Consider the following 60,996-nt stretch of genomic DNA (forward strand, 5'->3'; position numbering starts at 1 on the left):
CAGCCTCAGAGATCAGGGCAGGGCAGCCGGAGACCTCTTCAGGCGGCTCTGCCCACTCCGGCTGCGGGCTCTCTTCACGGGGAGATCCAAGATGGCGGCCTAGAGGGAGACTGCACCCCCGGTTGCTCCAGAACCCAGGAGCTAAGAGGGGGAGGCATAGAGAGACTCGGACTGAAATAGAGCCACGGGTGAGACTGCCCACTGGGTAAAGCTCAGCCCGGGTGGCAGGCCCAGATAGAGGTGGCTTAGCGGAGCCGGGCAGGGCAGCTAGAGTCTTCCCAAGGTAGTCTTCCACACTCCGGCAGTGGGCTCTTCCCACACGGCCAGCTGCACGGTGCAGGCCCACAGTGAGAGCATTTCCGCACAGAGCCAGTTCCAAAACGTGGAACCAGCAGGGGGCTAGGGGCAGTATTCTTCGAATGAGCTGCTTTATCAGATTCCTCCAAGACATCAGGCTACTGAAGGCTGGGAGGTAATATACTGGAAATCTACTGGGACACTATAAGCCAATAGTGGAAAACTGCAATATCTCAGGGTCCCACTGACAACTGACCATTATGAGAAAACAAGGGAAGAAAATGTCCCAAACAAACCTAGATACTACATCAATAAAACCCAATGACAGCACAGCAGAAGAAATGTCAGAAAGGGAGTTCAGAATGTACGTAATTAAAACAATCAGGGAAGCTAATGAGGAGATGAAAGAGCAAATGCAGGCATTGAAGGAGGAGATGAAAGAGCAAATGCAGGCATTAAATGATTGCACCAATCAACAGTTAAAAGACCAAATACGGGAAGCAAGAGATCATTTCAATAAAGAGTTAGAGATACTGAAAAAAAACCAAACTGAAATCCTTGAAATGAAGGAAACAATAAACCAAGTTAAAAACTCCATAGAAAGCATAACCAATAGGATAGAACACCTGGAAGACAGAACCTCAGACATTGAAGACAAAATATTTAACCTTGAAAACAAAGTTGAACAAACAGAGAAGATGGTAAGAAATCATGAACAGAATCTCCAAGAACTATGGGATATCATGAAAAGGCCAAATTTGAGAATTATTGGGATTGAGGAAGGCTTAGAGAAACAAACCAAAGGAATGAACAATCTATTCAATGAAATAATAACAGAAAATTTCCCAAATCTGAAGAATGAAATGGAAAACCAAGTACAAGAGGCTTATAGAACTCCAAACATACAAAATTACAACAGACCCACACCAAGGCACATTATTATGAAAATACCTAACATACAAAATAAAGACAGAATTTTAAAGGCCGCGAGAGAAAAGAATCAAATTACATTCAGAGGGAAACCAATAAGAATATCAGCAGATTTTTCAATCCAGACCCTAAAAGCTAGAAGGGCCTGGAACAACATATACCAAGCCCTGAAAGAAAATGGATGCCAACCAAGAATCTTATACCCAGCAAAACTTACCTTCAAATTTGACGATGAAATAAGATCCTTCCATGATAAACAAAAGCTAAAGGAATTTACAAAAAGAAAGCCAGCATTACAGAACATTCTCAGCAAAATATTCCATGAGGAAGAGATGAAAAACAACGATGCAAATCAGCAACAGGAGGCGCTAGCCTAAAGGAATAGCCAAATAAAGGAGAAACCAAATCATGTCAAAAACAAATATGAGTCAATTGACTGGGAATACAAATCATATCACAATAATAACCCTGAATGTTAATGGCCTGAATTCATCAATCAAAACACAGACTGGCAGATTGGATTAAAAAGAAAAATCCAACAATATGCTGCCTGCAAGAGACTCATCTCATAGAAAGAGACACCCATAGACTAAAGGTGAAAGGATGGGGAAAAAACATACCATGCACACGGACACAGCAAAAAAGCTGGAGTATCCATCCTCATTTCAGATAATGTGGACTTCAAACCAAAACTAGTCAGAAGGGATAAAGAAGGACATTACATGCTGCTTAAGGGAAGCATAAATCAGCAAGACATAACAATCATAAATATCTATGCCCCGAACATTGGCTCATCCACGTACGTCAAACAAATCCTTCTCAATTCCAGAAATCAAATAGACCACAACACAATAATACTAGGCGATTTTAACACACCTCTCTCACCACTGGATAGATCGTCCAAACAAAAATTGAATAAAGAAACTATAGATCTCAACAACACAATCAGCAATTTAGACTTAACGGACATATATAGAATATACCATCCAACAAAGAATGAATACACTTTCTTCTCAGCAGCACATGGATCCTTCTCTAAAATAGACCATATTTTATGCCACAAAGCTACTGTTAGTAAATACAAGAAGATAGAGATACTACCTTGTACTCTATCAGATCATAATGGATTGAAATTAGAAATAAATGACAGAATAAAAAACAGAAACTTCTCCAATACCTGGAGACTAAATAATACACTATTATATGATGAATGGATAACAGAAGACATCAGGAGGGAAATAAAAAAATTCTTAGAAGTAAACGAGAATAAAGACACATCATATCAAAATCTCTGGGACACTATGAAAGCAGTACTTAGAGGAAGATTTATTTCATGGGGTGCATTCAAAAAAAGAAGTAGAAATCAACAAATAAACGACTTAACACTACAGCTCAAAGCACTAGAAAAAGAAGAGCAGACCAATACCAAAAGTAGTAGAAGACAGGAAATAGTTAAAATCAGAGCCGAAATCAACGAAATCGAAACAAAAGAAACAATCGGAAAAATTAACAAAATAAATAGTTGGTTCTTTGAAAAAATAAATAAAATTGATAAACCCTTAGCCACACTAACAAAGAGAAAGAGGGAGAAAACTCAAATTACTAAAATTCGGAATGAACAAGGAAACATCACAACAGACACGAGTGAAATACAAAACATAATTAGAAGCTATTTCGAAAATCTATACTCCAACAAAACAGAAAACCTTGAAGACATCAACAAATTTCTAGAGACATATGAACTACCTAAACTGAACGAGGAGGACATACACAACTTAAATAAACCAATTTCAAGCAATGAAATAGAAGAGGTCATCAAAAGCCTACCAACGAAGAAAAGTCCAGGACCAGATGGGTTCTCAGCCGAGTTCTACAAAACCTTTAAAGAAGAGCTCATTCCAATACTCCTCAAACTATTCCATGAAATAGAAGAGGAGGGAACCCTACCAAACTTGTTCTATGAAGCCAATATCACCCTGATACCTAAACCAGACAGAGACACATCGAGGAAAGAAAATTTCAGACCAATATCCTTAATGAACATCGATGCAAAAATTCTCAACAAAATTTTAGCAAATCGCATACAAATATATATTAAAAAGATAGTGCACCATGATCAAGTGGGTTTTATCCCAGGGATGCAAGGTTGGTTCAACATTCGGAAGTCAATAAATGTCATTCACCATATCAACAGACTTAAAGTTAAGAATCACATGATTATTCAATAGATGCAGAAAAAGCATTTGATAAAATACAGCATCCCTTCATGCTCAAAACACTAGAAAAAATTGGGGTAGTGGGAACATTCCTAAACATTATAAAGGCCATCTACGCTAAGCCCATGGCTAATATCATTCTAAATGGTGAAAAACTGAAAGCGTTCCCCCTAAAAACTGGAACAAGGCAGGGATGCCCTCTTTCACCGCTTCTATTCAACATCGTCCTTGAGACTCTAGCCAGAGCAATCAGACAAACCAAAGAAATTAAAGGGATACGAATAGGAAAAGAAGAACTCAAACTATCCCTGTTCGCTGATGACATGATTATATATTTAGAGGAACCTGGAAATTCCACCAGAAAACTTTTAGAACTCATAAGTGAATTCAGTAAAGTAGCAGGTTACAAGATCAATGCTCATAAATCCAATGCATTTTTATACATAAGTGATGAATCTTCAGAAAGAGAAATTAGGAAAACTACCCCATTCACAATAGCATCGAAAAAAATAAAATACTTGGGAATCAATCTCACAAAAGAGGTGAAAGACCTCTACAATGAGAACTACAGAACACTAAAGAAAGAAATTCAAGAAAACCTTAGAAGATGGAAAGATCTCCCATGTTCCTGGATAGTCAGAATTAATATCGTCAAAATGGCTATACTACCTAAAGTGCTATACAGATTCAATGCAATTCCAATTAAAATCCCAATGATGTACCTTGCAGAAATAGAGCAAGCAATTATGAAATTCATCTGGAAGAATAAAAAACCTAGAATAGCTAAAGCAATCCTCAGTAGCAAGAGCGAAGCAGGGGGTATTGCAATACCAGATCTTCAACTCTACTACAAAGCAATAGTAACAAAAACGGCATGGTATTGGTACCAAAATAGACAGGTAGATCAATGGTACAGAATAGAGGACATGGACACAAACCCAAATAAATACAATTTTCTCATACTAGACAAAGGTTCCAACAATATGCAATGGAGAAAAGATAGCCTCTTCAACAAATGGTGCTGGGAAAACTGGAAAACTATATGCAATAGAATGAAATTAAACCCCTATCTCTCACCCTACACAAAACTCAACTCAAAATGGATCAAGGACCTCGGAATCAGACCAGAGACCCTGCATCTTATAGAAGAAAAAGTAGGTCCAAATCTTCAACTTGTTGGCTTAGGATCAGATTTCCTTAACAGGACTCCCATAGCACAAGAAATAAAAGCAAGAATCAACAACTGGGATAGATTCAAACTAAAAAGCTTTCTCTCAGCAAAGGAAACTATCAGAAATGTGAAGAGAGAGCCTACAGAGTGGGAGAATATCTTTGCCAACCATACCTCAGATAGAGCGCTAATTTCCAGAATCTATAAAGAACTCAAAAAACTCTACACGAAGAATACAAATAATCCAATCAACAAATGGGCTAAGGAAATGAACAGACACTTCACAGAAGAAGATGTACAAGTAATCACCAGATATATGAAAAAATGTTCAACATCCCTAGTAATAAGGGAAATGCAAATCAAAACTACCCTAAGATTTCATCTCACCCCAATTAGAATGGCAATTATCAAGAATACAAGCAACAATAGGTGTTGGCGAGGATGTGGTGAAAAAGGAACACTCATACATTGCTGGTGGGGTTGCAAATTAGTGCAGCCACTCTGGAAAGCAGTGTGGAGATTCCTCAGAAAGCTTGGAATGGAAACACCATTTGACCCAGCTATCCCACTCTTTGGCCTATACCCAAAGGACTTAAAATCAGCATACTACAGAGATACAGCCACATCAATGTTCATAGCTGCTCAATTCACCATAGCCAGATTGTGGAACCAACCTAGATGCCCTTCAGTTGATGAATGGATAAAGAAACTGTGGCATATTTATACAATGGAATATTACTCCGCAATGAAGAATGATAAAATTATGGCATTTGTAGGCAAATGGTCGAAATTGGAGAATATCATGCTAAGTGAGATAAGCCAATCTCAAAAAACTAAAGGACGGATGATCTCGCTGATAAGCGGATGAGGACATATAATGGGGGGTGGGATGGGCTAGCATTAGGTTTAGGGTTAGGTTTAGAGTTAGGCTAAGGAGAGCGGTAAGAATGAAGGAAAGAAGGACTGTGTAGAGGGAAAAGAGGGGTGGGAGGGGTGGGAGGGGTGGGAGGGGAAAAATAAAATAAACATCATTACCCTATGTAAACGTAAAAAATAAAAAAAAAAAATAAAGACTTCTTTATCAGGAAAACAAGAATATAATTAAAAAAAAAAAAAAAAAAAAAAAAAAAAAAAAAAGAAAATCCAGTGTGCCCAGATGTTCTTCTGTAGGCCTTTGTGGCCAGAACAAGAATTATACACCAAGAATGCCCAATGAGTGGGTTGTGTTGGCAGATAATCAGGACAAAGTGCACTGCGTCTTGGGAGCAGGAACAGGCAGTAATACCAAAGGAAGAACAAGAAGAGACATTTAATGTACATTAGTCAGGGCAAGTGAGGTAATGCCGCAGTGACAAAGTACCCAGAAATTGCAGAGGCTCAGCACACACACAAAAAAGTCTGCTGTGAGTCCAGGAAAGTTGTTCCATGACAGACAATAATCCAGGCCTCTCACCTTATAGTTCCCTGGCCGTGGTAAGGGGAGGCAATTGGTGAATCACAGGTTTCCTGGGTTCCTGGCAGAAGGTGAAATCAACCCTTGGCCATAACTGGTTTAGATGTTGAGACTAATGATACTGTACCAAGAAGATATAGAAAGGTTTATCATCTCATGATGGAACTTTCCAGGAAGAACAGGTCAGATGCACGGAGATGTGGATGGAAAGGTGAAGGGGAACATGGCCAGGATGAGGGTTCCCGTGAGCAGCTGGAGTTTTTGTGGTTTAAACTTCCTGGCCTTCCCAAGGGAGGGCCAGGTGGTTTTCCTACTGTATTCCTAGACCTGGGACAAAAGGGTGGGGCTGGAAAGTGATCATTGGTCAAACTTCAAAAATGGTCTTCCTCTTTTACATTGCACTTGCAGTTCTTGGCTTTGGTCCAGAATTTCCACAGGGCACTTCCTCTTGATGGGCAGAAATATTCACCCAAGATACCAGAAGAAAGGTAACCTTCCCAGTGCTGAGGAAGAAGAAGATGAGGAGAAACTTGATAAACTGATAGAATGCTTCTGCCTTGGGTTGCGGGGTGGGCAAAACTTAGAAAAAGGGCTTCTGAAAGGCAGGGACTGAAAACCTGTGTTTGGGCAGAAATAAGGTTTTTCAGAATGAGAGGAGAAAGATGTGGCTGAACTGAGGTGGCCTAGAGTTTTTCTTTTTTGGGGGACTGACTCTTGGCTATATATTTGAGGCCCAAGATGGCCTCAAATTCCTGGACTAGAGATCCTCCTGCCTAATTTCCCAAGTAGCTGGGACTACAGGCTACCATGTCAGGCTTAAAGGTTTTTGTTTGTTTGTTTGTTTGTTTCTGTACCAGGGAGACCCCAGGGGTACTTAACCACTGAACCATATCCCTAACCCTGTTCTATTTTTTATTTTGAGACAGGATCTGGCTAGGTTGCTGAAGCTGGCTTTAAACTTGGGACCCTTCTGTCTCAGCCTCCCAAGCCACTGGGATTACAGGCGTGTGCCACCATGCCTGGTGAGATTTTGGTTCTTTGACATTAAGATCATTCCACACCTCAACACCTCCTCCAAGTGAGGAACATTTTGACATTGAATGCCATCTACAGAAAAGTCATGCTTCTGAATATGCAAATGAACTCGCATAAAGTAACACAGAAAAGTCTTCATTTCTACTGCAAAAAGTGGAATTCTGAAGAGTTTTTCATCAAGAGACAGAGGATCAGTCAGAATTTTCTTGGTTGCAGGTCATAGAACCCCAACCCAAACTGGCAGAGGAAAAATGTGAATTTATTGGCTTATGTAACTTAAAAGTCCAAGGGTAGAGCTACCTGGTTTAAGGCAGAACTTGTTCCAGATACTAAAAGGAAGATATTATAACCTGGTTCTACTCTGCTCTTTGTTAGCTTCCTCCTGAATCCAAATAGTGAAAAAATGACTGCTAATAACCATAGACCCATATTCTCCCATGTTCAAGTCCAGCAAAAGAGAGAGTACCTCATCTTGGTAACTCGTATAAAAGTCCTAGGCTTTGCTCTGATTGGACAAAGTGGGTCATGTGCCCCTCTGAACACATGGCTAAGGTCAGGGCAACATGGCTACCCACAGAACCAATTTCTGCCTAGAGGATTCTGTGTTCAGATGTGGGGGAAGCTCTGCTCAGTCAAGAGAGTGGTTTCAGTCACCTGCACCACTTTGTTGTCCAAAAACTCTGGGCCGAGCAGCCTGACCCCACCTTGGAGGAGTCCACCTTGGAGAACCACATCAACTGAACTGTTGCTGTTATTACTTCTGATGGGAGAACGATTGTGGGAACACTGAGAGGTTTTGACCAGACCATTAACTTGATTTTGGATGAAAGCCATGAACACATGTTCAGCTCTTCACAGGGAGTAGAACGAGCCATGCTAGGGCTATACGCTGTATGAGGTGACAATGTCCCAGTCATTGGAGAAATTGATGAAAGACAGATTCTGTGCTTGACTTGGGGAATAATCAAGCACCTGGAGGAAAAACTACATGGATTGCACATCTCAATCTTGTCCAGAGACCAATTATTCTGAGGTAGATGTTTGGAATTTTTAGGATCATGTTATTGTGAATTTTGACTTCACATTAATTCACTGGAATATGTAAATTCAAATATGTATATATTTTGAAAAAATATTTTGTTTAAATTAGAGAGAGAAAGAGAGAGAGATTTCCTTAAGGAAATTCAGGATCAGGAAGAGAGAGCGAGCAATGGATCTTGGGAATGCGAAATCATTAAATGATATGGTAAATGGGAATGTATAGGGAACTAAGCCTTGTATCTAATTTAAAGCAATGCAAAATGTTTATAGTATAACTTTTCTTCGTATTTTCAGTCTTTATTTATTTATTGGTCCTGGGGATTGAATCCAGGGGCACTCAACCACTGAGCCACATCCCCAGCCCGTTTTTGTATTTTATTTAGAGACAGGATCTCACTGAGTTGCTTAGTGCCTCACTGTTGCGGAGGCTGGCTTTGAACTCGTGATCCTCCTGCCTCAGCCTCCCCAGGCTGGGATGTGCACTCCTGCGCTCTTTCCAATGCAATTATGTTTTGAATGAATTCTACCCACTTAAAGAGGGCTCAGTGTTCTAGAATCAGTTTGGCCTAACTTGGAAGGTTTCCTTCTCTACCCGTCAACATCCAGTCAGGAAAACAGAAAGTACTCCAGGTGTTTGAAGCAGAGAGGATTTAACATAGGGAAATGGCTGCACAGGTGATGGAGTCGCTAAGAAACCGGGCAGGATGGTGAAGCAACTTGAAGGTCAACAACAGCAGGAAGACGCCAGAGATCCTCTGGGTGGGGAAACCCTGTGGTAGGCAACGTGACTGGAGTCCAGGGCAGAGGAGGGACTGTGCTAACAGAGGAGCCCAGGACAAGGCTGGTGACATCGCCTGAAACCTGGGGGCGGGCGGAGTGGGGGAGAACTACCCCACAGTCACCCTTTGTGCCTTCTGATCCTCAGTCAATCCTAGAAGCTGGGGCACAAGGAAGACTGGGAAATGTAGTTCCTGAGGGAAAAGAGCAGAGAGCTGGGCTTGGTGGCACAAGCCCATAATACCAGCTACTTTGAAGGCTGAGGCAGGAGGATAGCAAGTTCAAGACTAGCCTTGGCGACTTAGCCAGATCCTATCTCAAAAGCAAAAATAAATTAGCATACTACAGTGACACAGCCACATCAAAGTTTATAGCAGCTCAATTCACAATAGCTAGATTGTGGAACCAACCTAGATGCCCTTCAACAGATGAATGGATAAAGAAACTGTGGTATATATACACAATGGAATATTACTCAGTCATAAAGAAGAATAAAATTATGGCATTTGCAGGTAAATGGATGGAGTTGGAGAATATCATGCTAAGTGAAATAAGCCAATCCCAAAAAACCAAAGGCTGAATGTTTTCTCTGATAAGTGGATGCTGATACCTAAAGGGGTAGGGGTAAGGGAAGAATGGAGGAACATTGGATTGTGTAGAGGGAAATAAGGGAGAGGAGGGGCGGGGGAAGGAAAGATGGCGGAATGAGTTGGACGTCATTACCCTAGGGACATGTATGAGTACACCAATGGTGCGACTACGTGGTGTACAACCAGAGAAATGAGAAGTTGTCCTCCATTTGTGTACAATGAATCAAAATGTGTTCTGCTGTCACGCATAACTAAACAGAACAAACAGTAAAAAATACGAAGGGCTAGGGGTGTAGCTCAGTGGTAGAGCACTCACCTAGCATGTACAAGCCCTGGGTTTGATCCCCACTATCACAATAAAAAGAACAAGAACAAAGCAGAGCAGGCAGAGGCCGAAGAGGCCCGGCTGGGCACACCTGCCTTGGGCACTCTAGGCCAGGAGGAGGCAGCGTTCTGTCTCTTCCCACTTCTGTCCTTCTCCCACTCAGTAAGTCTGCCTTTTGGGGTGGTGTGTTTTTGTTTGTTTGTCTTGTAGGGGGTTTGGGATGCCAACCTAAAATGAATGACAGATAGATCAACTCTCCAGAGAGTTTATTCAGGAATCACAAGGAATTGCAACCCAGGATATGTGAGCTGCGACACTGGTAAGTCTCTAAGGGCAGAAATGAGAATTATGCACAAGGTGAAACGAAAACCATCAGTTGTGGGAGCTTATTATAGAAGGTGGCTTTTGTTCATTAGTGGTACTAGCTTTTGCTAGGAGAGGGTCTTCATAAAAGTGGTTTAACTAGACACTTCTGATCTGGGAAAGTGTTTCATGGCAGTTCCTTTTACAGGCCTATGTGTGTGAGGCCTTCATGACCTCCCAGACTCACTTTGTTGGAGTTTAACATAAGTGACTCCATTTTGGTACTGATAACTTGCACAGGGGTAAGGGAATGGGGTGCAGTTACACCTGCCGCAAAGTAAACCTAGGGGTGCAGAATATAAATGTTTGGTGTGAGCAAGACACTTCACTCCAGGAGGAAAAAAACTCACAATTTGGTTTTGTTTATTTTCAATATTCATGAAAATTTCACCATTTTTACCTCTTGCTGCAAAGCAAGCCCTGATTTGGCGATAGGTCTAGATACGAACAGCTGTTCACCTGAGTAGCATCAGCAACTCAACCACGTTTCCAACAGCAATTCAACTGGGCTCTCCACAAGCCTCGCTGGGAAGTTGGGGACACGGGCTCCCCTTTCACAACTGCTCCCTGTCTTGTGTAGGTCAAGAGGAAGCTACACACCAGTACCACCATTGGCTCCGCCTGGGCTCCAAACTTTTCTGGTTTGTCAGAATAATAATAAAAGTGTTGAGGCAGCAAGTTGTTCCCAATATACATTCTCCTCCTTTATTCTTTAAAAATAGAAACTCTAAGTTCAAGTTGGGCACAGGGAGGCTCAAATGGAAGACCATGGCTTTCTTTTTTCAAGTCTTGAGGTGTTGGGGCTTGAACCCAGGGCCCAGTGCATGCTACACCCTTAGCCCAGAGGTTCAAATGAAAACTACATTTCCCAGCATCCTTTGCAGCTAGCTAGTCATGTGACTAAGGCTTGTTCAACAGAATGCAAGTGAAAATAATTCATGCCTCTTCTTTATCATGCCCTTACACAGAAGGGTGAGCTTGCTTTCCCACATCTTTTCTTCTGAGTGTGAACACAGTCAGTATGTCCATGAGCCATCTCTGATCAGGTGGAGGAAGAAAACATCCTATGGTAAAGTTTCCCACCTAATGTGTCTGGGGACGTCATTCTCTCAGTCCTCAGGACAGCCTCTTCAGGGGTCCCCGAACCCTTCTCGTTCTTCCCTAAGGCACTATGCAGATAAGGTGACCAGACTTACAATGGTTTGACTCATAAATTTTTCAACTGCACAATGGTGCCAGAGCACACTCTACAACCATTTTGTTTCAGTCTCAGGACAGTATTCGACAAGTTACACGAGATCTTCAACACTATTACAAAATAAGCCTTATGGGCCAGGCACTGCATGCCTGCAATACCAGTGACTCAGGAGGCTGAGGCAGGAGGATCACAAGTTTGAGGCCAGCCTGGGCAAATTAGTGAGACTTGTCTCATAATAAATAGGGCTGGGAATGTAGCTCAGTGGTAGAGTGTTTTCCTGGCATGTACAAAACCCTGGGTTCAGTCCTCAGTACCACAAAAAAGAAAGGAGACAACCTGTGTCCAACTGTAAGTCAGTGTCAGTGTTCTAAGCACATTTAAAGTAGGTTAAGCTAGAATGTTCTCTAGGCTATGTATTAAGTGAACTTTCAACTTATGACACTTCCAACATATAATGGGTTTATTGGGATGTAACGCCAGCATAAATCAAGGAGTATCTGTATCATCATGGTCTATGTGTGCTCTGTTGTGAGGGATGGAGCGGGAGCAGCAGGTGGCTGAGCATGAAGGTGGAAGGAGGTGGGAGCAGGGCCACCCACCCCCTGCAGAGCCTCCTCCAGACTGTCCTTGAACTCATTTCAGCCCTCACTTGGGTGTTGTTTCTGCAGTTATAAATTTGTATCCTGAAACCCACAGGTTTGTGTTTGGAAGTGCTTTTAATGTCTATCCATAGGGAGACAGTGAAGTGAAATATTGTCCAGCTGTGTAAAAATAATTAAGGCAGTAATTCACATTTTTGAAAAGAGTTTGGTACCATGGGAGATGATCAAGATACAATGACAGGAGAAAAAGCAAGGCCTCACTTCTGTGCGAGGTGAAAGATCTTTGAGCTGCACTATGGTGATGTCAAATGAGGGTGGTGCTCTGCTTTGAAAGGGACCCCCCCAAAGTGTGTTGGAAACTTACTCCCCAATGCAACAGTGTTGCAAGGTGAGGCCTAAGAACAGGTGACTGGGTCCTCAGCTCATGAATGCTGTCATCTCGAGAGGGGATAGTAGGGATAGTAATTGAGAGTGGGCTTGTTGTAAAAGTGAGTTCAGCCCTCTCTCGCTCTCATCCTCACACAGGAACTCTCTTGTCCTGCCTTCCACCATGGGATGACACAGGAAAGAGGAAAGAGGCCCTCACCAGATGCCAAGCAGATGTCAGAACCACATCCTAGGGCTTCCCAGGCTCCAAAACCATGTAAATCTCTTTTCTTTCTTTCTTTTTTTGATACTGGGGATTGAACCCAGGGGTGCTTAACCACTGAGCCACATTCCCAGCTCTTTTTAATTTTTGTTTTGAGACAGGGTCTCACTAAGTTGCTGAGGCTGTCTTTGAATTTGGGATCCTCCTGCTTCAGCCTCCTGAGTCACTAGGATTACAGTCATGCACCATCGTGCCCAGTAAACCAGGCAAATCTCTTTCTTTTGTAAATTACCCAGTGTGTGGTATTCTGTTATAGCAGCACAATACTAACCAAGGTGGCAAGTGGGTCCACAGCAATGCTGCCGTAGCAGACAGGGCCCAGGAGAATGACTGCAGACGTGCACTGAGGCCGGGGCTCTGCATCGGGATCTGGCCATGAAAGCAGGTGGAGGGCTGAGTCCTGACCAGGTTGGTGCCCTGCTGGCCTTGGGAACACCAGGTAAAATCCGCATCCACCCCTGCTATACAAACCCAGGCTAAGCCAACCAGCAGAGGCCACAACAATGAGTGGCCCAGGGGACTAACTCAGCCTGATTAGGATCAACCTTAGGATGTTTGCTGAGAATTGGGAAACAGATGCTTGCTTTCTCTGAATGGCAGGGTATGGATGTATGAGGTGGAACTGAGTTTAGAGCCTGGAGACTCAGTACCCTAACTGCAAAATAGAGATCATTACAGTATCTATGACGTAAAACCCTGTTGTGACAATAAGATGAATTGATTCAGTTAAAGTATAGTAGTCTAGCAGGGCACAGTAAATAAAATATTTAAAAGGGCTGTGCTCAGTGGTTAAGTGCCCTGGGTTCAATCCCCTATACAAAAAAAAAAAAAAAAAAAGGAGGAGGAGGAACAGTAGTTGGGAACAGAATAAATACTCAGTAAATCTCAAGTGTTAATTAGGTAAAACCTGGAACTTCCGCCATTGCTAGGCTACTGGGGTTGGAGTTGCTGGATTCAGCCTGACCTGAGGGCTCCCTTGATGCTGGACTTCCATTTCTGACTACCAATAAATCCCCTCATCATCCAAACCAATTTGGGTTGGTTTTTCAAATGATATACTTGCAGCAGAAAAAATCCACCTTGATACCCTAATGTTGTGACCTCAAGCAATTCATGAGCCTCCATGAGCCTCAAGTTTTCATCTACACCATGGAACTGATAATACCTGACAATGTGGAGACATCAATGCACCAGGTTCCTGAGCCTGCCAGGCATGCACATTTTTGCATTGGTATTTCTCTGCATGTTCTCACAAGCATTTTCCCAATGACCTCCACCCTTCTGCTCCCCCCTACAGAATATGCAGGTACCCCCTCTCCGTCCCTCCCCACCACACCTCCAGCCAGGGGCACCCCCATATATGCTCTCTAGGCACACTCTTCAACGTGCCCCTCCCATGAAGCTCTCCATCCCAAGAGTTGGTCCCCTCTCCCACCCATCTCCCTGTCCCCAAGCCCCAGGAGATGTTCTTTCATAGCCACAGAGTTTCCTTTTGCCTCCCTTGGACTGGGACTGTTCCCATAGGGCCCCTCCCCCAGAAAGTGCAGACAGAGGCCCAAGCCAGAAAGTGACTTTAATGTCTCAGGAGCTGAATTTGGAGCAAGATGGGGGTGCCCAGGGCCTCTGGCCCCAAGGACCTGACCAGCCTGCATCCTCCTCTAAATCAAGTGGCACCGGCGGGGACACATCATGTCCTTGGATGAGCAGGTCAAGCCCATTTTGCAGGGGCAGATGATGTTGGTGGCTCCCTTGGTCTGTGGGGAGCAGGAGGAGAGCTGCAGTCGCTGGGATGCAGGAAGGAAGGGCGCCTAGACTCTGGGGAGCGGGAGCAAGGGCGCGAGGCCCGGAGTGGGAGGCAGCTCACGACTGTGCCACCCAAGGCAAGATCGGGGCCTCTGCGCTCAGCGTCTTCAACTGTCAAGTGGGGAACCTAGAGCGTCCCACCTCATAGGGTCAGTGTGAGGGTTAAAAGACATCAAATTTATCAAGTGACCCTGATAAAAAGACTCTCTGGACACTTCAGCTCTAAGGTTGGGCCACAGTAGAGGCCTGGCCAGGTCCTTCCGGCACTGGCAGTTCCCCAGACAGGGACACGGAGGCCAGGCCCATCCTCCCTAGAGAGGTTTGGGCCGGGGCCAGATGACCAGGAACAGGGCACTCTGCTGCCTACATTTCTACCAGATAAAGGCAACCATGCTTGACCACGCACTGCCCTGCCAGGACCACAGACTCTTCCCAACAACCACATGGGGAAGGGACCTTACTCCCAGGCTTGGGACAGTCCCTTAGTCACCAGTTTGGCTGTGGTGAGGATTGGGAAGAGGTCCCAGAATTATCAAAGGACTCAGGGGTTCAGGAAAAGAAGACATTGAGCCTCAGAAAGCAGAAGTAACCTGTTTGAGGCACAAAGACAGGAGATGGGAAAACTAAGATCTAAGCTTGGGTTCAACTCCAGAGCTGTGGTCCAGCCCCTGCAGCACCCTGCACATCTTAAGAAGCTAGGTCACTGTGGCAGGGAGATGGGGATAGATCAGGGGAGGACTTTTCCTGCCCAACTTGCCTCAGGAATGTGAGGGTAGAGATATTCATTCACTCAACAAATGTTTGTTGAGCACCTACTATGGAAAGGACTAAGTTTGGAGTTAGGGTTTCTCAGAAGAATGTGACCCAATCTTTGCCCTTGATGAGCTCTCACCATGGAAGGCATGGCAAATCAGGAAGATGCCTGCTGTGTGCAGGTTATGAGCCCAGGTGTGGGTGCTGGAAGAGGAAGGCTTCTTTGCAGGATGAGTAGCAGTTTGCCAAGTGGAGAAGGGGGAGAAAGGCGCTCCAAGAAGATAGTGCAACAGCCGTGTGTTTTGTTTTAAACCCTCCCCACCCCTTCCCTACTTGCCCAGAGTAGCTGCCCCAGCCCAGAGCCTCACCTGGGGCAGGCACGCCATGTTTTTTCTGGCCTTGGCAGCACAGAAGGCTCCCCCGAGGTTTAAGTCCATGAGGCAGCAGTCACTGAAGCATTCAGAGTGATGAGAACACCTGTCCCCGTTGGTCTGTGAGGATAGGCAGGATGTCTGCCAGGCTGGGGGACAGTCCCTTAGCCACTAGCTCTTTGGCTGTGCGGGAGGATCAGGGAGAGTCCCCACATTGTCAAAGAACCCAGGGATCCATGAGGAGAAGCCATGAGATGGTCACCCCCCAGGTCCCACTCCCCAAGGCACCACAGCTCTCCCTGCAGAACTCGGGGCATGGAGAGTGGGGGATGGCAGTTTCCCCTCTGCCTCTCCTTTCCCGGGCTCCCCGCCACACACACACTCGTGTGTGGCTCCCAAAGGTGCCCTGTGCTGGGGAGGGGGCAGATACTCAAGATCACACTTTAGAAGGGGGCGAGCAGGAAAAAAGGGGAGAGGAGGAGGAGGCAGGGAAGAAAGCCATCTGCCTGGAAGGGCCACTAAGCCTTGGAGGGAGGTGAGAAACCAGGTTGGGAGGGTTTGGGGAGGGGAAGCGAGACCAGCGCTGAGACAGCCTGAAGGGGGTTCGGGGACGCGGGTCACCGGGCCAACGTCCCCGCCTCCAGGGCTGCCAGGTGAAACCGGGCGTGGAAGCGCGTTCGGGAACCCGAAGCTCACCGCCTGGGCCTAAGTGCCCCAGGGCGGGAGGCCCGGGCCCGCTCCGCCGCCAAAGCTGCCCGGGTCTTCCGGTGCGCGGCCGGGGCCTCGCGCCCACCGGTCCATCAGGCGGCACGTTGGGGACGCTCGGTGGGCTCACCTTTTTACGCCCCAGCAGCCTGCCCCAGCAAGAAAGCAGCAGGGCCACCAGGAGCGCGACGGCGGCGGCCATGCCTGGGTGGCGGCGGAGTGGGCGGGACCCGAGGCCAGCGATCCAGCCCGTCCCGCCACGTGACCCGGCGCCCGGCCGCGCGGTGGTGGTCATAGCCTGACCCACCCGAGGCGACCGACGCTGGCCTCCCGGCTCAGCTGCCAGAAGCCTATGGAAGGGACGGAGGGAGCGCGGCTTGGGCAAGCAGGGTTTTGGAGTGGGACTTCCATATGTGCTGCTGCTTCCAAACGAAAACTTTAAGTTGTAAAACAAAACTTTATTATTTTTAATTACACAGTGGCTTAGCGCGACAACGATTTCTTTACCATTGGTATAAAGTCTGTTTTGGAGCAGTAGACCCTTCTCCCATCCTGCAGCCAGGCCACCTGGAGGACTGGACTCTAGGGTCACTAAAGATGGAATCTTGGCCCATTGGCGCACACGCCGGTCGTCGCAGCAACTCGGGAGGCTGAGGCAGAAGGATCTCAAGTTCGAAGCCGCATCAGCAACTTAGGCCCTAAGCAACTTTGTGAGACCCTGTCTCAAAATAAAAACAAAACCCAAAAAGGGCTGGGGATGTAGCTGAGTGGTTAAGCACCCTGGGTAAATCTCTAGTAAGAGAGAGGGAGAGGGAGAGAGCGGGTAAGGGGAGGAAATACCTAGACTCATAACCAGTCTCAACCAGTGTGACATCTGCCTGGTCCACTCGTGGACCATCGGCCAGAAATGACCCCAGACTTCTGCCAAGGAGGCTAGGAAATTCAAGGGACTCTTGGGATATTTATTGTATGTCATTGTTCCTGCTGTGTAACTCTTATCTCGTTTCACAGAGGAGAAACCTGAAGGCCCAGGGTAATTTGCCCAAGTAACATGATTGAACAGCAGAGTCAGACATAAATCCAGAGCATTCTAGCTGCTGAATCAAAGCTCCTCCCCTGTTCTCTACTGCCTTGGGCGGTCAGAAGGCTTTGTCCCAGTAAAGGGATTACTGTCATTTTTGTAGTCCCTGCCTCCAGAGGTCATGGTCTAAACTCTCCAGCTAAGTGCCCTGCCCGATTCTTTGGCTAGTTTCCTGTCTAAGCAGCCCAGCCTGTCTCCCTTCTCCGCTGTGAACTGGAGAGGAACCGTGGGCTAATGGTTCTCTGAGTTGTTTTGCCACCTTCCCTGGCCCAAGCCCTGTAGTGTGAGGTGGGAAATCGTTGGCTGCTTAGACAGGGACAGATGTGAGTGTGGGAGCCAGTAACTGTGTGTCAGGGTTGGCAGCTGGGCTTCTTGCTGTGGGAACCAGGGACCCCGGGAAGTCCATCGAACGCCTGGGGTAGCGGGTGAAGCTCCTGAAGTCTGAATGCTGTGTGCATGTCTCGTCTCTTTTCTTTTCTCTCTGCCTCAGCCAGAGAGCTGAAGTTTTCCTCAGAGATTACTGGTTTGGAAGCTTCATTTTATGGGGAGGAACTGAGGTCCAGAGAGGAAAGGGACTGCCGTGGTGACTCAACCAGCAAGTAGCAGGGCCAGGCCTAGACCCCAGACTCCCGACTCCAAGACTCCACGCCCTGTGTTCATTCTCCTGAACCAACCGCCTGTCTCACAGGCACCCGTGAGGTCTTTACAGGGTGTGTGGTGGAGGGGTGGGAGCTAGATCATCAGGGTCTCCAGGGCCAGGGAATCCACATAACCTGTGAGTGTGGCTGCAGCTCTGCCCTTTGTCCAGGACCCAAAGTTGACCTCCCTGGACTTCCAAGAGGAGGACGGGACTCAGTTCCAAGCAGGGGAACACTGTACTGATGACCTTGGTTTTAGGTAGATAGCTGGGTGTGGGCAGGAATGGGAGAAAGGGGACAAGAGGGGTGGCAGCCGTAAAAGGGCCCTTGTGACCGGCAACTGACCCAGAGGACTCACAGCCACTTCGAGAACCTACCATAAGAGCCCCCCTTCCTGGGCATGGGTGGGGCTGTGCCCATCTTAGGAAGGTGGACGCACTACTCAGCCCTCCGATGATACTGCCGGTCTTCCCCGCAGTCCAGAAGGCCCAGCGCTCTCTCCCGTAGGTTTATGAGCACATACATATTATGCTCACACATGCCCCCACAAGCTTCTTCAAGGGTCAGTTAGCTGTTATATGACCTTCTGCCAGTGGCACTAGGCCAGAGAGGACAAAGTGACCCAAGCGTGCAGGCACATGCTCTCAGTTTTCAGGCAGCAGCTGTGCAAGTGCCAGGTCTGAAGAGATGGCCCCTGCCGCTGGAAGCCCCTTCCCCCAACCTAACAAAAGTCCAAAACCTAAGCATTTTGGTCCCTGGCTGATTTTTCTGTGCCTCTCTCTGGGCTGTACCTCACTTTCTCTTGCTATAATTGCCATCCCTGTCTCGCTGTACTTCTGTTTCTGCGTAGGGGAAATTGCCCCGATGTTAGTCACAACACCCAAGGGCTGAGGATCATTCCACAGTTGACTTGGCCTCCAGCAGGCCTCCTCCTTCCCTGCCCCTCACCTTCCCTCCTCTGACATCCTCCAGCATCTCACTTATGCTTCCCTACATTTAAAAAAATTTTTTTTTAGTTTTCAATGGATCTTTTATTTTATTTATTTATATGTGGTGCTGAGTATTGATCCCAGGGCCTCACACATGCCAGGCAAGGGCTCAACCACTGAGCCACAACCCAGCCCCACTTCCCTACATTTTTAATAGTGCCTTCCATGACAATATTATCAGTGGTGTTTAGTCAGCTTTTTCGCTGCTGTGACAAAAAGACCTGACAAGAACAATTTCAGGGGAGGAAGAGTTTATTTGGGGGCTCTTGGTTTCAGAGGTCTCAATCCATAGACAGCAGATTCTATTCCTCTGGGCTCAAGGTGAGGCAGACCATCATGGCAGAAGAGGGTGGTGGAGGGAAGCAGCTCACATGATGATCAGGGAGCAAAGAGAGAGTCTTGGCTCTTCAGATACAGAATATTTACCCCAAAGCCACGCCCCCAGACACCCTCCTCCTCCAGCCACACCCTACCTGCCTTCAGTTACCACTCACTCAATCCCATCAGGGGTTAAGGCTCTCATAACTAAATCATTTCTTCTCTGAATCTTCTTGCATTGTCTCACACATGAGTTTTTGGTGGCCGCCTCACATGGACGCCATAACAAGTGGTCTACAGCAAGATGAAAAAAGTAGGGTTAATATACTTCATTTTCCTAAATATAAATGTATTTAACTGAAATCATATCTGTCCTGCTTTTTCAGTGTTATAATGTGTTCATTTTTAATTTTTTTTTTAGTTTTAGATGAACACGATATTTTATTTATTCATTTTTTTACGTGGTGCTGAAGATAGAGCCCAGTGCCTCACACATGCTAGGCAAGCGCTCAGTCCCAGCCCCTATAATGTGTTCTTATAGGATAATGGCAATAATGCAGCAGTTTTGTTTCATTTTCCATGTTTATAATTGGCCAATATATTAAATATTTTTACACAAATACTGTTGGTCAAACAATTCTAGAAGTTTCCTCAGTCTACAAAACCCAGAATCAAGTTCTGCCGGGAAACTGGTCTGGTGGAAGGACCCAGGGTGGGAAGTGCTTGGAGGTGAAGGGCGGAGGCACCAAGCCCCTGTGCAGCGTGCTTCCCACAGTCCCAGGTCCCAGCAAGAGTGGTGGCACCCTCTAGCCAAGCCTTGAGGGTACCTGGAATCTGGGTAAGTAGAGACTGAGGCGTCTGGCCAGGGCACAGGGTGAGCAAAGGTTTGGAGGTAGAAATGGGCAGAGCAGGTGGAGAGAACAGCGAGGTGGGGTGTCTGCTCACAGGGATGGTGAGTGGAGACCCAGGGCAGTTATTGCTCTGGGGAAATTGGGGACCATGAGAGGATCCCCAGTTGAGATGGCTCTTCAGGGGAAGACTGGTGGTGGCAGCACCGAGTCAGGGGTCCAGGGTGAGGATGGGGTTGTGTTGTTCTGTCTTTGAGGACAAGAGGGTGTCCTGAAAAATGGAGAGGTGACGCATGCCCACTTCCGGTCAGCCTCATCCACACCCCCCCCCCACAGACACGCAGACCTGGGGACAAGGCTCAGAACACACAGCCATCGCCTCACCTCCTCCCGGGATGGGCAGAGGCTCCCAGCTCAGTTTGGGAGGCCTGCCTGAGGGAAAGAGGGTGCTGGTCACAGCCTCTTCCCAGTCCACGCTGGTCGTGAGACCCTGGGGCATCAACCTGGAGCGTGGAGGCACAGATTTGCTTGCACTGGTGACCTGAGCCTCAGCTTCTCCCACCCAGTGAGTCTGAGCCACACTGGCACCCAGGGGCTTTGGCAATGAAAGCCTCCAGCTCACCTCAGGGAGCTGTGAGAATCTCTACTTCTATAGCTGCAAGTCAGAGAAGGCCAATCCAAACTGATTTATTTTTAAAAATTAAAACCCAAGGGACTACAGGTGTCACCCAGTGGTAGAGTGCTTGCCAAGCATGTGTGAAGCCCTGGGTTCAATCCCCAGCACCAGAAGAATAAATAAATAAATCCCTGAAATGAACATCATTGTGTCAGTAGCTACGTGAAACCAGGGGCCCAAAGACAGACACACTGATATCGGGGGACTTTCTCCCCGACTTTGGCCTTCCTGGAGGCCTCCTTTCGTCTCTGGCAGGGAGACTGACTTTCTGTGAATGGGGCAGGAGTGGGGCCAAAGCTGCATAAAGCTCCAAGCATCCCTGCCCTTCAGCACTATAGAAAACCCTACAAGACCATGGGGTCCTGGGACTTTTATTGGCAGAACTTCATGGAGCCTGCCCAGGGCAGGTTCCCAAAGGTAGGGGAGATAGGGATCATTGACTCCTGAGGACTGGGAAGTGGCAGAATTACAGATATCCATAACATCCCAAGTCACCATAACTGAGGATTGTTCTATCTAAATAGTAACTGGATTTAGGAACAGTTCCTGTTATGATTTAGGAATGAGGATCCCCCAAAAGCTCATGTGTAAGACAATGCAAGAAAGGTTCAAGGTAAAATGATCAGGTTATGCGAGTCATAACCCATTCATCCTTTTGAATGGGTTAACTGGGTGGAACTATAGGCAGTTAGGATGTGACTGGTGGAGGTGAGTCCCTGGGGGCATGCCTTTGGGATTTACATTTTGTCCCTGGTGAGTGGAGTCTCTGTTTCCTGATTGCCATGTCCTGAGCTGCTTTCCTGCATCATACCATTCTGCTCTGATGTTCTGCCTCACCTTGGGCTCAGAGCAATGGAACCAGCCACCTACGGACTGAGACCTCTGAAACTATGAGTCCCAAATAAACTTTTCCTTCTCTAAACTCGTTCTTGTTAGGTCTTTCGGTCACAGCAGCAAAAAACGGACTAAAACAGTTTCCCAGGGCAAAAGTACACCATGGCTGTGATCCCTTAACCAGGGGTGCTGAGGTGACACTAAAGGAAGGGTCCTTGGAAACGTGCACCCTCTGCTTCCCACCCTGTGGAACCTTAAGCTATATTCCACAGGCCAATGGATTTTAGTCACTTTTAAAAATATATTTATTTTTTTTTTTTATTTCAAAGGTAATGCATGCTTTAGAAAAAGGTAATTTTAGTGCATATGCTTTTTATAGGAAGCATTTGGAAAATACAGAAATATATACTAGAAAATATAAAACTCATGAAAGAGAGAGAGATGCTATAAAACTCTATTTTGGATACCAGAAGTAAATTATTAAATCCTTTCATTATAGCAAAGAGTCTGTCTGCCCCACTTTCCCACCCTCTCCATCCACTCCCCCTCCTTCCCCTTCACCTGCACAGATGGATTTCATAGGCAGATTAAGTCCAATGCACAGAACCATTAACAAAAGGGCATATCAATATGCTTACAAATGTTACTCTTGTTACAACATTTTAAGTGTGCAATTTAGGGGGAGGCAACTAATAAGATTAAACGATTCTAAAGATCTGTCTTATGTTTATAAAAATATATAACAGTGGAACTTAAGTTTCACCAAGCAGTATTTAGATTTACCATGTGTGATCTGCTCTGAGATTTCCTATTCTATCCTCTTTCATCTTTTGTAAAAGCTGGTTAGGATCCCCCAAATTGGTGTCACTGCCCCCTTACAGTCCATCAATGGCTCTACTATCGAGTCCAGCTCTTCATTCATCATTCTTTCACTTACTCAACAAATTTAATGACCCCAACCCTTTGTTAGGCATGTTATCAGAGTTCACTTTCAGGTGACAGATACCTATTTTAAGCAGAAAGGGATGCGATGCAGATAATTGGGGCTTAGGGCATCACTGGAAAGGCGGAAGGGGTGGAATCCAGATGGGGCCTCCAGGAATGACTTCCAGAACACTACAGAACCAAGCTGCCAGGGGAGCCACTATCTCTGCCACCATCAGGAAGGCGTGGAGTCAGCAGCTGTCACTGCAACCGTTGGATCCAGGAACATAAACCTGGCTGCGATCTTGGGATCAGGAAGCTGTCACCAAAATGATTGCCTGTGTCTGCTATCTCTGATATCCCTGGTCAATAAAAAAGTAAATCTCCCACAAATATCTCTGCCCTCCCGTGAGTCCATACAGATTAGGTTTTAGGCTGTGCAGATGATCAGCAAAACTAAGCCACGCCTGGAGGCCAGGTGCGAGTCTGTCATGGGAGAACAAGGCATGTACTGCATTGTCAGTACCTACGAACTGTCCTCCTGGTCCAGCCTGAGGCCTCTCTCCGTCTCACTCACTGTTTCTCTTTATCTTCTGACCACCAACCATGGATTCGGAAGACACCTTTCTCATTCTCTTTACATGTGTGTTTGGTGGCCTCCTCAAAATGTAGAGAAATGTGGCACACGCCTATGGTCCCAGGGACTTAGAAGGCTGAGGTGGGAAGATCGCAAGTTCAAAGTCAGCCTGGGCAACTTTGCCAGACCCTGTTCAAAAGGGTTGGGGAAATAGCTCAGTGATAGAGTACCCCAGGGTTCAATCCCCAGTTCCAGGGAAAAAAAATTGTAGAGAAATAAACAAAATGACAGCACCATCATGTGAACTGCACACCATAAACCAGAAGTTACTGTAGATGGTCCGAAGTCTACATTGCCACTTATCTTAATTTCTAATGTTTCTTTTCAAAGGTGCTAAAGACTGAAATCTGCAAGTGAGAAAGTTTCCATACTTTATACTTAGAATAATTAATCATTCAAAAAAAATTTTTTTAAAAGAAAAGGCATTTCAGCTTTTGCCCTGCTCTCTCTTGGGTGACTGACCCTGGAGAGGTAGCTGCTATGGCCTGAGGACTCTCCAACATCCTGGTGGAGATGCCCATGTGTGCAGAAACCGAGGCCTCCTGCCAACAGCCAGCACCAACTTGCCAGTCACACAAGTGAGTCAGATGACGCGGATCCTCCAGCCCCAGTGAAGCCTTCAGATAACAGTAGCCCTGGGCAAAATGTGGACTATCCACAGCTGGATGAAGCCAGACCATGCAGCCATGGTGCTCCCAAATTCCTGTGAGAAATAGCAAATGCTTATTGAGATTTTACAGTCATTCATCACTTAATCATGGGGATCTGTTCTGAGAAATGTGTCATGAGGCCATTTCATCATTTTGGGAATAACATAGAGTGGACTTACACAAACCTAGATGGTATAGTCCATTGCACACCTGGGCTGCATGGTATAATTTATTGCTCCTAGGCATGTTACCACACTGAACAGTGTAGGCCATACTTACACAGTGGTAAGTATGTGTGTGTCTAGACAGAAAAGGTACAGCAAAAATACATGATTTTTTTTAAATTGCATACCTGTATAGAGCACCATTATGGTTTGGGTGTGAGGTGTCCCCAGAAGTTCACATATGAGACGATGCAAGAAGGTTTGGAGGAGAAATGATTGGGCTATATCCTTAACCTATCAGTGAATTAAACCCTGATGGGATTAACTGAGTGCTAATTGGAGGCAGGCAGGGTGGGGTGAGGCTGGAGGAGGTGGTTCATTGGGAGCGGGGTTATGGGGTATACATTTGTATCTGGGAAGTGGAGTCCTGGCTCTCTCTATGCTTCCTGGTCACCATGTGAGCCGCTTCCCTCTGCCACACTTCTACACCATAGTGTTCTGCCTCACCTTGAGCTCCAAGGAATGGAGCCAGCCTTCTATGGACTAAGACCTATGAAACTGTGAGCCCTCAAATAAACTTTTCCTCCACTATAGACGTTCTGACCTGGTTCTTTAGTCACACAGCGAAAAAACTGAAAAAAACAAGCACTTGCCATGAACGGAGTGTGCAGGTTTGGAAACTTCTTGGGGTGAGTCAGTGAGTGAATGCGCAGGCCTAGGGCATGACTGCCCACTACCGTAGACTTCATAAAGTATCTTTCTCTTTCTTCAATAATCAATTCACCTTAACTGACTGAAATGTTTTTGCTTTGTATATGTTTACATTTTTACATTTTTAAATGTTTATATTGTTTACATTTTTAAATATTTTACATGTACAATATCACTTAGCTTAAAACAGACATTGACAGCTATAAAATATTTTCCTTTTATGTCCCTATTCCTTCAACTTTTCTGTATTTTAGTTAACTTTTTAACATTTGTTGTTGTTGTTGTTGTTAAAAACAGAGACAAAGACACAGACCTTAGCTTAGACCCACACAGGGTCAGGATTATCAGTATCACTATTCCACCTCTGCATCTTGCCCACTGGAAGGTCTTCAGGGAATGATATGCATGGAGCTGTTGTTTCCTGTGATAACAAGGTTTTCTGGAATCCCTCCTGAAGGACCTTGCAAGGCTGTTTTATAGTTAACTTTTTTTTTTTAATTAGTGGAAGGTTTTTATAATAATAAAAACCATGGTATAAACTGGGTGTGACAGTGCATGCCTGTAATCCCAGTGGCTCAGGAGGCTGAGGCAGGAGGGTCAATAGTTCAAAGCCAGCCTCAGCAAATTAGCGAGGCTCTAAGCAACTTAGCAAGACCCTGTTTCTAAATAAAATATGAACAAGGGCTGGGGTTGTGGCTCAGTGGTAAAACACCCCTGGGTTCAATCCCTGGTACAAAACAACAAAAAAAAAGTATAGTAAGTACATAACCAGTAAGGAGTTGCTTATTATCATTACCAATGTTATGTACTGTACATGATTGTATGTGCTTCATCTCTACCACCCAGACCTGCAGCACCACCACATCACCATGTGTAACATGTTTCGCTACCTCCTTGTGACTGCAGGCTCTTCCTTTGAGACTTCAATAAGCGGCACATATGCCCTGCAGCAAAAAAAATAGCAAGGTTTATAAGATCCAAGCTTTAATTTGTCAAATGTCAAATGTGATGAGATGAGAAGAATTCAGAAAGCACCGACGGCCTGTGTAATGGAAGAAGGATCTCGGCGCAGGAGGACATGATTCAGCTCTGATGAAACCAGAAGACGCAGTCCAGGGGAAAAGAGAGGGAAGGTCAGACAGGGAAGGTTGAGGCAAGGGGAAGGCTATGTTGGGAGTTTGGAGGCAAGACTACATTTGGTACAAGTAGCTCATCATGTGAGCTGCTTCCCTCTGCCATACTCCTCCAATCTCTGCTCCAGCAGAAAAGACTGGGGCCAGCAAGAGGATCAGATTGTCTGGGCACTGTGGTACACACCTGTAATCCCAGCCATTCAGGAGGCTGAGGTGAGAGGATTGTAAGTTCAAGGTCAACCTGGGTAACTTCAGGAGACCTCATCTCAAAATAAATATTTTAAAAAATTAAAGGGCTGAGGTTATAGCACAGTGGTAAAGCACCCCTGGGTTCCATCCCCAATACCAGGAAGGAAAGAAAAGAAAAAAAAAAGGCCCAGATTGCGAAAGGTCTCAACCGCACAGCTAATTCATTTCACTCCATCATATAAAAAAGGCATCCAACCCAGGCCTCATGCAGGCTCGCCATGCACTGTACCACTGAGCTGCACCCACCGCCCAAGAGAGTACCTGTCAGATCAAGGGACATTACGTCAGGCTAAGAAAAGATTCACTGTGCCAAGTAAGAACCCCTGGAGGTTTTGGAGGATGGCGAGACGGGATTCTGGCATGATCCTGGAGTATGAGGGGTGGAGAGGATGGAGACCAGAAGTAGGAGGGTCGTGAGGTGAGTGCTAGGGCAGTAGCCCAGCCGAGGTGCGGAGGGGAATTTAAAGATGATGCCCCATAGCTCACCAGGGATATGGGCACATAGGGAGCTGGCTGTGGGTGGCTAGGGTGAGTTGTCTTTTGACAAGTTCCATGGGGGTGGCTGCAGTGTGTCCTCATAGCAGGAAGGCACAGCCTCAGGCCTGAACTCCCAGGGATGCCGATTCTGATCTGTTAGTGACCTTCCATTCAGGGGGGACAAGTCAAACTTTGGGAGATGGTGACGAGGACGGCCCTTCTGCAGGACCTGGCTCTCTGACCAGCCATCCTCTCACCAACCACGACCATCTCCCTCATGTCCCTCGGCCCCTCCAGGGGATGTCAGCCTGGGTCAGGGATGAAGTGGGGACAAATCTCCTTACATAGTTCAATCTTAAATGACCCCTAAAAATCAGAGGTATCTGGAGCCTTCCCAACTTCTATGGCTCCAGGTTTAGAATCCACAATCCACTCTCATGTGGTTCAGGTCAAAGAATAGGAAAGGAAAGAAGCTCATAGAAGGTTCTATTCCTTATTCTGCTCCAGATCTGCACGTGACCTAGAACAGGTCGCTGTTCCTCTTTGCATTTGTTCTCCTTTCAATAAAATGCCGTGGTTGGTCCTGGACTAGGTTGTAGTTTTCAAGTCCCGCTTTGGCAGAACATCAAGGGTTCCATAGCTGGAGCGACATGACCTGCTTCCTAAACTGAGGAACAGCAGACTGTGAATAGCTTCACTTTTAGGTTTTTCTCCTGTAGCAGTTTCTTCCACAGTAGGGACCACTACTGTTGGGTTCCCAGCAAGGACTCACAGACACACTGTGAATGAACACGTGGGAGACACAAAAAAGTGTCAACCTGAAGATGGATGACGACACTCAGTCGGCTGTACCATCTTCTTGTTCCTGGAGACTTCATGGTTATGGTTTTTGTATTATTCACACTATCACTCTGGCAACATTCCATTTCAGGATGCTTCATAAAGAACTCTAAGAGACCGGTTCCCTTGCCCACCAGTGCCTGTAACCTGCAAAGATTAGAGAAACACTGGACCCCACATACCCAGGATGCTTCAGTGCTAATCTCTCAATTTCTCAGTGATGATGTCCTAGCTCTTCAGAGTCCAATCTTTGGCCTGCATGCAGAACACTGCCTTACAGTAACTCACATAATCTCCACACCACCCTCCCAACCGCCTCAGAGATAGGTACTATTTTCCTATTCGTTTTACAGACAAGGGGGTGAGGTTCAAATAAGGTTAACAACTCACCTGAGGTCACACAGTAAGGAAATGAGTCAAACTGAAACCTAACAGTCTGACTCCAGAACTCACATTTACCCACTATGCCTGAGGTTCTCTTCCATGAATGTTGTCACCAGATATTTTCAGTTCTTTCTTGGGCATGTGGTAAGATTGAGCTTCCCTACCCACTTTGGCCAATCAAATGAGCACAAGTGCTAAGCATCATTTCTGGTGGAATTTCAACGAGCCACCACATTCCCTTTTCCCTCTTTAATGGTTGTAGAAATACAACAAAGGAGTCTCCCTCAACCTGGACTCCTGAGTAACCATGTGGAGCAGATCCCTGCCCTTCTATCCCCAGCAGGCCTGCAATGGGATATGGTATGAATAAAAAACAATATTTGAGGGTTGTTTGTTACCGTGGCATAGCCTCACCCATCCTGATTAATTCAATGCCACATAGATTGTCTCTTGTTGATTATCTTTGGTCTTAGTCCCCAAGTCTGCTGTATTAGTCAGATTTTCACTACCAAAATAAAATACCTGAAGGTAGCCATTATGAAGAAAAGAGGTTTCTTTCTTTTTTTTTTTTTTTTTTTTTTGCGGTGCTGGGGATTGAACCCAGGGCCCTGTGCTTGTGAGGCAAGCACTCTACCAACTGAGCTATTTCCCCAGCCCGAAAAGAGGTTTCTTAAGCTCACAGTTTTGGAGGTTCAAAGTCCACAATCAGGTAGGACCCCACTGATTGAGCCTCTGATGAGGACCTGACAACAAATGGGGTCATATCATGGTAGAAGCATGTGTGTAAGGAAGCATCACATTGCCAAACAAGAAGACAGAAAGAGACTGGGTCCTCCAATCCCTTCTGAGGGCACCTTCAATGATCCAAGAACCTCCCATGAGGCCCATGTCTTAAAGGTCCACACGATCTCCCAATACCATTATTCTGGACCCAACTCCAACCTGTGAACACAAGCCACAGCACCCGCCTTCTCTCAGCTTCCTGAAAGCACTGGCTCCATATTCAGATTTGAAAAGCAGCAAGAGTCAGTCTCCTAAACCTGGCAGAGCTGTGTTTTGAGAGATTTGCCCATGTTGTGCCATGCTCTGGGCAGAAGTCACACTGAACAAAATTTCTACCCAGCCTTGGAAGTCCACAGATAGAAAATCAAGTTCCAAGAAGCCCCTGAGCTTCTCTCTCATACTCATTTATTGATTCTCCTTAATTTTATTCCCCACTTTTAAAGTAGGAATGACAGGGATGGAAGGAGGTGGTGGCCCTGGTTCCCAAGTCCTGGGGACACTGCAGGCTGACTATGACCTTGCAGGCCTGGATCTGAACCTCCTCCTCAGGGTGAATGACCAGGGAAAGCAGCCGGTCTGCTAGTCGTGACTCGTCCCCAAAGAGGGCTTCATGCAGGGACTGTTCATTGTAATGCCATTTCACAGCTCGGTAGTGGGGTGCATTCTGGCCCTCACTCAGCCGCTCAGCAAACACCAGTACCTCGAACAGCAGACTTCCTGGCTGCGTGGACTGGAACAGGTTCAGGAAGTTGGAGTGCACCTGTGACATGGGAATGGAGAGAGAATGAGCAAAACCCCAGGCAAATTCTAAAATTCTTATTCTTTCATCCTATTGTCTCAATTCTCCAATATGCCTAGGTTTCAGACTCAATGGTTTAAGAATTTTTTTAGTTTTCCTTTCGTTATCATCTTCTAATTTAATTACATTGTGGTCATAAAACATGAATGATATGATAATAATATGGATTCTAGGAAATTTGTTCAGAAAAATTTTAAGGCTTAGTGTGTGGTTAATTTTCCTAATATTTTTGTGTGTGCAGTTAATAACTGTAGAGTTCTAGGTGTGTCTAATGATCTAAACTTATTTGTGTTATTCACATAAGTATATCCTTACTCACTTTAGTTTTGTATCTAGCAATTGCTGATAGAGTTGTTTAAAATCCTCTAAATCTCTCACTGTGATGGTCAACTTGTTAATTTCTCCTTAGAAATTCATGCAGTTTTGCCATATATATTTTGAGATTATGTTATTAGGTGCATACAAGTTTAGAATTACTTCATCCTTCTGCTGAACTGAATCACTGATTATTATGTAGTAACCCCTTCCTATCCCTAATGATGCTTTCTGCCATAAATCACTTTCCCCTAATATTAAAATACTTTAAAATACCTACATTGACTTTAATTTTCTGTGTTCCTCACAGAGTTTAGAAAAACCCTCAAAGGGGCTGGGAGGTAGCTCAGTGGCAAAGTATTTGCCTCCTATTCGCAAAGCCCTGGGTTCAATCCCCAGTTCCAAAAAAAGAAAAAGAAAATCTCTCAAGGGAAAATACCCTTCTCAACAGAATGGATTCTCATTCTATTGGGTGAACACAAAAGGAGGAAGTTTTTAGCACCTCTAGTGGGAGAGGCAGGAGGAGAAACAAGACAATTCGTCAGGGCTGAGTTTGTCTGGAGAGCATAATGTTTCCCTTCCTTCTACCTGAGTTGGCACCCATCAGCCCCTCTTCAGTTTCTTTTCTCACCTGGCAGTTGAGAATGTCATAGAGAAGGTCACTTTTCTGTGCCAGGTAGCTCAGCAGTCGCACGGCTTGTACCTGAGTAAAGGAAAGGGTAAAGCATGAGAAGGGAGATGACCCAGGGCCTCAGGAGGGAAGACCTAACCCTCTGCTCTTCCCTCTAGGTGCTGGCCAAGAGGGCAGGGCCTCAGTCACGTCCGCAGGCACCTGTGCCAGATTACAGTCTGACTGCAGGATTTCCATCAAGGCGGGCATCACCCGCCGCAGCTGGGGATGCACATAGTCAGGCTGCGGAAGGTTGTTGAGGAGTCTGAGGCCGGAAATGTGAAGCTCTGTGTCCCATACGGTGGAGATCAGTTCTAGCACTTTGATGGAGTGTTCCTGAAATGGGAGGGAAGAGATGGGTCTGCTTTCACCTGCTGCCTCCCACCACTATCCCAGCCTCATCTGCACGTATCACTGCTCCTACCCACGACCTCTGCACCAAACCAGTCAGTTCTCTCTAACTTGGATCCTAAACTTCATTAGCCCAACACTCCCACCTCCTTGAAATTCTTTCTTCATCTGGCTTTACTTCACTCTCCGTTCCTACTTCTTCTGCCTACCTTCTCTTCTCTAGCTATGTCACTAGCGAGATGGTCCAGACTCAGTATTCAGTACAGTCCACACGCAGATGACTTCCAGGGTCACACCTCTTGCTCAAACCCCTCCCCTGAGCTCCAGACTCCCATATCCAGCTGCCAACTCAGCTTTTCTCCCTGGATGACTAGCAGGCCTCTCCAAATTAACACCTGGCTGTCTTCCAGCTGATCAAGTCAAAATTCTGCAGTATCCTTGACCCTTTCTCTCTCACACCCCTTTTCCAATCCTTCAGAAAATTCTGTTAGTTCTACCTTCACAATCTGTCAAAAATCAAAGCCAGGAGCAGTGGTGCACACCTGTAATCCCATGGCTTGGGAAGCTGAGACAGAAGGATCTCGAGTTCAAAGCCAGCCTCAGCAAAAGCGAGGCACTAAGCAACTCAGTGAGACCCTGTCTCTAAAGAAAATACAAAATAGGCCTGGGGATGTGGCTCAGTGAGTTCAATTTGAACCTGAGTTCAATCTCCGGTACCAAAAAAAAAAAAAATCTGTCAAAAATCAAACCACTCACCACCCCCACTTATACCATCCTCTCCCAAGCCACCGTCCTCTCTCACCTGGATTCCTGCAATAGCCTCTTGTCTCCCTACTTCCATCCCCGCAGCCCTGCATCTATTTTCAGAACAGCAGGCATGTTAGACACGACTCTTCTCTCCTCAGGAGCCCCCATTTCACAAGGCACAGTGGCACATGCCTATAATCCCAGCAGTTCAGGAGGTTGAGGCAGGAGGATCGTATGTTTGAGGCTAGCCTCAGCAACTTAGCAAGTCCCAAAGCAACTCGGTGAGAACCTGTCTCTAAATAAAATATAAAAAGGGCTGGGGACGTGGCTCAGTGGCTAAGCACCCTTGGGTCCAATCCCTGCTACAAAAAAAAAAAAAAAAAAAAAAAAAGAGCTCCCATTCATTCAGGGCAAAACTAAAGTCCTCACAGCGGCATACAGTCCCACGGGATCTGCTCTTCTCTCCCCATCATTTTTTAAAATACTTTTTTAGTTGTAGATGGACACAATATCTTTATTTATTTATTTTTATATGATGCTGAGGATGGAACCCCAGTGCCTCCCATGTGCTAGGCAAGCGCTCCGCCACTGAGCCCCAGCCTCAGTCCCAGTCTCCCATTATTTCTTTTTCTTTCTTTTTTTTTTTTAATTTTAAGCAATATTTTTTGAGATCCTACCATGTGTTAGCTATCGGGTTATTTATTTATTTATTTATTTTTATTTATTTTTATTGTAAACAAATGGTATACATGTTGTTTCTGTTTGTACATGGAGTAACAGCATACCATTTGCATATTCATACATTTACATAGAGTAATGATGTTTGATTCATTCCGTTATTTTTTCCTTCCCCCCAACCCCTCCCACCCCTCTTTTCCCTCTATACAGTCCCTCCTTCCTCCATCCTTGCCCCCCTCCCACCCCCCATTATGTGTCATCATCGCTTATCAGTGAGATCATTCGCCTTTTAGATTTTTGAGATTGGCTTATCTCACTTAGCATGATATTCTCCAATTTCTGCAAATGCCATAATTTTATTATTCTTTATAGCTGAGTAATATTCCATTGTATATATATGCCAGTTTCTTTATCCATTCATCAATTGAAGGGCATCTAGGTTGGTTCCACAATCTGGCTATGGTGAATTGAGCAGCTATGAACATTGACGTGGCTGTATCTCTGTAGTATGCTGATTTTAAGTCCTTTGGGTATAGGCCAAGGAGTGGGATAGCTGGGTCAAATGGTGGGTCCATTCCAAGTTTTCTAAGGAGTCTCCACACTGCTTTCCAGAGTGACTGCACTAATTTGCAGCCCCACCAGCAATGTATGAGTGTACCTTTTTCCCCACATCCTCTCTAACACCTATTGTTGCTTGTATTCTTGATAATCACCATTCTAATTGGGGTGAGATGGAATCTTATTGTAGTTTGGATTTGCATTTCTCTTATTACTAAAGATGGTGAACATTTTCCCATATGTTTGTTGATTGCTTGTAGATCTTCTTCTGTGAAGTGTCTGTTCATTTCCTTAGCCCATTTGTTGATTGGGTTATTTGTATTCTTGGTGTAGAGTTTTTTGAGTTCTTTATATATTCTGGAAATTAGTGCTCTATCTGAAGTATGAGTGGCAAAGATACTCTCCCACTCTGTAGGCTCTCTCTTCACATTGCTGATAGTTTCCTTTGCTGAGAGAAAACTATTTAGTTTGAATCTATCCCAGTTGTTGATTCTTGCTTTTATTTCTTGTGCTATGGGAGTCCTGTTAAGGAAGTCTGATCCTAAGCCAACAAGGTGAAGATTTGGACCTACTTTTTCTTCTATAAGATGCAGAGTCTCTGGTCTGATTTCAAGGTCCTTGATCCATTGTGAGTTGATTTTTGCACAGGGTGAGAGATAGGGGTTTAGTTTCATTCTGTTGCATATGGATTTCCAGTTTTCCCAGCACCATTTGTTGAAGAGGCTATCTTTTCTCCATTGCATATTTGTGGCACCTTTGTCTAGTATGAGAAAATTGTATTTATTTGGGTTTGTGTCCATGTTCTCTATTCTGTACCATTGATCTACGTGTCTATTTTGGTGCCAATACCATGCTGTTTTTGTTACTATTGCTTTGTAGTATAGTTGAAGTTCTGGTATTGTGATACCCCCTGCCATTTTTTCTTTGACCTCCTCTTGGGTTCCTCCTTTGCTCCGTTTCCCCCATGGCTAATGACCTCTTAACTATTCCTTGGACATGCCTGGTACACACCTGTCTAAGGGTGGTTGCAGACTCTGTTCCCTCTGCTTTCCCCCCAACCACTCAGAACTCACACTCCTTCAAGACTCTGCTTAGGTGTCACCTCCTCAGGGAGGCCTTCCCTAACCAGCCCTGCCCCCCGCCCCGCTCCCTCTTTATGTTTCTCCGCGTTATCACAGGTAACACTCTTCTTATTTTTAAATAATTCCAAGTTGTTTATAATTAATAAATCTTTATTTTGAGATAATTATAAATTCACAAAAAGTTGCAAAAACTGTAGAGAGGACCCCTGTGCTCTTCACAGTTTCCCTCCAGTTACATCTCAACCGACTCTAGTGCCGCGTAAAACTAGGAAATTGGTATTGGCATAAGGTGTACGCCTAGTTCTGTGTCACCGTATCACAGGAACAGATCTGTGATGGCCACTGGGGTCCATGGATGGTCCCATCAGAACTGTCCTGTCACCACAACCCCCTCCCTCATGGGGCCACCGTCACCCACTTTCCCAGTCCAAACCTGGCAAACGCTACTCTGTTTTCCATCTCCATAACTATTTTGAGATTGGCTCTCTTTCATTCAGTATAATGCCCCAAGTTGTTTGTATCAATATTTCATTCCTTGGTTGTTATCAAGAATACAAGCAACAATAGGTGTTGGCAAGGATGTGGGGGAAAAGGCACACTCACACATTGCTGGTGGGACTGAAAACTGGTGCAGCCACTCTGGAAAGCAGTATGGAGATTCCTCAGAAAACTTGGAATAGAACCACCATTTGACCCAGCTACCCCACTCCTTGGTTTATACCCAAAGGTCTTAAAATCAGCATACTACAGTGATGTAGCCACATCAATGATTACAGCAGCTCAATTCGCAATAACCAGATTGTGGAACCAACCTAGATGTCCTTAACAGATGAATGGATAAAGAAACTGTGATACATATACACAATGGAATATTGCTCAGCCTTAAAGAAGAATGAAATTATGGCATTTGCAGGTGAATGGATGGAACTGGAGAAGATCATACTAAGTGAAATAAGCCAATCCCAAATAACCAAAGGCCAAATGTTTCTCTGATAAGTGGATGCTGATCCATAGTGGGGAATGGGTAGGGAAGAATGAAGAAATTTTGGGTCGTACAGAGGGGAGTGAGGGGAGGAATTGGGTGGGTGAAGATGGGAAGGACCATAGATTGAGACAGACAGTATTACCCCATATACATGTATGAAAAAAAATTTTTTTTAAAAAATAGTTATCGCTGTCAAAAAAAAAGTTAATGAAGAAGATTGACTTAGGGGAGATCCAAGATGGTGGACTAGAGGGAGGCTGCCTTCCTTGTTGCTCCATAACTCGAGTTTCAAGTAGAGGATATCTGTTTCTCTGTGAGGCAGTCTTTGCTGCTTATCAATCCTCTGCTGTTTACCCCATTTGTCCACTGCGATCACCTGCAGTTTGCCAGCGTATAGACACCTTTTTGAGTGCAGATTGTTCACTGTCAGGCACCTATCATCCACCATTTGCCTGTATGCCTGCCTCTTGCCTGCCCATCACCTGCCTTTCACTTACTCTACACCCATTGCCTGCAGACTGCCAATGAATTGACAGCTACCTGCTGTTGCCTGGAAGTTCACTGTCACAGTACCAACAGGTTTGGTCACACGTGGCTGCTGCCATTTTGAGACAACAGCCAGGACCTGAAGGAACCCCCGGCCAGACTGACCGAGCCCCGTCTCCAGGACCCCTCAGCCTGACCAACCACACCCTGCCTCCAGGATCCCTAGACCACCCACACCCCGAGCTGCCGCTCCTCCTTTGCCAACACATTTGGAATCCAGTGTGACCATCTTGGATTATCCTGGAAGTGGAAGCTTCCATCTTTAGGTGGGGCAAATCTCATCCTGAGACGCCTGCTGGAGACTGGAAGCTCATTGTCAGGTACCTCTCATGCATCAGGCTACTGAAGACTGGGAGGTTTGAATACTATATGACTGTTGTAGTGCAGATTTTTTTTTCCTTTTTGAAATTTTTTAAGTGTTTATTTCTTTACTTTTCTTGCTCTATTTTCCTTTTGTTTACCTGTTTCCTCAGAGTCTTTCTCCCTCTTCTCATACTAACAACCAACTGCTTTTGATTACACTTTCACTCTTTCTACAATCTAGAACTTCTATATACTCTTTTCCTATCCCATTAACAGCTACATCCTATACCCCTCCCCATCTTCTTTGTCCTCCATTAGAAACTGCAGGCCTTATTGCAAATCTATTTGTTATACTGTAGATAATAATTGAACTCATCCTCTCTGTTTATTATGACAATATTGTTAATGTTGTCATAGGGGCTATTGGTTTAGGGCTGCATATAAATAGCCCCTGCTAATATTGATCTCCCCCTTAAAGAAGAGGGTTTGGAAACCTATAGGGTCACTATAAGCCTATGAGGGGAAAACTGCAATGCCCCAGATCTGCACTGCTAGAGGGGAAGATACATGAACAACATGAAAAAACAAGGGAAGAAAATGTTCCAAACAAACCTAGATTCTATATTAATAGAATCTAGTGACAGCATGGTAGAAGAAATGTCAGAAAAGGAGTTCAGATTATACATAACTAAAATGATTTGTGAAGCAAAGGATGAGATCAGATAGCAAATGCAGGCAATGAATGATCACTCCAATAAGCAGTTGAAAGAGCAACTGCAGGAAGCAAAATATCATTTCAACAAAGAGATAGAGATTTTCAAAAAACCAAACAGGAATCCTTGAAATGAAGGAAACACTAAACCAAATAAAAAACTCAATGGAAATCATCACCAAAAGACTAGACCACTTGGAAGACAGAACCTCAGACAATGAAGACAAAAATTTAATCTTGAAAATAAAGTTGCCCAAACAGAGAAGATGGTAAGAAATCATGAACAGAATGTCCAAGAACTAAGGGACATCGTGAAAAGCCCAAATTTAAGATTTATCGGGATTGAGGAAGGCACAGAGATACAAACCAAAGGAATAAACAACCTATTCAATGAAATAATATCAGAAAATGTCCCAAGCCTGAAGAATGAAATGGAAAATCAAATACAAAAGGCTTACAGAACACCAAATGCACAAAATCACAATAGATCCACACCAAGGCACATTATAATGAAAATGCTTAACATTCAAGATAAAGATAGGATTTTGAAGACTTTGAGAGAAAAGCATCAGATTACATATAGGGGGAAACCAATATGGATATCAGTGGATTTTTTAGTCCAGACCCTAAAAGCTAGAAGGGCCTGGAACAACATATTTCAAACTCTGAAAGAACATGGTTGCCAATCAAGAATCCTATACCCAGCAAAACTAACCTTCAGATTTGAAGATGAAATAAAATCCTTCCATGATAAACAAAGGTTAAAAGAATTTACAAGTAGGAAGCCTGCGCTACAGAATATTCTCAACAAAATATTCCATAAGAAGGAAATGAAAAACAACAATGTAGGTCAGCAAAGGGAGGAACTACCTTAAAGGAGAAACCAATCAAAGGAGAAACCAAAAATAAACCCAAATGACTGGGAATACGAATCATATCTCAATAATAACTCTGAATGTTAATGGCCTAAACTCATCAATCAAAAGACATAGACTGGCAGAATGAATTAAAAAGAAAGATCCAACAATATGCTGCCTGCAAGAGACTCATCTCATAGAAAGAGATACACACAGACTAATGGTGAAAGGATGGGAAAAAACCTACCACGCATACAGACTCAGTAAAAAAGTGGGGGTTTCCATCCTTAGATCAGATAAAGTGAACTTCAATCAAAGTTAGTCAGAAGGGATAAAGAACAACATTTCATACTGCTTAAGGGAACCATAAATCAGGAAGACTAACAATTGTAAATATTTATGCCCCAAATAATGGTGCATCCATGTACATCAAACAAATCCTTCTCAATTCCAGGAACCAAATAGAGCACAACACAAAAATTCTTGGTGACTTTAACACACCACTGTCACCACTGGACAGATCTTCCAAACAAAAACTAAACGAAGAAACCATAGAACTCAATAACACAATCAATAACTTTTACTTAACAGACATATATAGAATATTCCATCCATCAACGAGCGAATTCACTTTCTTCTCAGCAGCACATAGATCCTTCTCGAAAATACATCATATGTTATGACACAAAGTAGCCCTTAGTAAATGCAAAAAAAACAGAGATACTACCTTGTATTCCATCAGATCATAATGGAATGAAATTAGAAATCAAAAACAAAATAAAAACCAGAAACTACTCCAACACCTGGAGACTAAATAATATGCTATTGAATGAAACATGGATAATAGAAAACATCAGGGAGGAGATAAAAAATTTCTTAGAGGTCAATGAGAATGACAATACAACATATCAAAATCTCTGGGACACTATGAAAGCAGTACTAAGAGGAAAATTCACTGCATGGAGTGCATTCAAGAAAAGAATAAAAAGTCAACAACTAAATGACCTAACATTACATCTCAAAGCCCTAGAAAAAGAACAGATCAACACCAAAATTAGTAGAAGACAGGAAATAATTAAAATCAGAGCTGTAATCAATGAAATTGAAACAAAAGAAACAATTCAAAAAACTGACCAAACAAAAGGTGGTTCTTTGAAAAAGTAAACACAATAGATAAACCCTTAGCCACACTAACAAAGAGAAGGAAAGAGAAAACTCAAATTACTAAAATTTGTGATGAAAAAGGAAGTATCACAACAGGCACCACTGAAATACATAACATAATGAGAAGCTACTTTGATAATCTATACTCCAACAAAATAGAAAATCTTGAAGACATCCACAAATTTCTAGGGACATATGATCCTCCCAAACTGAACCAGGAGGATATACACAATTTAAACAGATCAATTTCAAGCAATGAAATAGAGGAAGTCATTAAAAGCCTACCAACCAAGAAAAGCCCAGGACCAGATGGATTCTCAGCTGAGTTCTACAAGACCTTCGAAGAAGAACTCATTTCAATATTCCTCAAAGTATTCCAGGAAATAGAAAAGGAGGGAACCCTTCCAAACTCATTCTATGATGCTAGTATCACTATGATACCAAAACCAGACAAAGACACATCAAGGAAAGAAAATTTTAGACTGATATTTCTAATGAATATAGATGCAAAAATCCTTAACAAAATTCTGGCAAATCACATACAAAAACGTATTAAGAAGATAGTGCACCATGATCAAGTGAGTTTCATCCCGGGAATGCAAGGTTGGTTCAACATCCGGAAAGCAATAAATGTAATTCATCACATCAATAGACTTAAGGTTAAGAATCACATGATTATTTCAATAGATGCAGAGAGTGTTCGACAAAATACAACACTCCTTCATGCTCAAAACCCTAAAAAAATAGGGATAGTAGGAACATACCTCATCATCGTGAAGCCTATTTATGCTAAACCCACAGCCAATATCATTCTTAAGGGAGAAAAACTGAAAGCATTCCTTTTAAAAACTGGAACAAGACAGGAATGCCCTTTTTTACCACTTCTGTTCAACATTGTCCTTGAAATACTAGTCAGAGCAATTAGACAGACCAAAGAAATTAAAGGGATCCGAATAGGAAAAGAACTCAAGCTGTCACTATTTGTTGATGACATGATTCTATAATTTTTTTTGACATAAGAGGATTTTATTAAGCAAACAGAGTGTCTCCCTGCAGGGTAAGAGAGAAAATGAGAGGAAAAGAGAAAGGGTGTGTGAGCAGGAGAGAGAGAAATGGAGGCAACAGCATGAAAGCAAGGAGGAGAGGGAGAAGCATGAAAGTAAGGAGAGGAGAAGAGAGAGAGAAAATGGCGAGGAGCTATCCTTAAGCAGTCAAATTCTACAGGTTAATGGGACCAATAATGGAGAAGGATACTTGCAAGCTGACCGATGAACCAATAGGACCTAGGATGTTCACAGACTGACAAGTAATTGGGAGGCAGGGAAATGACTGCAGTGGAAATGGCAGGGGAGCAGCTTTATATTATATTCCTCCTTTTTTATTTTTAAAAGAAGATCTTTTGTTCTCCAGTTCTTTCCCACCTTATCTCTCCTTCCTGCCTACATAACTAGGCCTGGTTTTGCAGGCGAGATGTAAAAAGTCCATTCTCCCAGGGGCAGTCTTCAACTTCCAGAGGCAGATGGTTTTCATGGACTTCATTTCCTCGATTTGACTGATCCCCTATTTCTACACTAACTGCCTGTCCCCAATTCTGGCTTCATTCCACCCCCCGCACCACCCCACCCAGTTTTAGGAACTCCTTTACTGCTGTAGGGAAAGGGGGCCAATGACCGCTCTGGCTTCTTCGAGCTGGAAGGGGGCAGCGTGGGGCAAGTAGTTTGGAGTTCCCTTTTTTAGAAATCAGGTCAATCGAGGGGTCCATGGTAGACGTCTGGCTATGGAAGAGCAGGTTGTAAAGGCATCTGGGGGTGGGTGCTTCAATCTGAAGTCCGGTGATGGATGCAGATCATCCGGGTGAATGGAAAGTGAGGCTGTGTCCGGGGGACACTGGGCATCAGATGGGGTTCCACTTGCTTAAGAGGCAGTGGAAGAGCCCATCCGAGTCATGGCACCAGTGTAAGAACCCAGAAAGCACTCCAGACACGGGAACTCACGTAAGAGGATTTATTAAGCAAACAGAGTGTCTCCCTGCAGGGTAAGAGAAAATGAGAGGAAAAGAGAAACGGTGTACAGGTAGGAGAGAGAGAAATGGAGGCGACAGCATGAAAGCAAGGAGGAGAAAGAGAAGCATGAAAGTCAGGAGAGGAGAAGAGAGAACATGATTCTATATTTAGAGGATCCAAAAAACTCCACCAGAAAACATCTAGACCTAATAAGTGAATTCAGCAAAATAGCAGGATATAAAATCAACACACATAAATATAAAGCATTTTTAATCATAAGTGATGAAACATCTAAAAGGGAAATGAGGAAAACAACTCCATTCGCCTCAAAAAAATAAAATACTTGGGAATCAATCTAACCAAAGAGATGAAAGACCTCTACAATGAGAACTACAGAACATTAAAGAAAGAAATTGAAGAAGAACTTAGAAGATGGAAAGATCTCCTGTGTTCTTGGATAGGCAGAATTAATATTATCAAAATGGCCATACTTCCAAAGGCGCTATACAGATTTAACACAATTCCAATTAAAATCCCAATAACATTTCTCATAGAAATAGAGAAAGCAATCATGAAATTCATCTGGAAGAACAAAAGACCCAGAATAGCCAAAGTAATCCTGGGTAGAAAGAGTGATGCAGGAGGTATCACAATACCATGCCTTAAACTCCACTATAGAGCAATAGTAACAAAAATGGCATGGTATTGGCACCAAAATAGACAGGTTAGATCAATGGTACAGAATAGAAGACACAGAGACAAAACCACATAAGTACAGTAGTCTCATACTAGACAAAGGTGCCAAAAACTTACAATGGAGAAAAGATAGCCTCTTCAACAAATGGTTCTGGGAAAACTGGAAATCCATATGCAGTAAAATGAAATTAAACCCCTATCTCTCACCCTGCACAAAACACAACTCAAAATGGATCAAGGATCTAGGAATTAAACCTGAGACCCTTCACCAAATAGAAGAAAAAGTAGGCCCAAATCTCCATCACGTTGGCTTAGGATCAGACTTCCTTAACGAGACCCTCATGGCACAAGAAATAAAAGCAAGAACCAATAAATGGGGTGGATTCAAACTAAAAAGCATTTTCTCAGCAAAGGAAATAATCAATAATGTGAAAAGAGAACCTACAGAGTGGGAGAAAATCTTTTCCACACACACTTCAGACAGAGCACTCATCTCCAAAGTTTATAAAGATCTTAAAAAACTTTACATCAAAATTCAAAGAACCCAATCAACAAATTGGTTAAGGAACTGAGTAGACACTTCACAGAAGAAGATATACAGGTGATCAACAAATATATGAAAAAGTGCTCATCATCCCTAGTAATTAGAGAAATGCAAATTAAAATCACCCTAAGAAGGGCTGGGGACATGGCTCAGTTGGCAGAGTGCTTGTCTTGCATGCACAAGGCCCTGGGTTCAATCCCCAGCACCAAAAAATAAAATTAAATAAATAAATAAATAAATAAAATCACCCTAAGATTTCATCTCACTCCAATTAGAATGGCTATTATCAAGAACACAAGCAATAATAAGTGTTGGCGTGGATGTGGGGAAAGAGGCACACTCATACATTGCTGGGTGAAGTGGCAAATTGGTGCAGCCACTCTGGAAAGCAGTATGGAGATTCCTCAGAAAGTTTGGAATGGAACCACGACTTGACCCAGCTATCCCACTCCTCAGTGTATACCCAAAGGACTTAAAATCAGCATATTACAGTGATGCAGCCACATCAATGTTCATAGCAGCTCAATTCAAAATAGCTAGATTGTGGAACCAACCTAGTTGCCCTTCAATTGATGAATAGATAAAGAAACTGTGGTATATATCCACAATGGAATATTGCTCAGCCTTAAAGAAGAATGAAATTATGGTATTTGCTGGTAAGTGGATGAAGTTGGAAAATATCATGCTAAGTGAAATAGGCCAAGCCCAAAAAACCAAAAGTTGAATATTTTCTCTGATAAGTGGATGGCGATACATAAGGAGCAGGGATGGTGAGGGGGGAAGAGAAGAATGAAGGAACTTTGGATGGTGTAGAGGAAAATGGGGTGGGAGAGGGTGGGGGAAGGAAAGACAGTAGAATGAAACAGTATTACCCTATGTATATGAATGATTACATGAATGGTGTGAATCTACATTGTGTACAACCATAGAAATGAAAAGTTGTAGTTGTTCCCCATTTGTGTATAATGAATCAAAATGCAGTCTGTAAAAATAAAAATAATTAATTAAAAAAAGTTAATGAAAAAAATAAAATTTAAAAAAAATTATTCCTTTTCATTACTGAGTAGTATTCCACAGTATGGATGAATCAGTTCGTTTAGTCATTTACCTACTGAAAGACATTTAATTGCTTCTAGTTTAGGGATATTACAAATAAAGCTGCCATGGATAACTGTGTATAGGCTTTTGTGCAGATGTAAGTTTTCATTCCTCTAGGATATAAGCTTAGGAATGTAACTAGTCATTGAAAAAATGTACATTTCTCTCTTTTTCAGTACTGGACTGATCCCAGGAATGCTTTACCCTCAAGCTACCTCCCCAGTCCTTTTTATTTTTTACTTTGAGACAGGATCTCCCTGAGTTGCTGAGGATGGCCTCAAACTTGAGATTCTCTTGCCTCAGCCTCCTGAGTCACTGGGATTACAGGCAAGGGCCACCACCCTGGTGCCTATTTCATTTTACATTCCTACCAGCAACACATGAGAAATCCAGTTTCTTTATATCTGTACCATCATTTGAAATTGTCACTAATCTTGATCTTATTTTCTTAAAAAATTTTTAGATGTCGACAGACCTTTATTTAATTTTTATTTTTGTGTGCTGCTGAGGACGGAACCCAGCGCCTCAGATGTGCTAGGCCAGCGCTCTACCCCAGCCACAGCCCAGCCCCCACCACGGTCTTAATTTGCATTTCTCTAGTGGCTAGTGTTATGGTCTAGATATGAGCTGTCTGTCCTCCAAAAGCTCATGTGTTAGTGCAAGAAATTTCAGAGGTGAGGCGATTTGGTTCTGAGAGCCTTATCTAATCGGTGCATCCCCCCCATATGGATTAACTGAGAGGTAACTGGGCAGGCAGGGTGGCTGGAGGAGGGGGTCACAGGGCGGCCTTTGGGGTGTGCATTCCGTCCGTGGCGCGTGGTGCTCTCTCTGCTTCCTCCCTGTTGCCACATCCCAAGCTGCTTTCATCCTCCACCGTCTTCCACCGTGACCTACTGCCTCACCTTGGGCCTAGAACAACAGTCACCATGGATGGACTGAGACCTCCGAAACTGTGAGCCTCAAGTAAACTTCTCTCAGCTGGTCGTGTTGGGTATTTTGTTTACAGCAACAAAAAAAGCTGACTCAAAGTCTTTCCGCGCGCGGATCTGCAACCCCTACCTCCCTTCAATGACTCTGCCTTTGTATCTTTTGTACATTTTCTAGCTGGATTCGCGTTCTTTTATTGAGTTTTGAGAGCCCTTTATATAATATAGACGAGTCCTTTGTCAGATACGTGGTTTGCCAGTATTTTCTCCCAGTCTGCCAGCTGTCTTTTCCTCTATTTGATGGGCCTTTCATGGAGCAAATGTTTCGTTTTTTAATTTTATTTTATTGAAGTCTGACTTGCCAATTTTTTTCTCCTATAGATGGTGCTTTTGGCCTCACAGATTCTTCACGCTGAGGACCTGGAAGATTTCCTCCTTTAAAACTGCGCCACCACCCAGCTTCCCCCTCCCCCCTCTTTTTTATGTCCCCCACAGCCGTCCCACAAGAAGCACTCTGTGTTTGACTTGTCTGTTGGAATATAAGGACAGGGACCTTTCCTACTCGGTCCACCGCTTTCTCTCCAGCAGTGCCTTGGAACAAAGTAAGGGCTTTGTGGAATGAAAAAAGAGATCTGGGTTCTGAAACGCAAGACGCTTGGACGGAGGGGTGCCACCAAGAGGGGTGGCCCCAGGCACTGAGGCTGAGCCCTGTAGGAGGGATGGAGAACCCTGAAGTGGAAGCGGGAATTCCCTCTGCAGCCTGCTCTTCCTGCCCCCACCCTCCCGGTCTGCTGAGACCTGAAGGGCCGGTAGCGGTGAGAAGGTCCGGGGCAGGCTTTCAGGAAGAGGGACCAGCAGGTGCCAGGGCCAGGGAGTGGGAAACGCGGGATATGGAGCCCATCACCAACGGTGCACCTTATGCTGCGAGCGAGGAAGACCAAAGAGTGGGCTGACTGGATGGAACCATCTGGAAGGGCGGTGACTCAGAATGCGGGGTGAGTTCCATATTGCAAGTGTGGGATTGGAGGGCCAGGAGAGCGTCCAAGTGGGCGTGTCCAGTAGCAGCTGGCCACCGGGAAGCATCCGGGCGCCCGCAGGCTGCAGGGCCACAGGAGAACACAGCCGGATGGAAAGTGAGACCGGGAATAACTATACTTTCTCCCGGAGAGAGGAGAGGAGTCAAGACTTCAGAATACAGGTGCCGGGGAAGGAGGAAGAGGCCGGCCCACCTGCCCAGGCCCTCCTGAGGACCTGTGAGAAGCAAAGCTCTTCTGCTGAACTGTACTCCAGGCTTGGGGCCCCAAAGTATCTGCTTTCAACCAGATGATTCTGATATGCTTGAGGATCAACGTCAGAGAAACCAAGAGGACTGACCGAGGAAGGAGAGGCAGCCAGAAAGCAGAGACCTAGTTCTCCCCCTCCAAAAAGTTTGATGCAAATAATTAACAGGTGTGAAATTATCAAATGTTGATGAGGTTAAAACACAACAGGGGGCGGGGGGAAGGAAAGATAATAGAATGAGACAAACATCATTACCCTATGTACATGTATGATTACACAAACGGAGTGACTCTCCTTCATGCACAAGCAGAGACAGGAAAGTTGTACCCCATTTGTGTACAATGAATCAAAATGTTAAAAAAACACAACAGGGACGCCTGGTGGGGCTAGCGGAGGTGCACTTTTATACAACCCTTCTGGAAAAGTTGGACACAGCTTCTGAACAAGCCCTTCCACCCCTGCATATACACCTAGAGAAACACTCCCAGGGATGCAAAGGAGGGGGCATCAGCAGGCTCATGACAAGCAGGGGTGCAAACACCTGAGAAGAATGCAGATGCCCACCAGTGGGCAAATAGTAAGTAAGGTATTCATAAAACAGAATACTACACAGCAGAGAAAAGGGAAACAAAGGACAGGGGTATGGTTCAGTGGTAGAACCCTTGCCTGGCATGCATGAGGCACTGAGTTCAATTCCCAGCTCTGAAAAAAAGAAAAAGAAAGAGGAAACACAGTTTCCCACTACCAAAAGAGGGAAACAGGGTTGCCCAATGAGGATAACCTTTTCAATGTTTGTTGGCGGGGGGAACAGAAGCACACACACCACATACTTCCACGTACATAAAGCTTAACAACATCCCAAGCTATGTTTTACCAATTTCTCTACCTTGCTCTGCAGGCAGATATGCAGGGCTATATGCACGTGTGGTAAAACTACAAGAAAATCAGGAAATTGATAAAATGCAGGACCACGGTGGCTCAGCTGAGAAGTGGCAGAGTGGGAGAGTGCCTTGGTGGTCATGTTCTAATTCCTGGCCTTGGTCTGCTGGGTCTGGTATGTTTCATTGTTCGTTCTTTCTTTCTTTCTTTCTTTCTTTCTTTCTTTCTTTCTTTCTTTCTTTCTTTCTTTCCTTCCTTCCTTCCTTCCTTCTTTCTTTCTTTTTTTTGAGATAGGGTCTCGTTAAATTGCTTAGAGCTTGCTAAATTACTGAGGTGGGCCTCAAACTTGCAATCCTCCTGCCTCAGTCTCCAAGCCGCTGGGATTACAGGCATGTGCCACCACTCCTGGAGCTATTATCATTCTTTTTATCTTATCCATAAATCTTTGTAAGTTTTAAATATTTGATTTAATTTATTTTTAACTTGAGAGAGAGAGAGAGAGAGAGAGAGAGACCTTTTGCTAGAGGGAGAGTTGAAGGTGAAAGGAGAGGAGGTTTGGTTTTGTTTTCTAAGATGGGAAGGATGGGAGCTCATTGCCTCTGCCTCCATCCCTGAGTCCGTAGTTCTCTTCGGGATGGGGGCTGGTTACCATAAAGAACAGGTTTAGTCACCTGAGATTTCCAGCCCCACACTGAGTTCCAGGCTTGGAGGTTGAGTTCAACTGCCAATGGCCAACGAGGAATCAATCACGACCACATAATGAACCTCCAGCAAAACTGCTAACTGATGGGGTTCAGAGAGCTTCCCAGATGCTGAATTTACTGTGGGCTGGGGTGGGGGTGGGGCTGCCCAGAGAGGACAAGGAGCCCCTCCCGATCCCACGCCCTGCCTTATTTCTCCTTTATTTGGCTTTTCCAGAGTTGTGCGTTTCATAATAAACTGGTCAGTGTAAATACCATCCCTGAGTGCTGCAGGTCATTTCTGCAAATTTTCAAGCATGAAAGAAAAGGGGATTGTGGGAAATTCCAAATTTATAGCCAGTTGTTCAGAAATCAAGACTTTGGACAGGCATGTAGTCTTGTGAGGCTGAGCCCTTAATTTGTGGAGTCTTCGCTAATTTTGCATCGTGTCAGAATTTAATTGAATTGTGGGATACCCAGCTGGCGAGTGGAGAATTGGGTGGTGTCAAAGAATCGCATGGGGCATTCTGCTACTGGTAGTTCAGAGATACCACTAGTGCCTTGGTTCGGTTTCATCCTGAGATAGGAAGGTTCTACTAACCTGCCGAGAATCTGATCACTCTTCCCCACTTATTTCTGGGATACAAACTCAGACCCAGACAAACCTCTGGAACGTGACCCTTTATCTCATGCCAATTAAAGGACCATGGGCATCTCCCTGCTGACCCCTGGGCTCACCTGGATCTTAAGCCTGAATTTCCTGATGCCAGAGAAAGCTTTAAGAGTGTTCAGAGCTTGAATCTTGACACTGGTGTCCTTGTCATCCAACATGTCACCCACCAGCTTGATGTCATCGTTAGTACAAGCAGAGGCCTGGAGTGTGTGGGGAAAGATGCAAGAGGCAGGAGAAGCAGGTGTCCTGGGCCCTTGCCCCCCATGTCACCAAACGCCCCCTAGCATGCCCTTCCCACAATCAGTCAGAGACAGATCCCAAGATGCAGTCTGGCAGGTCAAAGGGTAGGGATGAGTATGACCCCAGGCTGGCTGCCTAGGGTAGGAGTGTGACCCCAGGGGCCAGGTTGCCTAGGGTAGGAGGAGTGTGACCCCAGGGGCCAGGCGGCCTAGGGTAGGAGAAGTGTGACCCCAGGTCAGGCTGCCTAGGGTAGGAGGAGTGTGACCCCAGGTCAGGCTGCCTGGGTAGGAGGAGTATGAACCTAGGTCAGGCTGCCTGGGTAGGAGGAGTGTGAACCCAGGGGTCAGGCTGCCTAGGGTAGGAGGAGTGTGACCCCAGGTCAGGCTGCCTGGGTAGGAGGAGTATGAACCTAGGTCAGGCTGCCTGGGTAGGAGGAGTGTGAACCCAGGGGTCAGGCTGCCTAGGGTAGGAGGAGTGTGAACCCAGGTCAGGCTGCCTGGGTAGGAGGAGTGTGAACCCAGGGGCCAGGCTGCCTGGGTAGGAGGAGTGTGAACCTAGGTCAGGCTGCCTGGGTAGGAGGAGTGTGAACCCAGGGGTCAGGCTGCCTGGGTAGGAGGAGTGTGACCCCAGGGGTCAGGCTGCCTAGGGTAGGAGGAGTGTGACCCCAGGTCAGGCTGCCTGGGTAGGAGGAGTGTGAACCCAGGGGTCAGGCTGCCTGGGTAGGAGGAGTGTGACCCCAGGGGTCAGGCTGCCTAGGGTAGGAGGAGTGTGACCCCAGGTCAGGCTGCCTGGGTAGGAGGAGTGTGAACCCAGGGGTCAGGCTGCCTGGGTAGGAGGAGTGTGACCCCAGGGGTCAGGCTGCCTAGGGTAGGAGGAGTGTGACCCCAGGTCAAGCTGCCTGAGTAGGAGGAGTGTGAACCCAGGGGTCAGGCTGCCTGGGTAGGAGGAGTGTGACCCCAGGGGTCAGGCTGCCTAGGGTAGGAGGAGTGTGACCCCAGGGGTCAGGCTGCCTAGGGTAGGAGGAGTGTGACCCCAGGGGCCAGGCTGCCTAGGGTAGGAGGAGTGTGACCCCAGGGGCCAGGCTGCCTAGGGTAGGAGGAGTGTGACCCCAGGTCAGGCTGCCTGAGTAGGAGGAGTGTGAACCCAGGGGTCAGGCTGCCTGGGTAGGAGGAGTGTGACCCCAGGTCAGGCTGCCTGGGTAGGAGGAGTGTGAACCCAGGGGTCAGGCTGCCTAGGGCAGGAGCAGTGGACCCCAGCCAGCTGCCTAGGAGGGGCGCCGCCCGTTCCCTCACCTCGGCCTCCAGCAAGTACACGCAGCGCGTGATGCTGTGCAGGATCATGCTCTTGGTATACTCGTCCTGCTTGCACTCCAGAGAGTTGAGGAGTCTTCGGAGCTCACCTGAGTCCCGCCCATGGCGCTCTCGCTCGATGGCCAGTCCTAGACAGTCACCCCGCCCAGTTCAGAATGTGAACTCAGAAGTAATGAAAGAATGGGCTGGGACACAGGGGAGAAGGACCTGGGCACACGGCTGGCTGTCTGGCTCTTCAGAAGAGCCTTCTTGCTATATGCAGGACTACCATGCACTACCAGTTGAACAGGGTGTGTACTGCACAAGGGCACCCTGCCTCATGTACAGTCTATATCATTATGTCATATATTTGTGTATTTACTATCTCAGTTGTTTGGCATGGGACAGTAACAAGTAGTGATTCATTGTAATCAACGTGTGGCAACTGTATTCCAGTATGTGGCAATTAAGGGATCTCACAGAAAGTGCCTCTTTTCTGACTTTGCACAAAAGTACCATGTAGGCTAGTGGAAACTCTGGGCATGTAGGTTCCCAATTTTCCCTTTCCTTGAAGTCTCAAGTTCCTCGACAAGAGAGGGATGGGGAGAGTTGCTGACGTCAAGTTTCCAAGAAGCATACACCTGGAAGCCATCGTGAAGGTAGGATTTGGAAACCTGCCAGATTAATCCTGGGGATCCACCTGGGTGAGATCTACTACCCAAGAGTCTCCAAACTAGCATCTCTAGCAGGGGCTGCCCTAGGGTGCTGCAGGGCTCCTGAGGAAAATGGAGAAGAGAAAGAGGAAGGAGAGAGGAACTTGAAGGAGTCACCTTTGGGCCTTCCTACAGGGGAGGCCTCAGAAGCAGGTGCCTCCTGGGGCCGAGCCCTCTCCCCAGGGACTGGACACTCACGGGCGATGCAGATGGGTGAATTGGAGCAGAGAGGTGGTTGGCATTTTAGGCCGGCCCTGATGGCCTTGTAGAGCAGGTAGAGGGCCCCAGCACCTGTGGCCAGGCCCACTACACTTTTGCGGATGTCCAGTTGCCCCAGGTACCGGGGGATGCTCTTGCCCATATCTTTAACACTGCCTTGTACCCGGGTGGGAGCTATGCCCTAGACACCTGGGAAAGGCCTTCCGGAACCAGAACTCTGGCAGGGCCAGGAACCAGGGTACCAGAATTGAAACCTAGGCAACAAAAGAAAATAGAGAGATAATGGGATGGAGGGGGTAGTTGGGAAGTGGGGCAACCAGGGGTGCTTGAAAGGAGAGAGAAGGTTCAGCCCTCGAGGCAGCAGAGTGAAGCTGGAGGCTCTGTGGGTATAAAAAGGCAGGGGCCAGATGGGCGCAGCTCAGTGGTAGAGCACTAAGCTAGCACGTCAGGCCCTGGGTTCCGTGCCCAGCATCGGAAAGGAAAGAAGGATGGGAGGGAGGGAGGGAGGGAAGGAAGAGAGGAGAAAGTAAAGGAAAATAAAAAAGGAAAGGAAGAAAAAAGAAAAGAAAAGAAAAACAAGCAGGCAGGGCAGATGGGTTCTTCCAATCTCCTTTTCTTGAGGGAAGCCAGGCTGGAGGGACCCAGCAGGTAGCTCCAGGGGCTGCCCTTCCTTCCACTAGAGGGCAGCAGACACCCACTTCTGGCGGGGGCCTTTGGGCATTTCTGGGAGTCTGGGATGTGCCCACTGACTCCCTCCTTCAGCTTCCTAGCCTTCCGGTCTTTGATTTCTCTACCACAGATCTACCCCTGGACCTTGGTGCATTTCTCCAGGCAGGGCTCCCTTGCCCCTCTGGAAGGTTAAACGAAGTGGACACCCTATCAAGCTTTGCAGGCGTGAGGTAAATCCATCCTTTTCAGCTTCTGCAGGTGGCCCTGGAGTCTGTCTGATGGAAAGCTCCTGAGGACAGTTGTCTCTGCATTCCAGAACCCAGCACAGACTTCGGCACTTGGCAGGTACTTGTCATGTCCCCTCATTCTTTGAGGGTTTGGGGGCAGGACAATGACAGAGAGTCAGGAAAGTGGAGCTCCAGGCCCATCTAAACTGAGTGACCCTGAGGGAAAAGGAATGGCCCTTTCCTGGGTCTGTTTCTGCACTTAAAACCCAAGGGGATCCAGATCTTCCATTCTAAAACTCCAGGATTAAAATGGGGGTAGGTCTGTGCCTTAGCCATGAAGGGTGGTGGCGCACCCCTGCACACCCTCCTCATAGGTGGGATGAGGCTTGAGACCTGTAATCAGAAAGTGCTACCACCCCAGAGTATGGGCGCCATCTTAGAGGCTTCGATCTCTACCACTAGGATGGGCCATGTGCAAACAGACCATTCCCTTCTCTCCGTCAGTCTCCCTACACCTCTGGCCTGCCTCTCTGGTACAGAACAGGGAGATGACAACTTCCCAGTTAGGGTCAGACCCAAAGCCAGTGTCAAGCATGGTTGTACCAGAACAGGGTTTCACCCACTTGGTCCCAGGAGAGCTGGGACAGAACGCTGTGGGTCCTGAGCTGCCCTTGGGTAGGCAGGGGAGTGGGAAAGAGCATTTGAAGGCTGGCAGTGGGTCAGGTGTGGCCACTCAGAACTTCTGCCCACTATGTCCATCCTAGGCTGCAGGCAGGAAACAGGCCACACGTCAGCAGTCATCTCTTCCTCTCCTCTCTTATATCCCCAGCCCTCCTCTCGGGTCATTCCTAGCACTTAGCCCCATGGGGGTGACTACATGGACTGCAAGGATGGGTGAGCAGAGGCCCAGGGCTGTGGAGCTCCCATAGTACCCTATCACCTCCAGGCAGGAAATAGCTGCTTGAGCAGCGACTGTCATTTTGGGTTCCAAGGCTCCGTGGGTAGACCTGGGTAGACCTCAGAGCAAGGTTCCTGCTCTGCCCACAGCTGCTGCCCCTCAAATGTTACGGAGCCGATTCGGCAGCCCTCAGATTTGTCATCTGTTCTTTCAAGACCTCCCAAGAGAGTTCTTTCTGGGCTGTAACCTGATTCCCTCCTGCCACACTCGTTTCTTCTGGTTCTGCCCTCAAATGATTCAGAGGGAGCAGAGGCAGAGTCATACCCGGGGTGACATTTTCACTAGTCCCCAGTACAATGAAAAAAATAAAAGACAGAGGAGCATCTGTTAGTCAGTGTAAAGTCAATGACTCCTTTCTTGGGGATGACTGGTAGATTTTTGTTGTTATTTTGTTTCAGAGATGGGGGCTTGCTGTATGGCCTAGGCTGGTCTAAAATGTGTGACCTCAAGAGGCCCTCGGCCTCAAGCCTCCTGAGTAGCTGGGACCACGGGTGCCCAGCAGGAGTGACTGTTTTGATTCAGACAGTGTTCCTTCTTTAAGGATAATTAATAACATATTTTCTTTAATGAAATGGTGATAATAGTTGGTAGATGTTTTATTTTTTATTTTTTTATTTTTTGGTACCGAGGTTGAACCCAGGGGCACTTAATCACAGAGCCACATCCCCAGACCCTTTTTTATATTTTATGTAGAGACAGGGTCTTGCTAAGTTGCTGAGGCTGGCTTTGAACTCACCATCCTCCTGCCTCAGCCTCCTGAGTTGCTGGGATTACCGGCCTGTGCCACCACGCCCCATGGCAGGCATGTTTAAATGTTCTTAGGGAATGATTAAAAGCTGCAACTCCTGGGAACTTGGCTTCATTTATTTTCTTGTCTTGTTTTCCATCACATCAAGAATGTCACATCTGGAATGGGGGGTCAGAAAGAAGTCTAAGGTCAACATACACAGAGGCAGTCATGAGCTCCTTACCCACCCTCACCAAGAAAAGGACACAGGCTGCCCTGGCTTGCACCTCTGTGCCATTGGTACCAGCTCTTCACCTCCAGGGCTGATGTTCTCAAGTGTTCTGTGCCGCTTGGTGTAGGGGATGGGACTTCCAGGGTACAAAACCAGTTCAGCCACAGAGGTAGCTCTGTGATCTTTGTGCCTCATTTTCTCCACCTGTAAAACGGGACTAATCCTACCTACTTCATGGGCTTGTTTGTGAGGATTAAGTAAAGTACTTGGAACACTGCCCTGCACACAGAGTTCAACCAATAATAATTATGAGGTTTCACCTTGACAAAATGTTTGAGCGTGGTAAGGCAGACAGCACGCCTGAAAAAGGACACTATTCACCCCTCCACTGACACTCGCCCTGGTAGCCTTAAGGCTGATCAGTCTCAACTCCTAAAAGTCAATTAACTACCTTGAGTGACTTCGGAGTCCTCTTTAAAGTCCCCTGAAGTCCCTAATTTAGGAGAGGTATCCCCCAGTTCATTCCCCTGAGCTACTTTGTTCCTAAACCATCCAACCCTAAGGCTACTGCCTCATTCTCTTCACGGATGCTCTGGCAATCCTCCTAGATTAGAATGCTCCAGATGCTATTGGGGGGCCTATTATGAAAGAGTCCTAGGTCAATACCGAGAGTGACCTTTTACCTGGCAGCGACCCAGCACTTGTGCACTTAAAAGCTGAGAGAAGATGGGTCTCCACACTCCAATGAAAAACCCTTTGGAGTCCGACCGCCCTGGGTTCAAATCCCAGCAGTGTGGCATTTAGACATATCCCATCATCTGAGTCTCAGTTTCCTCCTCCAGAATAATTCACTATCTGGAAGTGCTGCTGTCAGGACCGACCGAGGGAACCTGCAGCTCCTCTCGGTGCACAGTCGACGCTCAACATCCCCAGCTTCCCTGCACAAAATCGTGAGATAAAAGGCTGCGGGCCTGGATGCCACTCTCTGAGACCATCCCCTCCCCGGCTAAAGCTTACCCCGGCCCAGGAACTAGAGTGCAGAGTCGAAGAACTCCGGGTAGTCCCTTACTCCGGCGAAGGCGTGGAGACCCAGAGAAAACGGCAAAAGCAGCGGGTGGGGGCCGCGCCCCCAGAGGAGGGCCGGTGGGGGCGGAGACCGCGCCTCCTCCACCCCGGGCCTCCCCCCACCTCACTCTCCCTCCCCGGACTCCCTCCTCCCCCGAGCGCATCCGGCGGCGGGCACAGGATGTTCTTTCGCTCCCGTCCTCCCCCTCCCCGCCCCCGCTCTCACTTTCTCTTCGCTCCCCTCCTCCACTCCCGCCGCGCCCGGCGCCGGCACCTTGCTTAACTCCTTCTCTCCCGGGCTCTCGAGTGTCCGCGCGCCGGGTAGCAGTCCCACCTTCCCCCCGCGCGTAGCAGGCCCAGCAACGCTGAGCTGAGCGCCTGGCCCCTCTCAGGCTCCTCCGGCCAGTCCTGGGTGAAAGGTAGAAAGGCCTCCAAGGACAGGGGCCGGCACTCCCCGGACCCCACGCTAGCTCGCCAGGGTTAGGTGGGATGCGCGCCCCGAGCTAGTGGCTGGTCCGAAGGGTCCGCGGAGTGTGCGGAGAGGGTCCAAGGACTCCAAGCCCATTCTCCCCCCAGGATTCGATAAGCCGAGGCCAAGGGCTGCTGAAGAGGATGGAGAGAGGCCACGCCCCTCGAGTTACGTCACTGCTCCCAAGGCAACCCCAGCAGGCTAGAGGGCAGACCTTAGGGAATCTAGGTTGTGGGACAGGGTGGGGTTGCGGGTGGAGGTGGGGGCGCGGCAGGGGCGGGCTTTTCAATCTTTGCAGCCCCGCTCGGTGATGTCCGAGAAACTAAGACAGGCACAGCTATTTTTTCTCTCATTCATTCAACAAACATGCTTGGTGCGACGCTTAGGCACTGGGATATCGCGCTCCATCCGAATCCTGCCCTCACCGATTATGGTGGCCGCGCATCCCAGGCTATGTCCCTGGAACGGGTGTAATTATTAATAATGTCCCTTTTCACGTGCAAAGTATCTCTGAATGGGTAAGGGTTAAGGAAGGTTTGGTCCCCCAATTAAGGGAAGGCTCCAACCGTGCTGAGAAAGAAGGAAGACAAACTATTGTATGCTCACCATTCAACAGTCACTTTCCTGGCACTTTATAGTCTCTCTGTGAGTTCTTTCCCTCATTCTGCAGGGCAGGTATTCCTAGTGGCCTTTACAGATGAAGAAACTCGCTCAGAGAGATCCTATCCAAGGCCCAGCAGTCGTGCTAGAACAAGGATCCTGACCCAACTCTGTGAGCCTGAGTGCCCTACCTCCTGCTCCTTTCTTAAAATAAATAGATGATACACAATAAACAAAGGATACTTGTCCCTTTCATAAAGGCGTTTATAACCTATGGAGGAAAGGGCTGAACATATCACAGGACAGAATTAAAGCAATAAAATATAGAAGACTGCTCATAAGGTTCAGAGAGAAGCTGAAGCTGATGACAAACCAATCAAAATGGTGTGGGAGATGGATTTTGAGTTTCAATAGGTGGGATCACTTGGGGGGGCCGGTGAGAGAGATGTGGTACCGAGAAACAGAAAGACTAGGAAAATCAGACCAGGGACCCAGAGTGAAGTGGGCTAGACTCTCTCAATGGTAAGATCCCTCTGTAAACCTCAAAGCCACTGGTTGTGTGTGGCCCTCTCCTTTCTGCCTTCTGCTCTCCTCTGTGGCTTTGTCTCTCACAGGAGCAGACACTCCCAGTCAGCAGCTGCACCCATTCTACTTCAAACCCAAGGTCTTTTCTTGCATGTGGTATTTGGCACAAATTCCCTGACATGAATTTGGATGTCAGCTTCTCCTTTTCCTAGCCCCCTCTGAAGATTTGGGGGCAATGAAAAATAGGACCTGAGTTCACCTCAGGAAGCCAATAGGAAATAGGGAATGGGGAGATCAAGTCAGGAGAGAGAGGTAGAGGGATGAGAAGGTGGAATGAGTAAATGAATTAATCACTTGAGAAGTATTTGCTGTCCTCTTGTTGTACAGCAGGCACTGTGCTAGACTCAGTGATCTGGAAAGGTCATGAATGAATCTGGGTCCCTTCATATGGCACAAATAGCAGCTGGCACACCTGGTGTGCTTGGCTGAGGAGTCTAAGCTGATAACGCACACAATAAATGGTGTTTGAGGAAGATTATTCCAGCAGGGTGTGTAGGAGTAAGGAACAACCTGGGTCAGAAAGACTGGTCCTTTGGATCAAAGGTAGAATCTATAGGGCTGCAGAGGAAAGAGTGAATGAGAAAAGTAGTGACTAAACAATGCATTTTTAAATAACAGCCACAAAAGGAAGACTAGCAGAATCTGGTAACAGATCAGCTATAGGATGGCAAAGGAGAGAAAGCAGTTAAATATTAACCCAACTTTGGACTGGGGTTGTGGCTCAGTGGTAGAGCACTTGCCTAGCATGTGTGAGGCACTGGATTCGATTCTCAGCACCACATACAAACAAAGGTTAATCAACAACTAATAAAAATATTTTTTAAAAAATTAACCCACCTTCATAGTGATTTTTGGGAACTAAAAGTGTCACAGGGGTCAATGATGAGGAGGAGTTGGCACAAGGGACCTGAGTGAGTTCAGTCACTTTTAGGATGTTAGGCAGGTGACCTGTATGTGACTGGACTTGGAGATGGTGATAGGCTTTGGGCAGTAACTCCTTCCTGGCTTCAGAGCAATCCCTGACCTAGGATGCATGGACAGATTTCATGCATCAAGTTGAAGTTTGGAGTAGATGACAGCAAAGCTGCCTCCCTTCTGGGGGGTTTTGTGGGGGCTGGCTGGGTGACAAGCATGTGTGGGAAGTGTGTTGTATGTATTGGAAGGTGGTCCATATGGCCCAGGAACATGTTGGCATCCATCTCTTGATCTCTGGCTACAGAACATGTCAGTGATTCCATCAGATGGGCCTGGGGGCATGAGGCCCAGGTGAGGCACTTCTGCTGCCTAGGGTCCCTCCCCTGGCCCCACCCTCAAAGGCCCTGGAGCCCAGGCCTGTACTGCCTGCCAAGGTCTTTCCTGGAACCCGGCAGAGGACAGAGCCCCTCCCTGCCTGCCCTGGCACTCTCCAGGCACAGGGCGTCCCTCTGGGCACCTTACAGACATCCCGGGAGCCTGGAGCTGAGACAGCCCCCCTTTCCAAGAGCCTGCTCTGGGATGCTGCCATTCTCCCAATGCCCCCACCAGACCAGAGGAGACAGCAGGCACAAGGGAGGAAGGAGGAATTTTTTTTGGCTTCCTGGGTCTTTGCTGCGGCGTCAGGTGGGAGGGTGGGGATGGGAGAAAAGCAGAGTCACAGACTTCTGAGCATCACACCACCTGCTTCTTACTCCCTCCCAGGAGGAAATCTTCAGGGGCCTAGTGGTTTTGAGGGGAGGGGACAGGAAGACTCTGAACTCTGGGTCAGCTGAGGACAAAGAGCTTTTGCCCTATATCTTATTTCTTCTAGGATCCTCTTCCTCTGCTTCCTACCCACCACCACCCCCGAACAAACTCATACCTCTGACTACACCTAAGGGAAACGGGACACGTTCCCAGTGGGACTTGTACCCAGCCGCTGTGTGCCGGGCCACACTTGTGGGAAGCGGAGAGGAGTGCGCCGCTCCGGGGGGACAGATCCTGTGGTGCTCAGGCGGGGCTCTGGGGGACGCTGTCCTGGCGGGACCAGGAGGCAGAGGGCAGCGCGGACGGGCCACGTGGAGGCCGCCGCGGCGGGCTGGGGCGCGAGGCGGGAGCGGGCGGTGCGCTCGCCCCTCCCGCTCGGGGGCGCCTCCGGGTGCCGGGCGGCCGCTGACCGCAGGCTGCAGGAGCGGTTGATCTGGTGAGCGAGCACACCCACTTACCCAGCTGCTGAGTCAGGCTGTTCTCGCTCGCGCTCGCCCGCCCGCCCGCCGGCTCGGGACATTGTGTTCCAGCCCCGGCGCGCTGGCAGCGGGCCCAGGCGCTCACACCAGCCTCCTCGCCTTGTTTGTGCTCGCGGCTTACGCTCGGCGCGCAGCCTCGCCGCGGTCACAGCCTCCCGATCGCGGCGGCCCTGGGAGCGCGCGCTGGGGTCCGGGCTGGCGCGCGACCTCTGGGACTGGCGCCCCCGCCGGGGAGGCCCCAGCAGCCCCGCGCACTCACCAGCCCTGGAGCACCCAGTCCTCTCCGTGCCCATCTGCCCGGCGGGTTGGAACCCCAGGCTTGTGAGGGCTCTGGGTTGGCATAGTTGGGGGGCAGGTGTTGGGAGGTCCACCAGAGAGGAGCCTCCGAAGCTGCCGCCCATGCCCCCCAAGCGCTCGGTCCAGCAGTCTGGAGGAGAGCTGGGAGCACGCCAGCCGCAGGCTTGCGAGACCTGGGATGCAGTCACATGACAACGGAAGCCTGTGTTGAGGGGGCCAATTCCAGCGATCCCCAGGAAGAGCCTCCCCTTTCCTTGCCCCCCTTCCCTGATCCTTCGCAGAAGCCGGGAGCACGGAGAGCCCTGACGTTCCCGGCACTGGCAAACCAAGCCCGGCCCACTGGATAGCTTGGGAACCCCCTGGCAGGGATCTGGGAGTCGGGAGAACTCAGGCACTGTAGGGTGGGAGTGATGGAGGAAGGGCAGCGAGTAAGACAAGGACCCCAAACTGCCCCTGAAGCCTGACCCTTCCATTTGTCCAGTCCCGAATCCTGGTTTATTCAGAACCGGGATTTCTCCTTACCCATCTTTCTGCAGAAAGACAACTGAGTGCTGAGTGCTGGTCCAGAAGGTTCCACCCCCTCTGAACTGAGGAGGAGACAAAGGATTTATATGCTGAGCATCTGCGTGAGAAAGGTTCTGTGTTGAGTCCTGCTGAAGATGTTATGAAAAGTTTGACACAATTCCTAAAGTCCTTTATTCTCCCTCCTTCCAACATCCACATCTGCTGTACCATGTGGATACATGGAGTGCCTGTTCTTCCTGTCTAGTCATCCTCCAGCTCCAGCTATTAGGTCCCTTGCAACCTCACCAACCCAATCTGAATCCCGGCTCCTCCCAAAGCCCAACACACTTGGTTTGTACCTTTCCCATGGCACAGCCAGCGGCCTGTCCCCTATTCTAGCGATCTGTTTACTAATCCTGTTCTAACCAGATTAGAAAGTCCTTGAAGCAGAAACAAAATCTGCTTCTTTGAAGCCTCCCCCCTCCCCCGCAACTCATCCCTCACAGGCCATGCCTGGCACCGGAGTTGATGTTCAATAAATACTGGGTGTATTGAAATGATTTCCTGCCCTTGGGCAGTTTGCAGACCAGTTGAAGAGACAAACACCCCGTGTGTGGGGTTAAATAATAACTGAAGCCAGCAGGTGGTAAGTACCAAATGTGTATAACAGATAAAGGCACCCAAAAGGAAGAAGATAGTGATATGGGAGAAAAATCCCAGGAGGTTCTAGGTCTTGAGCCGTGTGTGTGTGTGTGTGTGTGTGTGTGTGTGTGTGTGTGTGTGGTCAGGAGGAGAGGGGAGGGTGGAGTAGAGGTGACTCATTCTGGTTGACATCATCACAAAACAGCCTTCACGATAGGCACTTTACATGCATTATCTTTCAAATTTAAGGAGGGCAGATTTGGGAGGGTCATAGGGGACAGTGCCCAATCTTGGTCTGCCCAAAGCCAACCAAAGCATAGGGACAACCTTGAATGTGGGCTCCCCACCCTCAATCCCTGGGCACTGCTTGTTCCCTGGCCTGCCACTCCTACGTACTACACCCAAGGGCACCCGGCACTGCCCAGTTCTGGATGCACTCTGGTCCCACCCTGGTGAACAACTGGCTGTGTGACCTTGGGCAAGGCACTTCCTCACCTGTCACCTGTACCTGCCTTGCAGTCCTTAACAGGCTGTGGCATTGTGAGTCAGTGTTCAAGTGAAGCTTGCCACCTCCCCTGATGTTACCTGGGCTGCTGTGGTGCCTGACCTCCTGCCACCACCACACACACACTTTGCTCCCTCCCAGTCTGGAGCTGCTGAAAGGAACACTGGGTACAGATCGTGAGCAGGGATGGTAGGTTTCCTGTGGTTGCAAAAGGAACAGCGGGACTTTCCCTGCTGTACCCAAGCTGTGGGAGAAGTGGGGGAGGAGGAGGAGGCAGGGCCAACCTCCAAGGAACCTCTGCTCTCTTCCCTCCCCTCCTCAGTGCTTGGCTCTCAAAAAGGCTGGTACAGTTTGTTACACTGGGGCCGGAATGTACCGTGTGTTTCATATGGCCTCTGTCCAGTCCTACACTGGTCACTTTATATTTACACTTCCTTCTCCAGCTGTGGCATCCTGCTGTCGGTCACCCCCGCTCTCATCTGCCCACCTCCTCTGAGGTACCCCCCATGTGTCATGAAGTGAGTCTCCTGCCCCCACGGTCCGTGTGGGGGATGGGAGGGTGGGATGCAGAGAGAAACTTAGAGAGGGGAAGTTGGACTTCAGAAGGGCAAAGCATGGTTCTCGTTCTTTCTCCCTGCACAGGGATCTCTAAATTGGGTCTGAAAGTTCTCTCTTTGAGGTGGATTCTCTTCTGGCCACCCTTGTTTCCCTGGCACTTCAGCAATACTCCTGGGTCCTGCTGGACACGTGAAAGCTCTATATCAGTTGCCTCCCAAGCCTGGTGATCACCGAATCTCCCCGCCAGTCACGAAGAACACAGGGGCAGAGGTGGAGGCCTGGCACAGGCCAGGAATGTCTACCTACCTCTCACCTCCGGGAGTCACATATCCCTAAAAGAAGCTACAAAATGGATTTTTTTTTTTTAAACTGGAGTCAAGCCATGTTGCCCAGGCTGGTCTCCACCTCCTGGACTATAGTGATCCTCCTCCTCTTTCAAATAGCTGGGACACCACCACACCCTGCTAACAAAATGGAATTTGATACTAGGTGATTTCTTTATTTTCTTTTCCTTTTTTTTTTGGTACTGGGAATTGAACCCAGAGGTGCATTACCACAGAACTACATCCCCAGCCCTTTTCATTTCTTATTTTGGGACAGGATCTCACTGAATTGTTTAGGGCCTCACTAATTTGTTGAGGTTGGTTTTGAACTTGTGATCCAACTGCCTCAGCCTCCTGAATTGTCAGGATGACAGATGTGCACCACTGTGCTTGTGGTGACACTTATTGATTTCTTCATGATTTTCTTAGTTGTGATCAGTTTTGTCTCCTCAAAGTGGCTTAACTATTTAGAGGTAATGTATTTTTGATCTGACCTTCCTTCTGAGGAATAATGTGATATTATTCACCCATTTGACAGCCTGAAACCTGGAGGCTAGCAAGACCCCAGAACACACTCTCAGCAGTGGAGTTGGATGGTCAGGATTGCTGTCCATGGGCTCAGCTTGATTCTTCACCAGCTGGCCTGCCTGCTGCCCCTCACCTTCCACCCAGGGGTAATCTGTCTGGCTGTATCGTTTTGGCATTGAGATCCAAGAACAAGAAACTGAGACTGGATTCCGGGCTGTGAAGTCAGCTCTGTCTGTGGCAACCAGAGGCACAGTTACATGGCCTTTCTTAGGACTTCAACATG

General features: G+C 46.8%; 2 protein-coding genes across 3 annotated transcripts; both read right to left on the reverse strand.

The window, feature by feature from the left end:
- Positions 1–14,212: 14,212 nt before the first annotated feature.
- Positions 14,213–16,499, reverse strand: Clpsl2 (colipase like 2). 2 transcript variants are annotated; one of them, XM_047557936.1, is made up of 3 exons: positions 16,410–16,499; positions 15,572–15,694; positions 14,213–14,401 (listed from the first exon to the last, which is right to left on the reverse strand). In XM_047557936.1, the coding sequence occupies exons 1-3, from the start codon at positions 16,479–16,481 to the stop codon at positions 14,306–14,308; spliced, it is 291 nt and encodes a 96-aa protein (XP_047413892.1). In that variant the 5' UTR covers positions 16,482–16,499; the 3' UTR covers positions 14,213–14,305. The 2 variants fall into 2 exon arrangements, with proteins under 2 accessions (XP_047413892.1, XP_047413891.1); XM_047557935.1 differs by having other exon boundaries at positions 15,572–15,715; positions 16,410–16,498.
- Positions 16,500–29,010: 12,511 nt separating this feature from the next.
- Armc12 (armadillo repeat containing 12) lies at positions 29,011–49,765 on the reverse strand. The gene is made up of 6 exons (XM_047557930.1): positions 49,603–49,765; positions 48,695–48,840; positions 47,228–47,362; positions 30,562–30,735; positions 30,361–30,432; positions 29,011–29,375 (listed from the first exon to the last, which is right to left on the reverse strand). The coding sequence occupies exons 1-6, from the start codon at positions 49,763–49,765 to the stop codon at positions 29,040–29,042; spliced, it is 1,026 nt and encodes a 341-aa protein (XP_047413886.1). The 3' UTR covers positions 29,011–29,039.
- Positions 49,766–60,996: the final 11,231 nt, after the last annotated feature.

The sequence above is a fragment of the Sciurus carolinensis genome, chromosome 7 (assembly GCF_902686445.1).
Source record: "Sciurus carolinensis chromosome 7, mSciCar1.2, whole genome shotgun sequence".
Classification (NCBI taxonomy): Eukaryota; Metazoa; Chordata; class Mammalia; order Rodentia; family Sciuridae; genus Sciurus; species Sciurus carolinensis.

Coding starts and splice junctions, on each gene's coding strand:
- Clpsl2 (XM_047557935.1), bottom strand. CDS start 16,481: ATGGCCGCCGCCGTCGCGCTCCTGGTGGCCCTGCTGCTTTCTTGCTGG. Junction 15,716..16,409: donor GGCTGCTGGGGCGTAAAAAG/GTGAGCCCACCG, acceptor CCAGCCTGGCAG/ACATCCTGCCTATCCTCACA. Junction 14,402..15,571: donor ACATGGCGTGCCTGCCCCAG/GTGAGGCTCTGG, acceptor TGCTCCCCACAG/ACCAAGGGAGCCACCAACAT.
- Armc12 (XM_047557930.1), bottom strand. CDS start 49,765: ATGGGCAAGAGCATCCCCCGGTACCTGGGGCAACTGGACATCCGCAAA. Junction 47,363..48,694: donor TGTACTTGCTGGAGGCCGAG/GTGAGGGAACGG, acceptor CACACACTCCAG/GCCTCTGCTTGTACTAACGA. Junction 29,376..30,360: donor ATGACATTCTCAACTGCCAG/GTGAGAAAAGAA, acceptor CCCATGTCACAG/GTGCACTCCAACTTCCTGAA.